The sequence below is a fragment of the Prunus persica genome, chromosome G3 (genome assembly GCF_000346465.2).
Source record: "Prunus persica cultivar Lovell chromosome G3, Prunus_persica_NCBIv2, whole genome shotgun sequence".
In the NCBI taxonomy this organism is placed as follows: Eukaryota; Viridiplantae; Streptophyta; class Magnoliopsida; order Rosales; family Rosaceae; genus Prunus; species Prunus persica.
Window position 1 is genome coordinate 17,639,260 of NC_034011.1, and position 72,089 is coordinate 17,711,348.

General features: G+C 35.9%; 5 protein-coding genes and 1 long non-coding RNA gene across 8 annotated transcripts in view; 5 read left to right on the top strand and 1 right to left on the bottom strand.

The window, feature by feature from the left end:
* LOC18784247 (vacuolar amino acid transporter 1) overlaps window positions 1–806 on the top strand; it is a 2,207-nt gene extending 1,401 nt beyond the window's left edge. Inside the window, exon 3 of the mRNA XM_007217035.2 lies at window positions 71–806. Coding sequence (XP_007217097.2) covers window positions 71–586 — 516 coding nt within the window. The 3' untranslated portion in view covers window positions 587–806. The remainder of the gene's footprint in view (window positions 1–70) is intronic.
* Window positions 2,936–5,365, bottom strand: LOC18783737 (zinc finger MYM-type protein 1). The gene has a single exon (XM_020560032.1). It carries the CDS (start codon window positions 5,363–5,365, stop codon window positions 2,936–2,938), a length of 2,430 nt encoding a protein of 809 aa, XP_020415621.1.
* Window positions 26,054–30,457, top strand: LOC18782694 (probable leucine-rich repeat receptor-like protein kinase At1g35710). 2 transcript variants are annotated; one of them, XM_020559010.1, is made up of 2 exons: window positions 26,054–29,611; window positions 29,877–30,457. In XM_020559010.1, exons 1-2 carry the CDS (start codon window positions 26,062–26,064, stop codon window positions 30,278–30,280), a joined length of 3,954 nt encoding a protein of 1,317 aa, XP_020414599.1. In that variant the 5' UTR covers window positions 26,054–26,061; the 3' UTR covers window positions 30,281–30,457. The 2 variants fall into 2 exon arrangements, with proteins under 2 accessions (XP_020414599.1, XP_020414600.1); XM_020559011.1 differs by having other exon boundaries at window positions 29,880–30,457.
* Window positions 31,489–38,591, top strand: LOC109947869. Its single transcript, XR_002270646.1, has 2 exons — window positions 31,489–31,851; window positions 38,244–38,591. It is a non-coding gene; the product is annotated as an uncharacterized LOC109947869 (long non-coding RNA).
* On the top strand, window positions 54,135–62,931 carry LOC18783129 (pyridoxal kinase). 2 transcript variants are annotated; one of them, XM_007215572.2, is made up of 13 exons: window positions 54,135–54,340; window positions 54,474–54,588; window positions 55,774–55,867; window positions 56,020–56,124; window positions 56,857–56,940; window positions 57,701–57,774; window positions 58,081–58,145; window positions 58,339–58,402; window positions 59,455–59,520; window positions 59,976–60,032; window positions 61,216–61,260; window positions 61,358–61,411; window positions 62,386–62,931. In XM_007215572.2, the coding sequence occupies exons 1-13, from the start codon at window positions 54,273–54,275 to the stop codon at window positions 62,524–62,526; spliced, it is 1,032 nt and encodes a 343-aa protein (XP_007215634.1). In that variant the 5' UTR covers window positions 54,135–54,272; the 3' UTR covers window positions 62,527–62,931. The 2 variants fall into 2 exon arrangements, with proteins under 2 accessions (XP_007215634.1, XP_020416305.1); XM_020560716.1 differs by having other exon boundaries at window positions 54,136–54,340; window positions 54,470–54,588.
* Window positions 63,976–71,083, top strand: LOC18782311 (protein AAR2 homolog). Its single transcript, XM_007215426.2, has 13 exons — window positions 63,976–64,280; window positions 64,420–64,502; window positions 64,656–64,713; window positions 64,840–64,899; window positions 65,301–65,430; window positions 66,895–67,118; window positions 67,255–67,347; window positions 67,429–67,500; window positions 68,459–68,491; window positions 69,163–69,291; window positions 69,515–69,571; window positions 70,539–70,634; window positions 70,732–71,083. The coding sequence occupies exons 1-13, from the start codon at window positions 64,185–64,187 to the stop codon at window positions 70,789–70,791; spliced, it is 1,191 nt and encodes a 396-aa protein (XP_007215488.1). The 5' UTR covers window positions 63,976–64,184; the 3' UTR covers window positions 70,792–71,083.

The following is a 72,089-nucleotide window of genomic DNA, read 5'->3' on the forward strand; positions in this document are numbered from 1 at the left end:
TACTCTATTTTTTTCAACGGTCTTGAAATCTGTTTACTAACTTTCAATATGTTTGTTTTTTTTGTTGCAGGTCCTCCTCCTGTGCTTTATCTTATGCACCATTGGATATGCATCAATGGCAGTTTTAGGGTACTTCATGTTTGGGTCAACAGTTCAATCACAAATAACTTTAAACCTCCCAACCGAAAAACTTAGCTCAAAAATCGCAATATGGACCACCCTTATCAATCCACTATCCAAATATGCTTTAATGGTTACACCAATAATAAATTCAGCCAAAAATTGGTTTCCAAATCACTGCAATAAAAGACCCTTCGACCTTCTCCTCAGTACTAGCTTGGTAATCAGCAGTGTTGTAGTAGCTTTGGCGGTTCCTTTTTTCGCATATCTCGTGTCACTGGTTGGAGCATTTTTGAGTGTATCAGCTTCACTTCTATTTCCATGCTTTTGCTACCTTAAAATTTCAGCTACGTACAGAAATCTCGGATGTGAGATGTTGATTATAGGGTTCATAATTTTAATGGGAGCTGCAGTTATGATTCTTGGTACTTACACAGCTGTATCAGAAATAATAGAGCATTTGTAAATTGATGTAGCAGCTTCTCTTTTTCAGCATTAATATATATTGCTGCTGCTATGGTTGAAGAGCTTTTATAGTACTGATGGCGATAGATTTGTGGCAAAAAAGTCACCAATATAAGAAAAGACTTTGGCAATAGATGTGGAGATGGCCAAGGAGTCTTCAATTTAGGTTCAAGTGTAACAATTATTTTGTGGAATGTTGTCACCATGGTGATTGCTTTCCAAACACAGTGACTGCTTTCCAAAAATATTCTTTGATCTCCCTAAACTCTTCCCCTGTAGTCCAAGAGATCAGAACTGTATATATATATATATATATATATATACATTTTTGTTCTTCCATCATATCCTAAACTTACAACAGTTAATTTGCATTCTTACGTCAAAACAACTCCAAGAATTTTACCTCTAACCCTATAAATCCTTGATCCTCAATTGAGTTTCCAAATGGCCCCATCCACCCAATAAACACCTCAAATTTAAAAGTTTAAGCCCAATTAGTAATAATTCTTAGAAAACTCTAAACTCACCAAAATCTTCCCTCAACTTGTATTACTCTTCACAAGGATCCCGTAAGTTAATCGAAAATCCGAATTGTAAATTCAAAGTTAGAGGAAGGCCAACTGGTTCTTTTACCCAGAGCCCTTAATATTACAAGTGGGTAAAATCCGATTTGGTTTCATTTTTCATTAGAACTGGAATCGGAACTGGAAAAGAACATCGGTCCGGTTAGGTTCGATTTTGACCTGAAATCACTGAAAAAACCAAACCAATCTAGACCTGCCCGATTCCAATTCGGTTCTTGCGGTTTCCAATTTGAGCATGAGCCAAAAATTGTATTCAATAAAACAGGCTTGAGCCCATTTCATTTCACTTTATTTTCTGTTTTTCAGCCTTATTTCAAGCCCATTAAAATTAATTTTTCCAAACACAACTTTTCAGCATCATTCTCTAATAGGCCTAAGCCCAAATTCATCCTCTAGCAAACTTTAACACAGCAAAAAGCAAAAAAAAAGGCAACCAGATTACAACCCAACGCAACAAATTACAATCCATCTTCATAACAAATTACAACCTCCATCATAACAAATTACAATCCTCATGCATAGCCAATTACAACCAAACTGAATTTCATTCCAAATTACAATCCTCCATCTTCATAATAAAGCTCACCACCTTCACACCATTCTTGGAAAAACATACAGCCAAATTGAATTTCATTCAAAGTGCTATTGGTCACAAAACACATAATTAATATTTGTGTCCTAAGCCATAAACTAAATCTGAATCCATTCATATGGCTACTCAAAGAGGCAATACACAAACATACTATCACAAATCGGTTTTTGTCGCAGTTTTGACTTTTTTAGTATACACGGTTTTTTTAGATTTGATTTGGTTCGATTTTCTAGTTTTTTGGTTTCAATGCCCACCCATAATTAATATGCATTTCAGCCCCGACCCCCACCCTCCACCACCCTTTTTTTTTTTGGCCTTTTTGAAAGGTGGTCCAACCAAATTGCACCATATGTATTCATTTTTTTTTTTTTTTTTATGCTCTCAAACTTGAAGTATCAACAAAAATACCTCCGAGCTCGGAAAAAGTTCTTGAAAATTCTATGAGCTCCTAATCACGAACACTACGTTTCTATCACCTCTATTTTTACAAATAGCCTCAGCATGTTTCCAATTATTTTTCTAAACACTTAGAATAATTTAAAATAATTCTAAACTAATTCAATTTAATTTTCAAACTTTTTCATTTATCACAATATTTAAGTTTACACCCTTGTGAAATCTTCTAATATTACAAAATTTTCCAGGAATTCGTAGCTTTATTAGTCACATTACCAACAAGAAGTCTGCAAGGTTACTGATAAGACCTGTCCCAAATTTTTTGAAATTCGTGATAGATCTTGTGATTTTTCTGATATCCAACAAATACTAGGCCTACTTATTAAATACAAACAATCCTCTTCCCCTAAACAAAGGAAAAGAGGGCCATCACAGCTGAGAAGAAGACCAAAGTGTTAGGTGAAGACCCACAGCTGGGAAGAAGACCAAAGCAGGTGAAAACTAAAATTAACCAGACAATTTCACGTGATAACTTAAACTGAATCGTCAAAATACGTGCACAGAAAATTAATGCGGATGACTAACGAGAGTGCACTAGTCATCTGAGTATAAAAACATCACGTTTTATATAGAATCTAGCAGTGTGGCGGAGCCAGGAATTTATGTGTTGGGGGGCCAATATATAAACCAAACAAGACATTAAAAAATTTCAAATTCTCAACCTTAACAATGTTTGGAAAAATTAAAGGCAAAAAATAATTGTTTATTCAATTAGGTATCAAAATAACACTCGTCGTTCTTTCATATCTCGAAAACCATCTATGATTGAGTCAACGCTAAACTTTTCTGCAATTTCCCTTTCGATGTACATAATCAAAGAGTCTGTGAGAAATTCGTCTTCCATCTTGTTACGGAGCCTAGTTTTTACTATACGCATAGCAGAAAATGATCGCTCTGCAGTTGCTGTAGAAACAGGAAGAGTAAGCACAAGCACAACTACTCTATAAACAAGTGGATATGTCGTTGATCTTCTAGTCGTTACCATCCATTGAGATAGATCAGAAATTGTTGACAAGTTTTTGAACTCTGGAAGTCTAACGACGTCACTCTCAAAATGTTGAAGTTGTCTTCTCAAACCTATCTTCTCATGATCTTCAAAGTCTTGTGGATAGAACTTATCTACCAATTGACAAATATCATCAATCCTAAAAGATTTATTCACTTCACGAGGATCCAAAGCCGACCCCATAATAAGCAGCTCTGTTGTTTGATCACTAAATCTGCTATTTAATTCTTGAAGTTGAGAATCTATTGTAGCATAAAAAATATCTATCATATAATAATGCTTAATCGTAAAATCATCTTGTTGATGGCGAGCTCTACCTCGTCTTGCAACATAACGAGCATTCATATCTAGGATATCTATGTTCCGTGCTTCACAAAAAGAATTCACCTTGGTAAGCAAAGAATCCCATCCATCATCTCTTAATTCTTGGATGAGTGCTTTAGTGGAAGAAACAAGATTCATGGCATTTATGATGTCTTGGGATTGACATTGCAAAGCTTGACAAAGATCATTAGTGATCTCCATAAGTTCTTTCATAAGATGTAAGATAAAGATAAATTCATATGAAGTCATTGCCTCATAAGCTGCATCAGCATCTCCTCGTTGAGAATAAGTAGTTCCATTATCAATTATATTAATTAGAACCATGCATGTTGCACTAAACATATTTACCAAGCTAGTAATTGATTTCAAATGAGAACCCCAACGAGTATCACCAGCACGTTGTAAGGTGCCAATTTGGTTCATTCCTTTCCCAGTCTCGAGCTCATCAATTGCAATCATGTGCTCAATTTCAGCAGCTTGAGCATTTTTTAGTTCATCATTACGCTTGCATGAAGCACCAACAATATTGACAATAGAAGTCAATTTAGTGAAAAAGTGGTGAACATGAATAACTTCTCTTGATGATGCAATTAATGCCAATTGTAATCGATGTGCTAAACAATGAACATAGTAAGCATATGGGCAATCATTCAAAATCAAAGCTTGTAACCCATTCCATTCACCTCGCATGTTACTTGCACCATCATATCCTTGTCCTCTAATATTTTGAATATTTAGTGAATTATGAGACAATATAGAGTATATACCTTTTTTCAGAGTTAATGCCTCAGTGTCTGACACATGAACAAGCCCAAAAAAGCGCTCCTGAATAAGACCTTCTTTGTCAACAAATCGCAACACTATAGCCATTTGCTCTCTCTTGGATTCATCACGCGCTTCATCAACAATTATACAAAACTTTGATTCCCCAATTTCTTCACAGATTGCTTTCTTCACTTTAGTTGAAAAAACATGTAAAATTTCTTTTTGGATCTGTGGTGATGTGTAAGAGGCATTTTTGGGAGCTTTATCTAAGATAACTCCAGCAACTTTTTCATTATATGCAGCCAATATTTCTAACATTTGAAGAAAATTTCCACGATTGATTGAATTCTTTTTTTCATCATGGCCTCTAAAAGCACATCCTTGGAATGCAAGCCACCTGACTGCTTCAATTGTTGCCTTAAGTCGTAGTCGATTGTCTGCAATTTGTTGGGAAGAATAATTCTCAACGACTTTCTGTATATGCTGGGATTGATTCATCAAATCCAAACATGATATTTCAGCAATCTTATGGGGGGAGTTAGGATCTTTCCCCTCGTGATTTAGAAAAGAACAATTTTTTCCATCTCTAACTTTCTTCCAACTTTGAAATCCCTCAAGAGTGAAAGCATTTTTTCCAGAATGTCCAGATGGTTTGTTAAAAAGATAGCACGGTAGACAAAAAGCTGCATCTTTCACAGGTGAATATTCTAACCACGAAGGAAATAATTTGAACCATGAACTTTGAAAGCTACGCTGATGAGTTACTGATCCAGATTTTGGATACTTGGAAAGTATAGGTTGGTATGGACCGACGTTAATGTAAACTCGTCGAATTTCGTCACGTTGATTAACAGGATAATTCCATATTTGCGGACGTAGCCCTGAGTCGCGCTCTAAAGTACTAATATCAACTTCATTATCAGTAGTCTCAATTCTTGGAGATCCAGAACGATTTTCATATGCTATTGTCTCAATATTATAATCAGGTACAGATGAGGTAACTTCAATATGTTTTCTTTTGAAAAATCCATCAATTTTAGGTTGTTTCTTCATCTACAAACCAATTACAAATTTTATTAAGGACATGATAAATTATACCACAAACAAAACTAAAAAAATAAAATAATATTCTATGCATAGAACATATACAAATATATTCTCATAAAAAGTAAATAAACAAAGGAAAAAAAAATATGACTATGTAAAGTTATCTAACCTGGAATTAGAAATTCTGAAGTAGGAGGTTGGAGAGCAAACAACCAAATTCAATTATTTTCTTTTGTTGTGTGTGGCTGCTTCGAACTAAGTTCATGTTGATTTATATAGGAACAAAAATTAAAATCCCAATCCTTTTTTATTTGGGTAAAAGTCTATTTCCTATTTGATAAAGGAAATTTTTTGAAACTTTATTTGATTGGCTGTTTTAATTTTTTTATTAATATATTGATGAACATGAGATTCTACTTTTTAAAAAACCAAAGCTGGCGTGAGGATATAAACATTTACGACCTTCAGTCAAGTGGCAAGTGGTTATTATTATATATATTTAATTGGAAAGAGAAACACATCTTGAGGGGGCCACAAGCAAAATTATCATATTTACTTTCTAAAATCTGTAGGAACAGAATACCACAAATCAAATATTATGAAACTTTTGGAGGGGCCCAGGCCCCTTCAGGCCCTCATATACCTCCGCCCTAGGAATAAAAACTGCCATAATTAAACAAGAATGTCACGGCAATGCATGCTTTACCTTTGGAGATGAGTTTCTCAGCTTGTATTGACCTTGAGAATTAAAACGACGCAAATTAGATAAAAACGTCGTCTTATTATGAGTTGATACATAAAAAATTGCTTAGATTTTTCTCTCTCACGTTCATTTCAAATAAGACAACGATTTTATCTTTAAAAGTTCGTATTTATTCTCACACCACGTTGATTAATATTGAAATAGCACGAATTTAATTACAGTCATGGTGTGTGAACAAAAACGTCAAACACAAGACAGACCTGTCGTCCTCACCCGACCTGGGAGTGGGACTAGTGATTTTTGTTCAAACCAGTGAAAGATTTCGTCCTTTTCAAACCCGAATCTTGTTTCAAACCAGTGAAAGATTTCGTTCTTTAAAAAAAAAATACTTCAAATGATATTGGAAAAAGAAAAAGAGAGTGAGAAAATACATTTGGCTTGCGAAGAAAGTTATCTTTGAATGTAAGAGACGAAGACGAGGAAGAAAGTGAGAATCAGACATGCAGCTTTTGGAAAATTAGAGGAAACTGAAAATTTTTATCGGTTAGAGAGAATGTAAAAGTTCAGGTCAAGTGACGAAAAAGTATTTATATTGTCCCAAAGTTCAATAAGACGATAGTTCTGACAAAAACCGACCTAGTATGTGCTTACCACGACGTTATAATAGTAGAAACTGACGTGATAAGTAATAAAGCTAGTTGACTTTTGGTATTCCGAAAATGACATGGTTCTTTGAGCACTACACGTCAAAAGTTTACTTTTGAAGAAGTGATGTTATAAGTTACCACGTCGTCTTTTTATTGATAACCGACGTTGTTTGTCTTCAAGTAGTTGAATTTAGTTTACCAAACCGACGTGGTTATTTCTATTTATATGACCACAATGTATTACTCACCGACGTGGATTATTATAATTAGATGTCGCAATGTGTAATAGAACCGATGTGGATAGTGAAGATTATTTGTATAAATAGGGTTTTTTTCATGCGTTCTTTTATTTTTAGTTTTCAATTAGGGTTCCAACTTCTTCTTGCCCTTGGCTTTGTCTCACTTCTTTGGAGGCAATAGTTGGATGTTGATGTGTGTGCGCGTTTGTGTATATGAAAGACACAAGCACGCACACATCATCAACTTCTAAAAAATTGTCTTGCTGAAAGCAAATGTTTTGGATGTTGATGTGTGGCTGCTGTTGTCAAATTTTAGAGGCAAATTTTTTGGATTTTGATGTGTATGTGCCTTTGTGTATCTCAAAGACACAAAGACACATACATCATCAACGTCTAAAATATTGTATTTCTCTTACATTTGTGAATCAATTATGATGAGGAACAGAATTTCCAATAGTAAGATTTCATTCTAATTTTCTTGTTAAGACGGTTTTCTATATAAACCGTCCTAATTATTACAATTCTTGTCATTCTGTTGATCTACTGTCGTAGGCTACAAAAAAACCTAGAAATAAATCTTCAAAAGAAATAAAAATTAAGATGTCAATTTACAGATAAGGTCACACGTATAAAGAAAATAAATACGAGGGTATTCTTAAGTTCACGACGTGGTAAACTAATATTATACGTCGTTAATTGAACAAACCGACGTTGTTAGTACAATTACCAGGACAGTAGAGTAATAGATACTGTCGTAGTACACTTTGAATAAAATGTCGATAAATTTATCTTTACGGTCGTGGTACATTGACTTAATACGGTGTAGTTTTGTAGTATACCGACGTGGATTCTTTTGAAAGTATACGACGCAGGCGAAGAAAATTTGGTCATGTTTATTTAGGAGTTAACACGGCGGTTAATGTTGAAAACCATCGTCTTTACTTTCTACGTCGGTGGCTTCATAGCTGCTGCCATTGTTTTTGGGCTCAGAGTTTAACTCCGAAGAAAACCTTTTCAATAAAACGACGCTTTTTTAATTTGGTGCGTCATTTTTTAAAAACATCCATGGGCATTTCCATTTTTTAGGTGTTTAAGTTATTTATTCACGACTATTTTTGGATCTACCGTCGTTATTTTCTGGTCGTCTTTTTCACTTTTTGTAGTAGTGAAATGGTTACAAACTTTTTTAACTTTAGTGAACTCAAAAGCCTGAGCTTCCTAACTTTATGGGCTTTTATTAATATTCTTTTTCTATTTACGGCCCATGAAATAAAAGGGTTTCCTTTGTCTTTAAATAAAAGAAAAAGATATTGGGCCTAGGCTTCCAAATATATTCTTTGAGAGTTAACCAAACAGATTCAACAACGAAAGTGTGAAGGAGAAGCGCTGTAAATTGTAGATGTTATAAAAATAACCTGGAATATGTATGAATATTGAGCTGCACGTAAAGTAGATGAGACACAGCATTTAACGAGGTTCGGCTATGCCTACGTCCTCGGAGAACAGCAGCAGTAACTTTTTCACTATATAAAATAATAGGGCTACAACTTTAGAGTTTACAATATGTGAGGCTCACTGAATTTTCTCTCTCTTTCTTCTTCTCTCTTTTCTTTCTTCTTTTTCTCTTCTTTTTCTCTCTTCCTTTTCTCTTCTTCCTTTTCTTTCTTTTCTCCGTTGGTCACTCTTTCCATTGCAAGTGATATGCCTATTTATAGGCTAAGGTTTTGGTAAAATACAGGGAAGGGAAGGTTCCTGGAAGATGCAAGGAAACTTCCTGAATTGATAAATACAGGGAAGGAAAGTTCCTGGAAGATGCAAGGAAACTTCCTCTGTGGGCTCCACCTTCAAACTTTTACAACACTCCCCCTTGGAGACCACAAATGATATGGAATATGCCTCGTTAAAAACCTTGCTCGTAAAAACCCAGTGGGACAAAAAACTGGTCGAAGGGAAAAAGAGTACATAATCACGTGTAACATAAAATTCTGTGTATATTGACGCGCGTGCGACACTGCCTCGTTAAAACCTTGCCAGGAAAAACCCAGTGGGATAAAAACCTGGACGAAGGAAAAAGAGTACAGTGTGTAAGGGTCTGTATTGACAGCACGCTCCCCCTGATGCTTGGCAAAATATCTTTAAGCCATACTGTTGATCATCTGTCTGAATATCATAGTTGACACTGCTGCTGTGAGTCAATAGTGTATGAAGGTCTTTGTTAATACCATGCTCCCCCTGATGAATATCTCCCCCTGAAAACTTCATGACTAGCTTTTTCCAGTAAGCGACCATAGAGATTTCCTGAGTCCGCATATCTTAGAACATTTGGGCTATTTATAAGTTCACTAAAAAATATGCCCGTATATGGTGTTATGCTTAAATAGCATCAAATATACCTCACATCATCCCAAAATGATGGTGATGGAGTTGAGCCCTATCTGGAAAATATGATGTCCGGTCCAATATACTTCCGGAAAATCATTAAAGTGTCCAACGGATAATCCTCATAAAAATACTTTAATACTTTCTTAGTATAAGCAAGAATTTCGTTGGCATAATGCTCGATCGAGACAAATATTTCATGAATTATGCAGAAGCTTTAATGTGTTGCAATCACATTATAATCAATGTACTCACTGAGGTAATTTATGCATATTAATATTGAGTACAAATTTTGTGCTTCAAGCACATGTCCTTTAGGGACTTGCTCTATGCAATATCAATCCTCTCAACGGATTTTGGTTAAAAGGGATTAAACTTTATGACACATTATATAGCTTTTACCCAGCTATTTATACATCTTTAGGAAATCGCTTCTGGCGATATGCTCTGTGCATTAATAACCCTTAAAGATAATATGTTGGTCTCCGTAATTGTGTAATAAGGGGGGCACAATTGAATCTGTAAATATGGAGAAAACCCAACATTCCTTGTTTCTGCCAGAAACAGTGTGTCATACAAAGTAGGTATATTCCCTTTTATTCCGAACACCCAAGTATAACTTTCAGTATTAACAAATTTTGGGGTTCGTATTGTGGGTTTGTTCTTTCACGTTCATTCTCATTTATAATGGAATTACCTCGTTCCATTTTGGCCAATGATATTGTCGACATTTAATAATTGAACGTGGTTCCAATCAACACAGCCCATTGATGATTTGAGTAGCTACTCCAAAACTAAAAAATTGTCATTCATCAATTCATGATCAAAAATTGTCATTCATCAATTCATGATTCCACCATTCTCATGTGCATGCGCATGCATCAATTATAAGCATTTCTTTACTTTTGGGTACCCAAGCCACTTCAGGGGGCTTTTATTATGTGAGAATGTGGATTATAACCTCCAATGGAGCGTTATTTTACAGTAGGGCGTGGATAATCTCTATTTAGAGAGTTGGAACATTTAGAACCCATATATCTGTCATGCTGCAGGCATGCCACAGATTAATACATACATGTCAATTAATTTCTGGGACTTTAACCCATATAATTTGCTACGCATTAGGCGTGTATAATATCAATATTGACATGTCAAAGGATTGTCCTTTCGGGACTTCAATCCATATCATTTGCTACGCAATAGGCGTGCATCATATTGATCACTGCTATACCCATATTTTGTTCTTATGGGACTTTAATCTGTGCAGTGTATTATCAATGTATCCAACTTGCAATCTGTAAAATTTGCGTTAATAATTCATGGATACATACAAGCCATTCTTTTGGAACGGACTTATCTCCCCATTTGGTTACCTTTCAAGATAAAATATCAAATAGGTATATAAGCATAAAATAACACAAGTATTGCTTACATCCTTAGGTGGGAGAAACTTTTCTCAAGTATCATTCAAGCTCATATCAGCCTAGTAAATATAATGTAGCGCTTGATGGTCTAGTTATATCCTGCAAGAGCAAAAATCACAATTCTCTTCTCTGTCAAAAACAAATAACTCTCAGAGTTAGGATCACTGCATGGATTCATTCTTCAGATGTTCATTCTAAAGAAATAAAATCTCTTATGAACAGAGAGTTATAAAAAGAGAAAAAATGCAAAAAGATTGTGATATTGATTGCAAGGTAAGGTAAGCAATCAAGGAAGGAAGCTGGTGGGAGCAAACAACAAGCTCTCATTTCTCCTAGTCTAGAAAGACCTCAGGAGATTGGAGCATAAGGTCACCTTCACAGTTCCCTAATGTAGCGGAAACATGATCAGGGATAGTCTTGCTTCCTGAATGTATGATCAGAGATAGTCTTGCTTCTCAGGCATATTAAGTGCTCATTGATAAGAAAAACAAGTAGATATCGCATCACTAGGTATGGAGAAAACTGGATGTCTTTTGCAAAGAAAATTTCGTTAGTAACACATTTATACACAAATACAATGAATAGGTAGAACCGGTGAATTTCAAATTAACCATAGGAAAATTGCGAGATTCTCGGGATACTTTTGAAAAAGTAGTTCCGTGAAATCCGTAAAGCAAGATCGGCTTTGAAAATAATACTTTGAAAAACGCCGAAAGTGCCGACAGGCATTATTAGAGGCCACGTGAAGTTTTGAACTCTGGGAAAGAAAAAGATAATATGGGGATTCGAGAAGATATTGGGGTCCTGAAAAGTTGCCACATTTTCGTCTATAGATATTGCCTTTGCAAACTGCGTTTCAACTCAATTTCCTTCATTTTCCGAACCTTTAGTTTTTCTAAGACTTTCTTCGAAACCTTCTTAAAAAAATGGCTTCCTCTTCTTCCTGCACAAATTATTTCAATTTAAATGATGCTCCCACAACAACCAGTGACGCCCAAGTTTGGCGTCCATCCTTTGTATCCAAAAATCGTCATCTCACAGTTAATGATTCTGTGATGATGAATGATGCTACTGCTATCATAGTAGCTAGGAATTTCATTATTCCAATGGATGAAATGTTGTTGACAGGGAGATCAGAGGAAGAGGCTATTGATGACTCAATGGCTTTTAGCATTCAGAGTGCTGTTTCTGTTTCTAACATGGCTGATCGTTTGCGTGCCAGAGCAAACGAGGTTGAGAGGTTAGCTACTGAAAATTCGTCTCTCCAAAGAATGCTTCATGAGTCTCAACAGGAGGTTGAGAAACTTAAAGGAGAGAATAATGCCTTGTTGAAACTGGTGAGTTCGTACTCTGTTGATACACTGAGAAGGCTAGACATGCTGCAGGTCTCCAATGAAAGAATTTTGGGAGACCACGAGAAGCTCATGGCTAAGCTTAAGAGGCGCCGTCATCTTCTTGCAGAGGCTTCCAGAACATAATGTAATTTTTTTTTTTTTATAGATTTCACAGGGCCTGCACCTTCATTGCAGGTGGAAAAATCTATCTGTTATATGTTCCTGTTATAATAATTGCGCATATTCTTAAACTTGCACCTGTGGTTTTTACGTCTTTTCAAAATGACGATTTGGAACCTTGTGCCTTATAGGTTCAAATAACCACATCGACTCTCCCAAATTTCATATTTCAACGTATGGTAGCCCGGAACTTATGGCCTGGGCACAAACTCAGAATTTATTTGCCCTTTTCAAATGGACATGAAATATGAATTGAGTAAAAGCCATGATAATATCGCAATATAGTAGTGAAGAGCATTAACTACTATATACCCACAACTTCAAGTTTAGGATCTCTCATATATTTGGATCCATGGGCTTCCGGCCCAGATATAACAGAATATGTGGGGAGTCTCAATTCATTATTTGAGGTTTATATTAATATTATCCATTTCGCGGTGTATTCTTAACAACCGGAATTCACAAAATATATTTCTTCCTTGAGGTGTCGATTATAACAAAATCGAACTTTAAATTCATCATCTTCTTATGCCAAAGAAATATGTGGCATACCACAATTTGCAATAATACCTCAAGGGTTGTCCATTTAATTGTTGGAACTTCAGGTTCTCAACACTGTTAAATTTTGAACTTCAGGCCAAAGCCACATATTCTCATGGTATGGACATTTTTTACAATTTTCTGTACATATTTCGGGATTTCAAGCCCTTACATAATTGTCTATATTTTGAGGAACTTCTGGCATCTCATTTAATTGCACATCCATGAGTTTAAGGAACTGCAGGTTCCCTTTTGTATATAGTGACGGTTTACCCAAAATGGTTAATATTTATGCATACGTCACTATTCATGTGAATAGTACTATTCCTCAAGTCATGAATACATATCTATTCATCTGCCAGTACAGTTATCATCAATGTGTACGGCACCATGAACCAATACGGTACTGTTACATCATTAAGGAACTCTAGGTCCTTATTTACATGTCGGGATCAAGGACCTTTAAGTCCAATAACATGTTTATAAATACAGTACCGGAGAGACTGCCAGCTCTCATATCATCATCAAGGATCTTCAAGTCCTGATGTAATTGTATGATGAGGATCAAGGAACTTCTGGTCCTGATCTGCATACTGGAAAAACTCATCATACAGCACAATTAATCCATAAAATAAATTGCTGATAAATAAATTACTGGTATGGACGATAAACCCGCACCACACTTTAAATAAATGTAAATGTGCGGTAAATTAAATTCATAAAGTTAAGGTGCTTGTATGGGCATTAATTCTGCTCCATATATTTAAATAAAAGTAAAGGCGTGGACGATAAACCCGCACCACCCTTTTAAATAAATGTAAATGTGCGGTAAATTAAATTCATAAATTAAATTGCTTGCTGTATGGACGTTAATCCCGCACCATACTTTAAATAAAATTAAATGTGCGGTAAAGTAAATTGTGCTTGTATGGGCACTAATTCTGCTCCATACATTTAAATAAAAGTAAAGGCGTGGACGATAAACCCGCACCACCCTTTTAAATAAATACTGTTGTATGGGTAATAAACCTACACCATACAGTAAATAAAATAAATATGCGGTAAAATAAATTTGCGATAAAGTAAAGGTGCATGTATGGGTAATAAACCTACACCATACAGTAAATAAAATAAATATGCGGTAAAATAAATTTGCGATAAAGTAAAGGTGCATGTATGGGTAATAAACCTACACCATACAGTAAATAAATGTGGGGTTAAAACCATCACCGAATAAAATAAGAAAAAAGTTAGTATTAGTAACGGTCTCCCACTGATAATATGTTTAGTATTACCAAGGGTCCATTTTTGTTAGTGGTTAGTAGTATAGATAATAGTGCAGCACAAAAATTATACCTGAGAGCTTCTCGTGTTGATAACGTGTTATAAAAATAACCTGGAATATGTATGAATATTGAGCTGCACGTAAAGTAGATGAGACACAGCATTTAACGAGGTTCGGCTATGCCTACGTCCTCGGAGAGCAGCAGCAGTAACTTTTTCACTATATAAAATAATAGGGCTACAACTTTAGAGTTTACAATATGTGAGGCTCACTGAATTTTCTCTCTCTTTCTTCTTCTCTCTTTTCTTTCTTCTTTTTCTCTTCTTCTTCTCTCTTCTTTTTCTCTTCTTCCCTTTCTTTCTTTTCTCCGTTGGTCACTCTTTCCATTGCAAGTGATATGCCTATTTATAGGCTAAGGTTTTGGTAAAATACAGGGAAGGGAAGGTTCCTGGAAGATGCAAGGAAACTTCCTGAATTGATAAATACAGGGAAGGAAAGTTCCTGGAAGATGCAAGGAAACTTCCTCTGTGGGCTCCACCTTCAAACTTTTACAACAGTAGAGTCGTTTATTGCTTTGATTTACTGTGCATAGGAATAGGAATGCGTAATTGATGGTTTGTGTTGTCGTTTATTGGATAATCATTATATTTCAGGACTGTCAAGGGCAACACACACTTGGTGGCACGAAACAGACAAATTGCCTGTATCATTAGCAACAGAAGGGAAATGAGGTGATGTCATGTCCCTTCCAAGAAAATCACAGCTAATCTGTTGATAAGTAAATACATAGACGTTTCCTTAATTGAGTAGATAAGTAAATACATTTAGCATGTGGTTAAATGAATTGAGAGTCAAAGAGAGAAAGATGGATTAATTGTAATTTAGGTTCATGTATTAGCATTAAATTTGGGGGATGAAATTAGAAGGAGGACGTGTGTTTCTTCAATTGTATCAAGTAGTATGAACAACTAATTCGATTATGTTTGTTTTTTAGTATGCACAGCTTTCTCATAGACTTTTCTCTAATCAATGGTCCCTCGACTTTGATGTTTTTGGGAGAAAAATATATTGGAATTACGTACTGAAATAAAATTGATGGAAAGTGAGAGGTTACTATTTACGTGACATAGGGGTTCAGAAGTGTCCCACCTGAATGCTTAACACTATGTCACATGGTATATCGTAGGTAACAAGCTTCAACAAATGTAGCCTCTCCGAATAGAAAGATACTAAGAAAGGTTTTTGTCATGAATGGTCCTTGAATTTTTCAAAAGTCCTCATTTGAATTCTCAAACTTTCGAATCAATCAATGTGATTCTTAACCCTCTGTTTGGATGAAAAAAATAAAACCCCCTGAAAAACAAAGGAAAAAAATTTCATATGTTGCTCAACAAGGCTATGTACTCTCCTTGATGAAACTTTAATGTGAAACCTTGAATGGAAAGTAGATGAGTTCGTTGAGCAAAAATTTGAATTCTAGGACTAAATTGAGCTATATTTTGATGAAATAAGTTGGTCAGGTTATGATACGCGATTAGCTTTAACAAAGTTTTGTTGGAATGCAACAACAAAGACCAAATTGATGTGAGACCAAAATATAAAGGACCTATTGATTGATTTGAACGTTTGAGGACTAAAATAAGAACTTTTAAAATAGAGTAACTAGCTATAATAAAAATCTGTGCTGAGAAACTTGTTTCATTGTTTGACGAGATTGTCATGCCAACGTATTATCGTCACAACAAGAGAGAAGACTTCCCCTGCTTCTTGATGCCAAAGCTAGCTATCCGTAGGTTACTGCAATGGCGACCCAATTAGTTGAGTCCATGTTCCAGAGAGACTGGAACGCATGCCTCATATAGAATCCAGCAGAATGTTCTTGCGTGATATGTTTTCGGTGTACAATTTTTTCCAACTCCCTATTCCATTTGTTTGGCTGGTCATCTTCAAGTCCAAAGCTGATCACGAGCCTTCCACCGAAAAGCCCAACCTATCGCAAATGTTGATTAATTGTCCTCTAAATTATGATTTTGTTGTATTTTGAGTGTACGTTCACTTTTTTTTTTTTTTTGTTGAGGAATCACTAATCTTGACATTAAAATAGAGCACTGCGAGTGAAGTATTAACTGAATGCTTGACGGGGTTGGGCTAATAGCAACATATTCATAATAATTTAGGTGGCAAAATGAGATATACATACATACATTACGAAAAACATTTCTAAATGAAAAGCAGACTCAAATGAAAAGCAGCGGACGTCCTGATTAGGCAGTGAAACCATCAAGAGCAAGCAATTCACCACATGTTGTCATATGTAATGGCTTTGTCAAATGCAGCCTCTGAGTTGATGAGAGGAGCTCAGAAACTTTCTTCATTGTTGGACGAGTCTGCGGACTGGGATTCAAGGATGCAAACGCGATGTTCAAATCTAGAACCTAACATCTTTCTTTGTGGCGTCCACATGCTTATGTTTAAAAATAAAAATAAAAATTACAAAATAACTATTCAATTGCTATGTTTGTAATCATAAGCAATGTTTTCCTCTAACGAAGTTAAATTTTGGAATTGAATTTGGAAATGTAAGGTATATATGCTTTAAATGAGCTTCTTTTTGTTATCTTTTTCTTGTTTCTATATTTTGTTAAAGATCCATGCATAAGAGCACTTCCAGCGCTTTGCCCTTTGCCATGACCCCAGAGGGAAGGGAGTTGAGTATTTGGGTAATTTAGCGGAAGCGAAAACAATGGAAAAACAGAAAATATGTGGTAAAAAGACGCCTTGGCTTCACACCAAGGAGTCTCCAATCTCTGGAAAGTAAACTTTTCTTAATATCTCCAATCTGAATTTTAAGAACTACATAGGGAGTATTTATAGCAAACTAAACCTAGAGACAATAGGATAAAAATCCCTTACTAAAAAGGAATCCTAATCCACAAAGGAACCAATCCAAACAAACTAGGAAACTTAAATCAAATCGTACTCAAAACTGGAAACTAAAACTTAGTAAAATCTAGAAAATCTAGAAATCCTAGTGAAATCTGGAATTTGGAAAAAAAATAGTTTTCCTATTGAAATCTGGAAAATAAGATTTTCACCCCAACCATAATGATAATGTTGGATTGGCTGATCGTTTCTTCCTTCTTTGGTAAATCTTAAAAGGTTTGTCACAGATGTCCGCATCAATTCTCCCTGGCTGACGAGAGCTCGACTCCGGCGAGATAAAACTGTAGTAACGCTCAAGAATGTCGGGATCCAAGTACTATCTGAATTTGGTCTATTCTTCCACTTGACTAGGAACTTATGATATCCACCTTGTCTAGTAGAAACAATCTGATCATCCAAAATATCTTCAACAATGTCCTTTTCTTTAGGCTAGGGCACAGTAAGAGTGGGGTTAGAGAAGAAAAATCAGATATAGAAAATGGATCTAAATTCTCGGCAGAAGTATTGTCAGAAGCGGTAGGTTCCTTGTATGGTGCCAAATCTTCAATATTAAATATTTAGGCTGATCCCCATTTCAGGAGGAAGCTCCAACATATAGGCATTTAAGCCTAATCACTTCAAAACTTGAAAAGGTCCCATGCTACGAGCTTGCAACTTGTTTGCAATTCCCTAAGGAAATCGTTCTGGCTTAATTCGAACCATAACAAAATCGCCAACTGAAAACTCCTTGAATCTACGATGAACATCAGCATCCCTTTTATATATGGCATTGCTATTGTTAATCCTTTGAATAATCTAAGCATGTAAGTCATGAATGTGGCGTGCAAAGTCATTGGCAGACGCAAATGATCTATGCAAAGCTGACATGGGCATGAGGTCTATAGGAGCCCTAAGTTTATGACCATACACAACTTCAAATGGACTCATCCCAGTTGTTCTGTTGACTGAATTATTATAAGCAAACTCCGCAATAGGTAAAACAGAATCCCATGACTTAATGTGCTCACCAACCAAACATCGCAACAAATTACCCAAACTTCGGTTAACCACTTCGGTTTGCCCATCTGTCTATGGATGATAAGCGGAAGAAAACTGGAGTTTAGTACTCATCCTGCGCCATAAAGTCTTCCAAAAATAACTCATGAATCGAACATCACGATCCGATACTATAGTCTTAGGCACACCATGCAAACGAACCACGTCATCCATGAAAAGTTTAGCCACTTTAGAATCATCGAATGTCTTAGAGCAAGGGATGAAATGGGCCATTTTGGAGAAACGGTCCACAACCACAAAGATAGAATCGTGCTTCCTCAGTGTCGTAGGTAGCCCAAGTACAAAATCCATGCTGATATCTTGCCATGGAACATGGGGTATCGGTAATGATGTGTACAACCTTGTATTTTTTTATGTTTCGCAAGTTGACAAGTACGACATCGTTCCACAATCTTGGCAACATCACGTTTGAGACTTGGCCAATAAAATCTGTCTTCCACAAGAGCAATGGTTTTGTCTCTCCCAAAATGACCAGCTACTCCACCAGCATGCAACTCCAAAACCAAAAAGTCTCGTACTAATGTGCGGGGAACGCAAAGTTTATTACCCTTGAAGAGAAAACAATCTTGTAAAACAAATTCATTACTTCTGGATTTGTCTTCTGAAAGTGCAGCATATACCTTCCCAAAATCTAGACATATCGAATAGTCTTCTTTCAATCTTTCAAATCCGGTAACTTCCACACTCATAGTACTTATAAGAGAAACCTTACAACTGAGAGCATCTGCTGGTTTATTCTCCACACCAGCTTTATGTTTCAACACAAATGTGTACTCTTGAAGTAACTCAACCCACTTTGCATGGCGGGAATTCAATTTCTTTTGTGAACCCAAATATCGAAGAGCCTCATGATTTGAAAATAAAACAAATTCTTGTGGTAACAAATAATGTCTCCAATGTCTCAAGGCTTGAACAACTGCGTAAAACTCTTTGTCATAGGTAGAATATTTTTGCTTGGCTTCATTCAATTTCTCGCTGAAATAAGCCACTGGATGCCTTTCTTGACTCAATACTCTGCCTATCCCTACCCTTGATGCGTCACAAGCTACCTCAAAAGGCTTTAAGAAATCTGGAAGACGCATTACTGGAGCCTCAACCATTTTAGCCTTAGTCTCTTTGAACGCTTATGTAGCAGCATTAGACTAGTGGAATTCACCCTTCTTCATGCAATCCGTGAGAGGAGCCGTGATTGAACTAAACCCACGAATAAAACGATGATAGAATGTGGCCAATCCATGAAAACTACGCACTTCGTGGATATTTGTCGGTGCTGGCCAACTAACAATGGCCTTTACTTTTTCCGGATCAACTTTCATGCCTTCAGACGATACAACAAACCCCAAGAAGATAACTTCACTAGACATGAAGGAACACTTCTTAAGGTTAGCAAACAGCTTCTCTGCTCGAAGAACCGTGCAGACTTGCTTTAGATGGCTAAGGTGTTGCTCTTGTAAGGTGCTATAGATTAAGATATCATCAAAATAAACAACCAAGAATTTACCCATGAATGGCCTCAAAACTTGTGTCATAACTCTCATGAAAGTGCTTGGTGCATTGGTTAGTCCAAAAGGCATGACTAACCATTCATATAGACCGTCTTTTGTTTTGAAGGCTGTCTTCCACTCATCTCCTGGCCGAACACGAATCTGATGACATCCACTTTTCAAATCTATCTTGGAAAAGATAGTGGCACTGGTCATCATATCCAACATGTCATCAAGCCTTGGTATGGGAAACCGATATTTGACTGTAATCTTGTTGATAGCCCGGCTATCTATACACATTCTCCACGTGCCATCTTTCTTGGGTGTGAGTAGAGCGGGTACGGCACAAGAACTAAGGCTCTCTCAAATAAATCCTTTAGCAAGAAGTTCATCAACTTGTCGCTTCAACTCTGCATGTTCTATAGGGCTCATTCGATAGTGAGGTAAATTGGGTAATGTTGACCCAGGAACAAGATCAATCACATGTTGAATGTCTCGGAGAGGAGGAAGTTCATTTGGGAGATCATCGGGGAACACATCCTGATACTCTTCTAAAATCGGTCTCACCGCAGAAGGCACTTCCATATTAGCGAAACGCCCGATTCCCTTACGGCTAGAACATGTATGGGGGCATCTTCTACTTCTTTAATAAATTCTTTTAAAGTAATGATGTGCAAGGCTTTGGATTTGCTTACTTGACTCTTTTCCTCCTTGCTTGGTGTAGGGTTATTCACAATCTTAGGTTGAAGTGGCTTCAACATGACTTTCTTCCCTTTGTGGATGAATGAACATATGTTTTCTCGGCCTAAGATGGTCACGTTGTGATTGTATATCCATGGCCTTCCCAAGAGAATATGACCACATCCATTGCCACCACATCACACCAAATATGATCCTTGTAAGATAAAGATTGAAGAAGTATTGTCGATCCATGCTACTCTGTATGGATCAGGATGCTTTTCGGTTGATAAGCCAAGACGTGAGACAGTAAGTGTTGATACAACATTGATACAACTGCCATTATCTATGATCACTTTCCAATATTTATCACCAGACTTGATGTAAGTGTGGAAAATGGAAGTTCTACGCCAATCTTCAGTTTCCTTCCTAGGTTGAGCCAAAGTACACCTTACTACTGATAATGTTGTATAAAGGGCTTCAAAGTCGTTTCCACAATCTTCAGCAGGTTGCTGGGGCTCATAAACATCTTCCTCAAAATCGCCTTGATCATCAGTTTGATTGTCAATGTTTGTGATCAAACTTCTTGTTGTCTCCTTTGTTGGGCATCGCACAACAAAGTGTCCAAAATCTTGGCATTTATAACACCTTTGTGTTCCACCATTTCGTGTATCCACTAGTGCTCCTTTTCCTTTGTCAATTCTAACTGAACTTGTCGCTGTGAAACCCTTAGACGTTGCATTAGGCTTTGTCGTAGATGTACCAGCACAAAAATCAGATTTGTAAGGATCAACTCGCTTGACTATGTTGAAAGACTTCAAATACTTCTCTAATTCTTTTATTATCTGAAAAACCCTCTCTAAGGTATTCACAGTATGAGGAATTAATTCCCTTTGAAGCTCTGGACAAAGTCCTGATCTAAACCAAAAAAGAGTCATCCTTCGATCCAAACTTATCAAAATTTGAGGAATTCATGCTGCGATGTGACATAAGGGAAGATCGAAGGATGACTCTTTCTCGGTTTAGATCAAGACTTCTTCAGAGCTTATTAATGCCCTCAACCAACATACTGTGAATACCTTAGAGAGGGTTTTTCAGATAATACAAGAATTAGAGAAGTATTTGAAATCTTCCAACGTAGTCAAGCGAGTTGATTCTTACAAATATGATTTTCGTGCTGGTACATCTGGGACGAAGCCTAATGCAACGTCTAAGGGTTTCACAACGACAAGTTTAGTTAGAATTGACAAAGGAAGAAAAGAAAAAGGAAGGGAAAGACTTGGCCAAATTAGATAGAAACCATTAGGGTTTCTTGGAAAGGATGAGCTTCCACTAGCTATAAATGAGGCACCTCCTACCCAACAACCAAACTACACACATTCAGAGAGCAAGCTTCATATTTCATATCTGAAACCTCTGCAATTTCGTGCGCTATTCCTCCATCTCCTCCCCTTTTCCCTTCTGTTAAAAAGTTCCAGAGCTTGACAGATTTTTTGTCAAGCTGCCGGAAACTACTCAACACACCCATCATACCCCCATCTCTCTCCCTCTTCAACAAACCCTCTTAGAATCCATTCCCCCTTGTCTTAAAACCCTTATTTCTCATAGGAATTCACAACCTTCTCTCTGTTTATGCTAAACTCATGATAGTTTTGCTCCCATGCCAAGCTAAAAATCTACCTGTAAGCGACTGTTAGTTTTGCTGGTGAATGTAACCAAGGTGCTTTCTAAGGCTCAGCTAACCTTTCGAAGCATTCTCGGGGCCTAATTCTTGAACTCAGACCCAAGGGCAATTTTCTCTCATTTGGTTTTTTACGGCAGCCCAGGCCCCCAGTAGCTGCCAGAACGAAAAAGCCCCTACACTACTCCCCCAAACTTGATTTTTCATATTTTTTTTTGGTTGGTTTTTTATTTGATTTTCTTTTATTGTTATTTTAAAGATATGATTTTTTATTCATTTTTTTGGTTTTAACATAAAAATACCATTTTACCATTGCAGTAACATATGAATAGCTAGCTTTGGCATCAAGACGCAAGTGAAGTCTTCTCTCTTGTTATGACGATAATACATTGGCATGAATGTCAATCCACAATTTCGTCAAACAATGAAACAAGTTTCTCCGAACGAGTTTTTATTACAGGTACTTTGTTTTAAAAGTTCTTATTTTAGTCCACAAACGTTCAAATCAATCAATAGGCCCTTTATATTTTGGTCTCACATCAATTTGGTCTTTGTTGTTGCATTCCAACAAAGCTTTGTTAAGCTAATCGCGTATCATCACCTGACCAACTTATTTCATCAAAATATAGCTCAATTTAGTCCTAGAACTCAAATTTTTGCTCAATGAACTCATCTGCTTTCCATTCAAGGTTTCACATTTAGGTTTCATCAAGGAGAGTACACAGCCTTGTTGAGCAACATATGTAATTTTTTTCCTTTGTTTTTCAGGGTTTCAATTTCTTCATCCAAACAGAGGGTTAAGGATCACATTGATTGATTCGAAAGTTTGAGAATTCAAATGAGGACTTTTGAAAAATTCAAGGACCATTCATGACAAAAACCTTTCTTAGTATCTTTCTATGCGAAGAGGCTGCATTTGTTGAAGCTTGTTACCTACGATATACCATGTGACATAGTGTCAAGCATTCAGGTGGGACACTTCTGAACCCTTATGTCACGCAAATAGTAACCTCTCACTTTCCATCAATTTCATGTCAGTACGTAATTTCAATATATTTTTCTCCCAAAAAATCAAAGTGGAGGGACCATTGATCAGAGAAAAGTCTATGAGAAAGCTGTGCATACTAAAAAACAAACATAATTGAATTAGTTTTCCAATCATGTGCATTGAATTGAATGGCTCCTTTAATAAGTTATCTTGTCAATTCTTAGTTAAAACCGATGAAAACGCTCATTTTAAGTCTCAAAGTTTCTGTACAACCAAGTCAAGTGATAAAGACAACGAATATACAGGTTTCTATTTACACCCTGCAAATTTCAAGTTCAACCAACAAAAATGTTTTGCACATTAATGTCTTAATTATTTATGGCAAACAAAATTGTAGAAAACAAATCTAACCTCAATTACATTGTCTTGGGCAGACTCTCTATATGAAATTTTATTAATAGGGTTAAACGTGAATTTAAATGTGTTTTTTATAATAAAAAATATTGTTGGGCAATGTCGAAGTCAGGATTTCATGTGTGTGGGGACCTCTTACAAATTATAAAGAATAAAAAGTTTGAACTCACAATACATACGAAAAATAGTATATATATATATATATATATATTACATATGTCAAGAATAATATTGCTTATTGGTTGCAATCATAATTGTCCTCGACAAAGGGATAGACATATACATTTTAAGCAAGAAAAATTGTAAGAGATAGACAAAGAGTAGCAATCTAGCAAATATCTTTAAAGCTTTTTCCCCCATTAAACCCAATAGAAAGAAAAAAAATCAAAATTTCACAAACTAAAAAATACATTAGGTCCCTTCATGCATTCATAACGTACATGAAAAAATGTTTTATGTAAAAATATTGACTAAGTATGAAAAATGGTTTTTTGAAATAATCATTTTCTCAAGATAATTTTTGGCGGCTTTTATTCCTTACACATCAAATAAGAAAACTTGATTTTATGAAATTTTAGTATAAAGTATATATTGACTAATGAGCCATCATTTTTAGCCTAAATTGTATTTTGCATTAAAACCGATTTTTTAATATTTTGATTTTGTGGGAATTTGATTTTCTAATATTTTTATTTGAATCCAAGTACTTCCTTATTTACATTGTAAACTTAAGTAAAGGGAGTAATATAAAAATAAATGAAAGTAAAAGGACAAAGACATTATGCAAGCATTCAGGTGGGACACTTTTGAAGCTTATTGCCTACGATATACCATGTGACATAGTATCAAGCATTCAGGTGGGACACTTTCGAACCCCTATGTCATGCAAATAGTAACCTCACACTTTCCATCAATTTCATTTCAGTACGTGATTCCAATATATTTTTCTCCCAAAAGCATCAAAGTACCATTGATCAGAGAAAAGTCTATGAGAAAGCTGTGCATACTAAAAAACAAACATAATCGAATTAGTTTTCCAATCACGTGCATTGAATTGAATGGCTCCTTTAATAAGTTATCTTGTCAATTCTTAGTTAAAACCGATGAAAACGCTCATTTTAAGTTTCAAAGTCTCAGTACAACCAAGTCAAGTGATAAAGACAACGAATATACAGGTTTCTATTTAAACCTTGCAAATCTCAAGTTCAACCAACAAAAATGTTTTGCACATTAATGTCTTAATTATTTATGGCAAATAAAATTGTAGAAAACAAATCTAACCTCAATTACGTTGTCTTAGGCAGCCTCTCTATATGAAATTTTATTAATAGGGTTAAACTTGAATTTAAATGTGTTTTTTTATAATAAAATAATATATTGTTGGGTGAACTTGAATATTTTACATGGTTTAATTAAAACATCTATAAATATATGATAGAAATCGTGTTCTTGACTCATAGGTAATAATAGGAAGGAGAAAACGGCATTCAAGTATCAACCTCATCTAAAGTTCAGCGAAAAATCCCTTCTGTATGAATGAATTCCAGTATTGAATTTGATATCTCGCATGTGATTTTTTATGGCATTAATGATATTTGTGTGATAATGGAATGATAAATTGTGTGCTTATTTGACTGGTACTTTAAGGTAAAGTTAGTGAAAACAAATACACATTTTGTGTGTGTGCGAAACTTATTTAGGATTTGTAATATGTCTACCTCAAATCGGAGTTGTTGGATTTCTCATAAGTAAGCGAAAATAAACTCTTATTCTCATATCAAACTTTCATACTATACAAATAACAGAGTTTTTAAATTTAAAAATCTGAAGAAATAGCTACAAGACAAGCAAGCTAATAAATAACCGACATTTTTGTTTTGACTATTAATTATCGGTCGTGGCATCGGAAGAACACAATAATCAAATGAATTTATCCAGTAAATCAAATCAATAAACGACCTAGTTTGGTGAGAGAATAAAGAGGGAAAAAAGAAGAAGTTGAAAATGGACCATTAATTGGGTAAAGTCACGTGAAAGGCACGTGAGCTTGATTTCTCAGTCGCCTAAGGCAACTGAGAATAGCCATGCACCAAGAAAAAATAATAACGTGACAAGCACATTATTCAAGCATATAGCTAGTGATGAGCTCTCACTTCCATCCATTTCATTTCATTAAAGCAGTCCAGAAAATGCAAAATTGACATTTAACTATAACTATAAAGAACGAGAGACAAAGACTTTGACTCCAGCCATTGAAAGAACAACCACTGAGGTGAAAGATAACTTATTCAAAGACTTTTTGCACGCAATTTGTATCTAAATTTCATTCACTCTGTTATCTTCTTTAATAAAATTCTAACAATGACAGCAAGCTCAATCAATAGTAAAAAAGACTTGGCCTGACTTTGAGGATAGGGAGATTTGAAGTAAACAAATAAATCTTTTTCAAGCATTCAGGTGGGTGGGACACATCTAAACCTCTATGTCATGCATATGGTTATCTCTCACCTCCATCAATTTCATTTCATTATTTCATCCAGAAAATGCAAAATTGGCATTTAAATTTAGAGAATGAAAGACTGAGACCTTTACTCAAAAGAAAACTGATTACAGATGAGATCCGAAAGACTTTTCAATGCTCAACTGAACCCCAAAGACTAACCCACACTATATATAAGTAGCAAGGCACGGCCCATACAATATACGTATACCACACAAACAATAACCATGACATCTTTAGCTTCCGCTAAACTATGCTTCCTGCCTTATTGCCTTGTCATCTTGTATGTTTCATCACCAAATTGGGTTGCTTTTCCTTCTGCTACTTCTACTTCTCATACTGAAGCAGAGGCTCTTCTCAAATGGAAAGCCAGCTTATTTCTAAATCAAGCCCTCAATAACCTCACCTGGTACGACCCTCCCACTCATAATATTAATGCCACCAATTCTTCCAGCACCAATCCAAAACCAAGAACAAGCCCATGCACTTGGACTGGTGTTTCATGCAACGCAGCTGGAAGTGTCAGCAAGCTAAACCTTTCCACTTGTGGTATTCAAGGTACGCTATATGAGTTTTCATTCTTGTCCTTCCCTAATCTTGAATATCTTGACCTCAGCTTGAACAAACTCTTTGATGCCATCCCACCTCAAATCAGTAACCTCTCCAAACTCCACCGTCTTGATCTCTCCCAGAATCAGTTCTCTGGGAGAATTCCACCAGAAATTGGTCTCTTAAGAAATCTTACCTGTCTTTATCTCTATGATAATAAACTTTCTGGTTTGATTCCCAAGGAGATAGGGAACTTGAAATCTCTTGTAGATCTAGAGTTAACCTACAACAATTTAAGTGGCCTCATCCCTCCAAATATTGGTAACTTAATAAAGCTAAACACTTTGTACTTGGCTAACAATCAACTTTCTGGTTTGATTCCCAAGGAGATAGGGAACTTGAAATTTCTTGTAAATCTAACGTTGTCCCACAACAAATTAACCGGTGTCATCCGTCCAAATATTGGTAACTTAATAAACCTAAACACTTTGTACTTGCATAACAATCAACTTTCTGGTTTGATTCCCAAAGACATAGGTAACTTGAAATCTCTTGTAGATCTCGAGTTGTCCTACAACAATTTAAGTGGTCCCATCCCTCCAAATATTGGTAACTTAATAAACCTAAACACTTTGTACTTGGATAAAAATCAACTTTCTGGTTTGATTCCTAAGGAGATAGGAAACTTGAAATCTCTTGTAGATCTAGGGTTGTCCTACAACAATTTAAGTGGTCTCATCCCTCCAAATATTGGTAACTTAATAAAGCTAAACACTTTGTACTTGGGTAAAAATCAACTTTCTGGTTTGATTCCTAAGGAGATAGGAAACTTGAAATCTCTTGTAGATCTAGAGTTGTCCTACAACAATTTAAGTGGTCTCATCCCTCCAAATATTGGTAACTTAATAAACCTAAACACTTTGTCCTTGGGTAAAAATCAACTTTCTGGTTTGATTCCTATGGAGATAGGAAACTTGAAATCTCTTGTAAATCTATTGTTGTCCTACAACAATTTAAGTGGTCTCATCCCTCCAAATATTGGTAACTTAATAAACCTAAACACTTTGTACTTGCATTCCAATCAACTTTCTGGTTTGATTCCTGAGGAGATAGGAAACTTGAAATCTCTTGTAGATCTAGAGTTGTCCAACAACAGTTTAAGTGGTCTCATCCCTCCAAATATTGGTAACTTAATAAAGCTAAATACTTTGTACTTGGATAACAATCAACTTTCTGGTTTGATTCCTAAGGAGATAGGAAACTTGAAATCTCTTGTAGATCTAAAGTTGTCCTACAACAATTTAAGTGGTCTCATCCCTCCAAATATTGGTAACTTAACAAACCTAAACACTTTGCACTTAGGTAAAAATCAACTTTTTGGTTTGATTCCCAAAGAGATAGGGAACTTGAAATCTCTTGTAGATCTAGAGTTGGCCGAGAATCAACTCAACGATTCAATTCCAGCCTCATTTGCCAACTTGAGCAACTTGGAGATCTTATTCCTACGCGATAACCAACTTTCCGGCTCCATTCCCCAAGAGTTAGAGAATCTCAAGAATTTGACTGTACTGCACTTAGATACAAACCAATTGTCTGGTTATTTGCCCCCAAATATCTGCCAAGGTGGAAAACTCACAAACTTGTCAGTAGGCACAAACTATTTGACTGGTTCAATCCCCAAAAGCTTGAAAAATTGCTCGGGCTTAGTAAGAGTCCATTTTGACCAAAACCAATTGACGGGCAATATATCTGAAGACTTCGGTGTTTATCCGAATCTTGATTTTATGAATATAAGCCAGAACAACTTGTATGGAGAAATCTCACACAACTGGGGACAATGCCCAAAGCTAAAAACCCTACTAATGGCAGGAAACAACCTTACTGGTAGCATACCACCTGAGATAGGCAACGCAACCCAAATTCATGTGCTGGACCTTTCTTCAAATCGTTTAGTTGGGTTGATCCCAAAAGAATTCGGGAAGTTGTCTTCATTGGTGAAGTTGATGTTGAATGGAAATCAACTTTCGGGTCATATACCGTCGGAATTCGGATCATTGAATGATCTTGAATATCTTGACTTGTCAACAAATAAATTCAGTGACTCAATTCCGAGCATTCTAGGTGACTTGCTCAAATTATACCATCTGAATTTGAGCAACAACAAGTTATCTCAAGCAATTCCTTTACAATTGGAGAAGTTAGTTCAATTAAACGAACTAGATTTAAGTCATAACTCACTTGAAGGTAGCATACCATCAGCAATGAGCAATATGAAGAGTTTGGTGACGCTCAGTCTTTCCCACAACAATCTTTCGGATTCCATACCATCAAGTTTTGAAGACCTGGGCGGCTTGTCGTACATTGACATATCCTACAATCACTTGGAAGGTCCCCTTCCCAACATCAGTGCATTTCGAGAAGCTCCGCTAGAAAGATTGAAAGGTAACAAAGGATTGTGTGGCAAAGTTGGAGCTCTGCTGCCACCCTGCAATGCACATGGCTCAAAAAAGGACCATAAGCTCATATTCTCTATTCTAGCTGTATTTGTACTTCTATTTGCTCTCTTTACAATTGTCTTTGTAATAGTGCAAAAAAAGAAGAACCATCAAGATACTAAACAAAACCACATGCATGGAGAAATTTCCTTTTCGGTTTTAAATTTTGATGGAAAATCAACGTATGAGGAAATCATAAGGGCAACAGAACATTTTGATTCCACATATTGCATTGGGAAGGGAGGACATGGAAGCGTCTACAGAGTGAATTTGTCATCTGGAGACGTAGTGGCCGTGAAGAAACTCCATCTGCTATGGGATGGCGAGACAGAATTTCAGAAGGAGTTCTTGAACGAAGTAAGGGCACTCAGTGAGATAAGACATCGGAATATTGTGAAGCTCTATGGTTTCTGCGCACATAAACAACACTCGTTTTTGGTGTATGAGTATCTTGAAAGAGGTAGCTTGGCCGCAATATTGAGCAAAGATGAAGAAGCTAAAGAGTTGGAGTGGAGTAAAAGGGTGAATATTGTTAAAGGCTTAGCTCATGCCTTGTCTTACATGCACCACGATTGCTTGCCACCGATTGTACATCGTGACATCTCAAGCACGAACATTTTATTGGATTCTGAATATAAGGCATGTGTTTCAGACTTTGGCACTGCTAAGTTTTTAAATCCAGACTCGACTAATTGGACTGCCGCTGCAGGCACATATGGCTACATGGCACCAGGTAATATTGCGATTCCTTGTTCTCTGCATTTAGCACTTTTTAAGCTTTTGCTTTTAGACCAATGCCTCATTTTCATCATTAGGGGCGGTTAACATAAACACATTTTCACTTCTTTGATTTAGAAAATATACTAATAAACAGATTTTCATTTCTCTTAAGCTATAAACTAATAAGTCAATTTATGCATGATACAGTTTCGTTAAAATTCCATTGAATAGTTATGTCTATAAACTAATAATGCCACTTCTTTGAGGTTTTCTCTTAGCAGAGCTTGCTTACACAACAAAAGTGAATGAGAACTGCGATGTTTATAACTTTGGTGTGGTCATATTGGAAATAATTATGGGAAAACATCCTGGAGGTCTTTTTTCATCTTTCTCATCAGTCACTTCATCCTCCTCCTCCTCCTCATCATCTGCATTACCAGCCCATCAAATACCAATTGTGGATGTTTTGGACCAACGCATTTCCCCTCCTACGCATCAACTTGCAAGTGAAGTGCTCTCTCTTGTGAAGATAGCATTTTCATGCTTGAATTCCATCCCGAAATCTCGTCCAACAATGAAACAAGTTTCTCATTTCCTTTCAACTCAGATGCTGCATTTGTCGAAGCCGGTACATATGATGACATGTGGTGAATTGCTTGCTCTTGATCCTTTGGCTACCTAATCAGAATGTGCTTCATTCTTATGCACATTTCACTTTGCATGTGTCTTTTGTTTAGAAAGAGTATCCATAGATGTTTCCTTCTTGTAATTTATTTCATGCACATGTGCGCTATGCTATGACTTTATCTAGAATACTTTACAGTTTGTTTATCCTTAATATAAAATACTTATTGGAGAATTTTCCTTACCGTTTGTTTATCCTTAAAAGAGGAAAAAAAAGGCAGGATATGGATGTTAATGTCAATGATAACGACAGTGAGAGCTCAAGCTCCTAAAATAATCGACCATAGCTATAGCTAGCTAGGCAGTAGAATAAGTTGCATCTTCCGATGCCCTAGCTAGTCCCTTTGGCTTTAAGTCATACAAGTGACTATCACACATAATAACCATAACAAGGATAGCATGGCACCCCGCAAGGAGAGCCAAACAGAAAGGAGAAACATAACACCAAACAAAACCATCGGAAGAGAAGAGAAATCCATTTTGTCATTGTAATTATAAAAATGAAATATTCTAAGTCTGTCAAAGTCATAGGTTAGTATACTTTTATGTGTTTGTGAGAGACTTAGAGAGAGAGAGAGAGAGAGAGAGGATGCTTTGCTGCCCGGTTCCATGGGACCCACAAGCTGCCAGGGCCAAAAAGGCCCACGGGAACCGCGGGGGGATAAGGGCTGGGTCGAAGAGTTGATGCTTGCTGAGATATTTTTTATTTTTGTTATTGTTATGATATTTTTAATATTTTATTTCAAAGGTATTTTTTTTTATAAAAGTACTAGATACACAGATAAGGTGTAAAGAGATGCTGATGTTGATTGATTAATATGCATTAGATTAATCCAATGATTAACGTTAATTTAAATGCGTGTAAATGCACAAAGGCTCAGAATCCTTTATGTAGTAATTTTATATATTGAAAAGTTGATATAGATCTAATTTCCTATTGAGAAGTTGGCTTTAATCTTCGGATTTGGTGACTTCGATACAAGTCCTTTGACTGTTATGCCACACAGGATTACATTCCTTTTTAAATATTTTCTGATATATTTTTTATTTTTTATTTTTTCTCCCTCATATTTTGTTCCAATATTGCCCATTATCCCTTGAATTGGGTGATAATAATTCACACGTCATAATATGAATCCATTTACCATAGTTGTCATTGAGATAGAAAAGGAAATTATCTTAAACATATCCCGGGAATCACGTTGCTATACAAACAGTCATTCTCCTTTGAACCCAATCTCTGTTGATTCCTTGCTTCTTCAATGCAGAATTGTTGGGGTTTCAAATTAGGTTTGAATATTACAGATACTCAGAAGGTTCGATGGTCACAATTTAGCACGTCTGAGACATCCCAGCTTTCATGGTTATTTCCTACAATCATGCTCATTCCGTCCAAATCGCTCCAGATTTCCGTCCAGTCGCTGCAGATTTCTTGCTGCAATAATGTAGAGTTTTTTGGGTATGAAAGTGATAGGAACCTGATGATCAAAAGCAAGAAATCAATTGTTGACAAAATAGGGATTGGGTCTTCTGACATTGGGTTGCTGGAGTGCAGTTCCTCACGTACAGGTTTTTTTAATTTATGTATTTCAATTTCAATAATCTGCTTTGTATGTTGTTGTTTTTGCGTTTGTTTTGGTATGAAGTCATCATTTTACCTATTGTCAACAAATAGGAATTGGGTCTCTAACATTGGGCACACAATTGTCAAATGTCAATCAGAGATTGGGTATCGGACGTGGTGAATTGAGAAATTGAGGAGATATATTTTCTTGGTTTCTAACTTTCTGGGTTTCTGAGTTTCATACTATCTGGGAAATGCTTACCTTAACTAATACTAATGTAGAGATAATGCATTTCATGTTAGAATTTGGCATAGATATATTGTTTCTGGTTTTTACAGTTTTCTAAGTAAAAACCTTTTCTCTAGCAACGTATGCTATATTGAATAGAATCCAAAAAGAGAGAGAGTAAATGAGAATGTTATCAGCCTGCTGCTATATTGCAGCAGAGCCAGCAACAGACACACAAGGCATGACACAAGCTGCCAAAAAACATATCCTAAAAACTAGGACACAATGACTCATCTCCAGCCAATCACAGGTCATTGGAGGCTCAAATTCTTACCCTAGATAAGAATTTGTTACAACAGAAAATCTAGGACAGCTAAGGAAGGACAGCTGTAGACTTTCCTAAAATAGTAAGAAAACTAGCCGTTAACATAATCTGTAACGGCTATTACTAAAAAAGTAAAGTTCCTCAGCTCCTTCGATTCTTCATCCTATTCACTGTCAATCTGCAGGATTAACTTCTGCAGCTTGATTCCATACTAGTAAGCAGCTTAACTCTCAACAGCCTCTCCTAAGCTACTTACTGGTTTAACTCCAAGCTTCAACCTCAAAAAATTGAATCGATCTTTGGGCAAAGCTTTTGTAAAAATATCTGCCAACTGTTCTTCACTTCTGCAAAAATTCATCTTGATCACTCCTTCCTGCAAAGCTTCTCTTATGAAATGATACCTTCGATTTATATGCCTTGTTTTCTGATGGAAAACAGGATTTTTGATCATTGAGATTGCTGACATGTTGTCACAAAACAGTGGTGTTGCATCAGATTGCATTTCACCAAAATCATCCAACACAAACCTCAACCAAATGGCTTGAGCTGTTGCCTCAGCTGCTGAGACATATTCAGCTTCTGCAGTTGACAGTGCAACTGTGTTTTGCTTGACAGAAGCCCAAGAAAAAACTCCACTGCCAAAACTGAATGCATATCAAGATGTGCTTCTACTGTCATCTTCACTGCCAGCCCAATCAGAATCACAAAAACCAATCAGGACAGCATTCTTGTCCCTTGTAAACTCAATGCCATAGCTGATAGTGCCTTGAATGTATCTAAGAACCCTTTTTGCAATTCCCATATGCTTCTTTGTGGGACTATGCATGAATCTTGATAACAAACTGGCTGCAAACATTATGTCAGGTCTAGTTGCAGTTAGATACAGCAGACTGCCAACTATTTTTCTAAACAAACCTTCATCAGCCAGGTCACTTCCATCAACTTTCTTTAGTTTCTCACCAGTGGGTAGAGGAATTGTTACTGGCTTACAATCCTCAAGACCAAACTTCACAAGCAAGGACTTTGCATACTTGCTTTGATGAATAAACACCCCTTTTTCAGTTTGTAGAACTCCCATCCCCAAGAAATGATGTAGGAGTCCTAAGTCAGTCATTTCATACTTCTGCATCATGTCCCTTTTAAACTCACTGAGCAGTGCATTACTGCTTCCAGTATAGACAATATCATCAACATATATAGAGACAATAATCAGTTTACCTTCTTCATCTGTTCTGGTATATAAAGTGGCCTCACTAGTGCTTCTTTTAAAGTTGCAGCTTGTAAGATAGGTGTCTATTTCACTGTACCAGGCTCTGGGTGCCTGCTTCAAACCATAGAGAGCCTTCTTCAGTTTATAGACTTTTTGACTTGCCTTTTTCACTTCAAACCCTTCTGGTTGCTCAATATAAACCTCCTCCTCAAGTACTCCATTTAAGAAGGCTGACTTAACATCTAATTGGAACAACTTCCAACCCTTTTGAGCTGCAAGTGCAATCAGTGTTCTAATTGTATCTAACCTTGCCACTGGAGCAAAGGTCTCATTATAGTCAATTCCAAGTTTCTGAGCATACCCTTTAGCTACAAGCCTAGCCTTGTGTTTTTGTACTGTTCCATCCAGATTTAGCTTGGTTTTGAACACCCATTTGACTCCTATGACTGGTTTATCCGAGGGTCTTTCCACCAGCTCCCAAGTTTCATTCTTTTCAATGGTTTCAATCTCAGCCTCCATTGCTTCCTTCCATGCTTTGTCTTCAATAGCTTCATAAAACGTTTCAGGTTCAATAATAGTCATGTGACATCTTGCATAGATGTCCTCCAAACTTCTTAACTTTACTGGTGTATTAGTTGGAGTTGGGCCTTGACTGGTGTCACTGCCATTGTTTTCAGAAACATGTTCAACATCTGAGCTTAAATGATTCAGGTTTGGTGAATCAATGCTGTGAATTTCATGTGAGATTTCTGCTTCATTTGTCTCTGAATTTCCATTTTCAAAGATGAGAGGCATTGGGACAGATTCATCTTGCTTGCTTTCCCAATTCCAGAATTTATTCTCATCAAAAACAACACTTCTTGAGAGTATAATCTTCTCAGTTTGAAGATTAAAAATCCTGTAACCCTTCTCACAGCTGCCATAACCCATAAAGACACCTTTGCTTGCTTTGTCATCAAACTTCTGTCTAAGGTTTGATGGAATGTGACTGAAGCAGATGCTGCCAAACACTCTCAGATGTTTTACACCTGGTCTTCTTCCTGTGAAAGCTTCAAATGGTGTTTTATCTGAAATAGTAGTGGTATAGCATCTATTTTGCAGATACACTGCAGTACCAACTGCTTCAGCCCAGAATTTTAAAGGAACTTTCTTCTCAGTCATCATTGATCTTGCCATTTCACAGATGGTTCTGTTTCTTCTCTCAGCAACCCCATTTTGCTGAGGTGAGTAGGCAATAGTTAGTTGCCTCTCCATGCCAAGGTCACTGCAAAACTCCAGGAATTCATGTGAAGTGTATTCTCCACCTCTGTCACTTCTTAACTTCTTTAAGCTGAATCCACTCTGTAGCTCAACAAAAGCTTTGAACTTTTTGAACACACTTATCACACTTGACTTATTTCTGAGAAAATATACCCAACACATTCTTGAGAAGTCATCAATGAATGTGATGAAGTATTTGTTTCCTCCAATGGACTCATTTTGCATTGGGCCACATACATCTGTGTGTATCAATTCAAGGGGAGTGGTAGCTCTCCAAGGCTTCTCATTTTCAAATGGTTCCCTGTGGCTTTTACCATACACACACCCTTCACATACTCCTTCCTTTTCTGAGAAATTAGGCAGGCCTAACACCATTTGAGTTTGCTGCATTTTTTTCATGCTTGCAAAGTTCAAATGACCCAACCTTCTGTGCCAAATCCATGGATCTTCTTGTACTGCTGCCCTCATTCCCATTGAGCAGATAGACTCCATAGATAGTGGGAAACATCTATTTCCTTCCATTGCAACTTTGGCAACAACATTATCAAGGCTGCTGTCATCACATATCAATGCATAGTTGTCTCCAAATAGGATGTAGTAACCATGCTCCATCATTTGTCCTATACTCAACAAATTCTCATCCAGGCCAGGAACAAGCAGCACTTCATGTATGTATCTTCTCCCTTTTCTTGTTTCAACTACAAGTGTTCCCTTTCCTGTGGCTTGAACAAGATCACCAGTGCCCATTTTCACTTTGCAGGTCACTGATCTATCAAGATTGATCAATAAAGCCTCTTGAGAGGTCATGTGGTTGCTGCAGGCACTATCAACAAACCACACAGATTTGCTTGATGCAATTGAACTTGCATGACAAGCATAGAACATTGTTCCTGTGATTGCCTCTTCCTCCTTTGCACAGTTTGCAACTTGCTTACCACTTTCACAGTCCTTGGTTAGATGACCAAATCGACTGCACTTTCCACACTTAGGTTTTCCTTTATATCTGCACACACCAAAATGATATTTTTGGCACACTTGGCACTGTGGTTTCACCCCACCTTGACTGCTACTGCCAGGTTTGTTTTGAGAATCAAAAACGTTGTTCCAATTCCCTCCAGAGCCATTATTGCTATTAAAGTTTCCACCTTGAGACCAGTTTGAGCCCTTTTTGTTCTGTCCATGCCATTTTTGATTTGACTTTCCCTGAGAACTCTTGTTAGCTCCAGAAGCTTGATTATTTCCAATTCTGAGACTGCTGAAAGCCTTCTCAGTTCCTGCCATTTTATCTCTTTCATCATGCAAATCTTCTCTCTTATCATAGACTTTGACAGAAGCAAGAATTTCTTCAACTCTAATAGTGTCAAGGTCTCTGGTTTCTTCAATAATAGACACTATGGACTTGTACTTCCTACTTAGACTCATCAACAGTTTTTGAACAATCCTTTTCTCTGTTACATCTTCTCCTAGAGATTTCAAGTTGTTTACTATTTCAAAAAACCGAGCCAAGTAGTCATCCAGAGATTCAACATCATTCATTCTTAAATACTCAAAATCAGCTCTAATAGCTTGTAATTTCACAGCTCTTACCTTTTTATCTCCCCTGAACTCTCTTCTCAGGATTTCCCAAGCACCTTTTGCAATCTTCTCATTTCTGATGCGAGGAAAAAGTTCATCTGTAAGTGCTCCTTGAATAAGACTCAAAGCCTTGGCATTTTTGATCTTATCTTCTCTGGAGATAGTAGGTGCTTCCTCTGGTATTTGCTCAGTCTCACCTTCTTCACTTCCAGAAACTACTTCCTCTTCAATAACCGGCTGTGCTTGTATTCCAAACTCCACTGCATCCCATAAATCATAGGCTATGAGAATGGTCTCCATTTTTACTGACCAAAAATCATAGTTTGCCCCATTGAACTGTGGAGTTCGTAGATCTCCCCCTGCAGATCCTGATCCCACCATTTTTATGTGAGTTTCAGTGAACCAACCAGTAAAGGATTACTCACAGCTCACGCCCCTTCTCTGAAAATCAGACTAGAGCTCTGATACCATGTTAGAATTTGGCATAGATATATTGTTTCTGGTTTTTACAGTTTTCTAAGTAAAAACCTTTTCTCTAGCAACGTATGCTATATTGAATAGAATCCAAAAAGAGAGAGAGTAAATGAGAATGTTATCAGCCTGCTGCTATATTGCAGCAGAGCCAGCAACAGACACACAAGGCATGACACAAGCTGCCAAAAAACATATCCTAAAAACTAGGACACAATGACTCATCTCCAGCCAATCACAGGTCATTGGAGGCTCAAATTCTTACCCTAGATAAGAATTTGTTACAACAGAAAATCTAGGACAGCTAAGGAAGGACAGCTGTAGACTTTCCTAAAATAGTAAGAAAACTAGCCGTTAACATAATCTGTAACGGCTATTACTAAAAAAGTAAAGTTCCTCAGCTCCTTCGATTCTTCATCCTATTCACTGTCAATCTGCAGGATTAACTTCTGCAGCTTGATTCCATACTAGTAAGCAGCTTAACTCTCAACATTTCATACTATCAGATGTAGGCATGTCCTTACCTATTCTAGAGATACATTAATTTATGTATTTCAATTTCAATAATCTGCTTTGTGTGTTGTTGTTTTTGCGTTTGTTTTGGTATGAAGTCATCATTTTACCTATTGGAAACAAATAAGAATTGGGTCTCTAACATTGGGCACACAATTGTCAAATGTCAATCAAAGATTGGGTATCAGACCTGGTGAATTGAGAAATTGAGGAGATATATTTTCTTGGTTTCTAACTTTCTGGGTTTCTGGGTTGCATACTATCTGGGAAATGCTTACCTAAACTAATACTAATGTAGAGATAATGCATTTCATACTATCAGATGTAGGCATGTCCTTACCTATTCTAGAGATATATTAATTGGTTTATTTGGTACATGCGTAAAATATAGATATATAGATTCTGTCGTGGGATATATAGGTTGTGCCAAAGATATATTGGTTGTACCAAATCAATATTCCATGATTCAATTGAAACAATCTGCTTTTTGTGGTGTTGTTTTTGCATTTGGTTTGCTATGAAATGAAACAAGCAAAGCAAAACCTACTGACAGCAAGTAACCATTATGTAAACACTCAAATCTGATGATTACAAGTCTTCCTGTTGTGTTGACTGGCATGACCACATCGACTGCATTTGTTGGCCCTTCTATCCTCGACTCTAGATTTAATCCTCTTCGTTCTCGGTCTACCTGGTGGTATTTTAGTTAAAGGAGGTTTGACTATAAAGTCTTCGAGACCCTCCGGGGACTCTTTCTCAACATCAGGAACAGGAACAATTGGGATGTCATAACAATTTCTATAATATTCTGCAGTGAAGCAAGGATGGCTGCAATAGCGTGGGCACATGGGAAGCCATTAAGCTGCCACTGATGACAAGAACAAGTACGTTGCTGGATATCGATGACAAAAGAGTACTCAGCACGAACCTCAAACACGTGTTCACTTAAACGGCTAACATCCCAATGCCTCCCAATGTCCACAGCTTTCTGCAATTTTTTTTCCATATTAGGGCAGAGATATGTAGTCCATTTTTCTGCTTCGCGACGCCGAGCAGCATATTTGACCATCATGTTCACCCGTAACCGTTCAAACAATTGGAAAATAGGCAACTCGCGCTCAACAACAATCCATGAGTTGAAGCACTCTGCCAGATTTGAACACATCTCACCATATTTTTTACCTACACAATTTTTAATTTAATTAACAGGTAAGAATATAAATTGGTAAACAATAAAGCACTTAACTTGAACTATGAAAGTTTTACTTGGAAAAAAGGCATTTGACCAATTCTCATTAGGTATTGTGTCTAAAAACTCCCAAAATAGTCTTACCACCATCTTTTTGTAACTTTTTCATATGATGATTAAATGCTTCCTCAGTAGGAGCATATGCGCACCTTGTAAAACACCAAACAATCCAATCTCTGTATCTTTTGCCCAAAGAAGCTGGATATCTACCTAGAACATTATGCTTCAAGTGGTGGAGACAGAAAAAATGATTGGACATTATGTTCGAATCTGTTCAGCTACAACTGAGGAAACAATTTTCGAGCCCATAAAACGTCTTTGACGAGTGCGAATTCTGCCCTTGCAAGTATGCTCATTCATCAAATATTTAATGTAGAAGAAGCCATTCACCGGATTTACAGTGGCATCAACGCGCCAAGGACAATTCTCACTTTGCTTATTCAAACACTCCGCTGTCACACACTTCAAATCATTTTTAACATAAATGAACCTAAACCCCTTCTCAAAAGCATATTTGCACAATTTGATCCTAAACTCAGTAACCCCACCTTCATACTTTTGCTCTACCTCCCTAATATATGTTTTCCAATCATGGGACAAATAAAGTCTACCTTCCTTTGCGGCATACTTTCCCAAATACTCATTTTCATTAGTTGACGTATTACCTTCACTATCGGATGAATCCATCTTGTCTTGTTCACCATTGCCAGATACTTTACTTCCCCTATGTATGACATTTATATCCACCGCATTTATATTTTCGTTACATAAAGAAAGATGCAACACACAAACATCCATGTCAGTCTCCAGAAGACAAGATGAGTGTTCTTCAACTGCATATGTCAACTCGATTTCATCAACCTGCAATTCTTTAAACATGGAACAAATTTGACTGCATATATCTGAATGCTTGGTGTCCTTACAAATCAATATTGACAAGGTTTTACAACCAAAACGACATCTGCCTATGCTTGACCCGTCATGCCTACATAGAAAACAGAACGAAATATATCTCCTCAATTTCTCAACTTGCCATCAGGCTTTCTCAGAAACAAACAAATCGCAACATATGTATGACACAACCAATGAGAATACTTTGACAGAACCTATATATAGCATTACAACATCTATATATATCTATTGTACCAAATCAAACAATTACTATATATCTGTACAATAGGTAATGTCATGCCTACATAGAAAACAGAACGAAATATATCTCCTCAATTTCTCGACTTGCCATCAGGCTTGCTCAGAAACCCAGAAAAGCATTACCCAGATAGTATAAAACCCAGAAACCCAGAAAGTATGAAACCCAGAAAATATGTCTCGTCAATTTCTCAATTCAACACGCCTGATACCCAATGTCAGGGACCAATTCCTATTTTTCAACAATAGGTAAAATGACGACTTCATACCAAACCAAACGCAAAAACAACAACACACAAAGCAAATTGTTGAAATTGAAATACAAACAATAAAAATACCTCTACGTGAGGAACTGCACTCCAGCAACCCAATGTCAGAAGACCCAATCCCTATTTGGTCAACAATTGATTTCTGGCTTTTGACAATCAGGTTCCTAAAATTTTCATACCCAAAAAACTCACCATTACTGCCGCAACAAATCTGCAGCGATTGGGAAGAAATCTGGAGGGCTTTGGACGGAAGGAGCATGATTGTAGGAAATAACCATGAAAGCTGGATGTGTCGATTTATTTACCTTTTCTATTTAATGGCATTGGAAGTAAATAAGTTTAAAAAGAAGGACAAATACTTCGCTTATGTGTACACACGTTGGCTAGGAGGGCTTCTATTGAAGAGTCGAATTGAGATGTCCTCTATCCATTATATATAAAGAAAATAGGACCTGCATCTAAGAAGCCCTTTTATATACTCTGTGTAAACCGCCCCAAAATCAATAATAAACAATTAAATTGTGAAAATTAAATGACCGAGACCTATATAACAGGAACAAATATAGTATTTGAAGTGGGGATAATTGCAAGGCCATACTATATTACTATTTATGGATAGCTACCAAAAACCATATATATATATATAATATAGAAACAGCGGTTCATAGACCAGAGCCATTTTCGTTTTCGATTTTCTTACAGAGAGAGAGAGAGAGAGAGAGAGAGAGAGAGAGAGCTATAGTGACGATGTCGACCCTTAGGGTTCCTCAACAAGTTCCTCCTACATCCGAAGACTCTGAGCAGCTCAAAAAGGCCTTCAAAGGTTCCTTCTTTATTATTTTTCTGATCTTTTACTCCTTCGCATCATTTCTTGTTCTGATCATAAACAACATTGATCAAGGGATGAAAATGAGCCATTTTGAGTTTGGGGGGAATGGGGATGTGGGATTGGACCGAAGTTTCAAGAGGCATTGGTGTAATCAAGCTTTTTTTAAAATTAATTATGGTATTATGGGAATATTAAAAATTCATTAAAGGTTATTCTTTGCTTATTATGAAAAGCAACTTTCAAAAGCAACCTAGAGGCTGCTTTTAAAAACTATTGACAGGAGGCTATTGCTTTTAAAAAATAATAATAATAATAAGCATATTTTATTTTTACCAAATATCTTAAATGCTTAATTTTAAAGTGAAGTCGATTTTTGGAGAAGAAAAAAAAAAAAGCAATCCCAAACCGAGCCTTACGCAAGATATACTACGAAACAAGCTGAATACATTTCCGAAAAAAACACATATAGAATATTGAAGGATCTTTCAGTCATGTGCGTGAGCCCGAAGGTGAAAATAATGTCAATCAATCCAACACACACATTCATTTTCATAGTCAAGTAGCCCGAACGAAACCCTGGTGACCGAAGATATATAGAGATAATTGTGTGCTTCTTTCCTATTTTTCAATGTGTCATAGTTCTAATATTTCTTGCTAGAGACCCAACAATTTTCTTTAGAGATCCAAAAATTAAATATTGTAAAAGTTGCAAGTAAAAAATAAAACATAAAAACACCACGGATAGAGCAACCACTCCACTCTCTTGAATTTCGTTTCAATCTGTTAAGTTCTGTGCAGTGTAACAGTGGTAGATTTGGAGCAAAGAAGTTCACGAAAGCAAATGATCAATTTCACATTCCTATTCCTAAGCATGGTAAATCAAAACAATAAACGACAATTTTGCGATTAGTTCTTCTTCAATTTATCTAACACACACCAATAAGAGAAGAAGAAAAAGAAAAAAGAAAAACAGTCACTGATGCCACCAGACACGTCCTCCAAATTTAAAACTTCCTGAGCATCCAATATTGTGAAGCATTAAGGTGGGACACATCTGAACATATGAAGCAGAAAAGCATTAATTGATACTTTTTTTTTTGGTTTTTTGAAAGGGCATTAATTGATACTTAACTTCAAAGAATGATGAGAAGACTCCAAGCTTTTTATAATGGAGAAAAGAAAAGTGAAAAGTTACTTACTATATGACAGTCCTGATCTCTTGGACCACAGGAGTCCAAGAGATTGTGGTCACTCTCCGTTGGATATTAATCTAATGCTTCAAAAAAGTTTCTTAAAAGGAGTTCAAGATTGAGTGAACCGTTGAAGTTACATCCAACGGTGAGTGACCACAAATCTCTTGGACTCCTGTGGTCCAAGAGATCGGGACTGTACTATATGAATAGGGAAAAGCTACCATACATATAGGAAGAAAAATACTTATCTCTTTTCCTGGAAGTAGGAGTGAAACGTTGAATATTATTGGTTTTTATTTTAATTTTCTTTAATATGAAAAGTTGTTAATTTACTATATGCTCCTTATTTAATGAAAAATATTTTTAATATGGCTTAAATGTGGTTTTGCCCCCTGAACTATACCATATTTGTCAATTTGCACCTTCAATTATTTTTTCGGTAAATTAAGGATGCGAATTTGTTAAAAATAGTCAATAAGATACCTACCGTTAGATTTTGACTAATTTCATCCATTTTTCCATTACCCTTCCCACATGATGCGCACGCGAACCCTTTAAGAATGGCAAAATTGTCACTTCACCCTTCACTTTGGCTAAATCCTCCCCAATTAGCCCTAGGGCCTCAATTTTGTAACCCAGACTAGTGGTGGTGCTGAGATGAGGCCCGAGACATCAACCTCAAGTGAACGTGGAGGAGTTGTGTCGGGGAGATACTATAAATGTCAAAAAGAGGCATTAATAAGGACATTGTGGACAAATTTAAACCCTGGAAGAAGGTTCTATGTTTGTGGCACACAAGAGGTGAGTTTTATGATGCTTTTGGTTATTTGAATTTGTTCTTTTCTTTTATCCCATTCCATGACTGATGCAGAGAGGTTGACGATGTGTCATATTTTTCCTTTTTAACGACGGTTTTTTTAGAGAGTTGGTCGTCTATTCTCATCCTCGACTGCTTTTTTAGATCTTTTTGCAGTACAAAGACGTCGTTTTGTATTTGTTGATGACGTTGTATATTTTAACAACGACGGTGATTTAGCGTCGTGGTTTATGAGGGAAAAGATGACGGTGGATTCCACGACCATTGAAAAACCGAATACACGACGGTGATTTACCGTCGTCTTTTTGCTTTTTTGTAGTAGTGAAGTAGAATAAAGGTAGAAATAACAGGTTATAGGTTATAATTAATTTTGTTCATTACATTTAAAACATCTAATAAGGATATTGTGAATCTTAAGTTTTGTTCAAATTGAACAAAGGGAAATGTTCTCTATGTCAATGATTACTTTGCTTAGTTATTTCCTTCAGACCTGGCAAAGGATGACTTAGAAGGCATACAAAAAGAAAACTGATTGGGAAAACTTGCATGCAGCTTCTTTGCACATTCAGGTGCTTAAGCTAGGCCAATGAAATGAAAAAGGTTCATGCCTTCAGCTGCTATAGTTACTATTGTTTTATGTGGGTTTCCAATATCTTGGGAATTATACCAATTCTATTTTTATAGGTCATTCAAGCAATCATTCTTTGTTGTTAGTGATTTCTGAATCCTGTGAGCGAGCATAAACTAAAGGGGAAAAAAATTGCAAAGAACATAAATGCTCTCAAATTCATGTCATAATTGCAAAAAATTAAAAACAACTACATGAGGCACTAAGAGCATCCACAATGGACTCCCTAAACCACCTTCTTAGACAAAATTTAGGAAGGAAGTGAGAAACCTCAACTCCAACCATGCTCCTTGTCCAACTCCTAAAATAGGGAGACCTCTAGGAGCTCCTAAATCTGAGGAGAGAGAAAGGACTCCTAGTGGCTCCCTATAATTAAATGCTGCTTTACGTAAATGCTATTTTAATATCAACTATTTATTATTATTATTTTATATAAAGAAGAAGCATTTATGCTAAACTAAAAAAAGAAATAAAACATTTATGATTCTCTAAACTAGAGAGAATGGTTAGAGTTGAAATTTTATAAGGAGCTCTTAAAATAGCTTTCTAGTGTTTTTAGCTATATTTTAACTAAAAAATGAGGAGCATGATTGTGGATGCTTTAAATGAAAAGAAGAGAAAGCTTTATCGAAATTTAAATTTAAACTACTTATCATTATAGTAAAACTTCGAATGGAAAAGTTTCGAAATTGAAAAAAAAACAAAACAAAACAATGGAGTAATAATAACACTGGCATCACAAAGCAGATAGCTAAAGAAGCAATGAAAATACGAAATCTTTCAATAGAGAAATCAAAAAATGACATTGTAAACACATTGCACACAAACACAGATAACCAAACAGTCAAATTTTACATGAAATATTTCAAAAAATTTAGAAGAATGGAAAAGTATTGATATGTTCTGAATTTTAGTTAAAGAGAGGACCTACTTGTAGGGGTAAGGTACATGGAAGAAATATAATATTTGAGGGGGAAAGGTACAGTCTACATTTCGTTGATGAAGAGAGGACCTACTTGGTCTAAACAAAGATATTCTTTTGTGACATGAGGTTTGGCATAGTCCAAATAATTTGGTCTTTATCCAAATCTTAATTTTATGAATATAAGCCACAACAACTTGTTTGGAGAAATCTCACACAACTGGGGACAATGCCCGAAGCTGAAAACCATATAATGGCAGGAAACAACGTTTCTGGTAGCACACCACCTGAGATAGGCAATGCAACCCAAATTCATGTGCTAGACCTTTCTTCAAATCATTTAGTGGTTGAGACAGATGAGAAGATTGCCATTAATGACATCGTCTTTGACAATGAGGCTTTTGGGGTTGCTGGGATGATTATCAACGACATCCACATTGTAATATCCCGATCCAATGTTTAATCATTTATTTAATTTATATAAATTAATTGAATTATTTAATTATAAAATTACATTTTGCCCTTAAGGATACTGTCATTTTAGTTACTTTTTAATTCGATAAAATTTTGGGGAAATGAATTCCACCATTGCATAGAGCGCTTCGTTATGAGTTCGTAGACACTTAGTGGGCTCAAATCGGTGTTGTAACGAAGAAGTTACAATCAACGGAAGTGCAGTGGCACAACCGTAAATAACTCGAAGTTGGATTTTTTTTTAAACTCAGATTTTCCTCTCTCTCTCTCTCTCTCTCTCCACCAATAACTCTCTTTCTCTCTCTCTCTCTTGCGCGAAACCCCTCCCCTCTCTCAAGTTAGCCACTGCCCACATCCGGCCACCACCGGTACCAAAGTGACCAGCTCACTTCCCTCTCTCCGACCCACCCCACCTCTTACGAACCCCGCAACCGCAGCAGCCGAAAAAAGCCCAAACATGCCGCTTTTCACTCAAAACTTCTAACGTCATTTTCGGCGATTCCAGCTACCAAATTTGTATGTCCATGTATGCTTTCTCATCTTTTCAACGTCATCTAGCCGACGGTTGGGTTGGTTAGGATTGAGTTTGAAGTTTTGAAACTCGTTTTACAACTCAAAGTTTTGGCCGGTTTTTAGCTCGACTTTCTTGCAAATTCCTGTCACTTTTTGGCCATGGCCCAAGAACAAAAGTTGCACCACTAGTTTTCCTAATCATGTAGGTACAGGTAATGTTGGGTGTTTTGATAATTTTTTTGTCGCCGGATCGAGTAGGAATTCATGGATAGAGAATCGGAGTCCCGGATGCTCCGATTCAATGACTTAAAATTTGAGTAATACAGTGACCGTCCGATCGTGTGGCTGCGAGTGATTAGACCGCTCGATCTAGACCAAACTTCCAAGAAGTGTTTAGTAAAATATGTTGAACCCGTAGGAACTTTCGAATTGGAAATCAGAGGTTCTGGGCCCCGCATGCTTGGTTGACCGAATTTGGGAACTTTGGCCACTCAGTTGACCGAGCGTCTTCTGAGGTTATTCCACTATTCGAAATACATAGTTGGACCTCAGGAACTCCTCGATTGTCTTTCACACACTTGGAATCCCGGGAAATCTAGGAATTTATTTTTAAGTTCTCGTCCGAAGTATTTGAATTAATCTAGTATTCGTATTCTTCAATAGGTATTCTAGCCCAGCGTATTCAACAGGTAGGACCCTCTCAGGGTCAAGCAGCATTGGATTATCTGTGAGTGGGTTATGTTTAAATAATAATCATTATTGTCAAGGATGGAACAATTTGCAGAATAAGTTATTTGATTTATGAGTTGTTATATTTAAATGTTGAAATATAATATTTTTATGAAAGTATTAAAAGTATATTTGGATATTTGTGCATTGTGATTATCTTGTATTGTTAAATGCTATTTTCAGAGTTACTATCTATATTGGGATATGTGTTGGGTACATGGGGTTGTTGGTAAGAGGTTGTGCAATGAGAGTGGGTTGTGGTTTATGTCAGTTTGGAGTGCTATTAGCACTACCCTATATACCTCCCCGGCTCTTGAATATTTGGATTGGAAACATGGTGATATGTGATACTTGGATATATTGGAACCCAAGCACCCTTGATGGGGTGTTTCGTAGACCTTTAGCGGTGTTAGTCTGCCGGCGTAGGACTTGTCATATGTGTATGAGTATTGAGGATTTACGTGCTAGTGAGCTTAGTCCCCCGGTTAGACGGCTCGTTCCCTAGCTACATGGTCAATTGAGGATTCTTCCATGTGGTCTAGTCAAACAATCTCCTGGTTGGATTGTTTCCCCAGTACAAGTTTGGTAGTGGTCATACTTATATATATATATATATATTTACATTGGTTTTGAATGCATGTTGTTTTCAGCATCGTTTTCTAAACGGTGGAGTTATTATATGTTATTTTCAAATGTAACAAAACTTTAGTTTTGTCCACTCACAAGTTTTTTGTTTTGCGCCTGTTTAGGCCTAAAAGAAATCACACGCCAACCCACTTAGGTGGCCCATGTAGGTCCCACTTCTCACAAAAGGGCCACAAAATGGAAAAAAATGGAGGACTGGACTATGATTCAAAAATAAAGAAAGCCCAAGGAACCAAATCAGAAGGCCCATGTCTTTTGCAAAAATGGCAAAGTTGTAGAAATGGCAAGATTAAATGGCAGTCAACCACTGAAGCAGATCAAAAATAAGAAATGGAAATTAAATGGGGCCCAGCTTCTGACTCACTACTGATCTCAAAAAACCCAGAATGCATTGTCAGCAAGATCTTTTGGAAAGACTATTCTCAGAACCCGCGTGACTACCCGATTTAGAAAGTCAACAATTTCCACAAAGGAGTTGATTGGGAATTAAATGGGAGCAGGTCATTTGCAAGAGACTTCTCTGAAACTCTGGGACTAAAAGATCAAAACCCTTTTTATAAATCAGAAATATTGTTTCTACTCCAGAGAAGCCACCATCTTTCAGAAGATACGCAGGTTATATTTTCTAAAAAAGATAAGCAGGAAACAGGGAGTTGTTCAAACTGGAAAATCAAACTAACCATCACAGTTTGAACTCTCACAGAGTTGGAATTCAAGAGGGGTTAGGTTCTCTTTCAAGAAAAACAGGGAAATGATTGTCTTAAAAACTGACCATTGAGGACTTATCTGCCAGAATTGATAAAAACCCTTTTTTCTTTTCATTTTAAAATGAAAGATCTTTTAAATTTCTACCGCCCATTACTAAAAGCCCCACTCCAAAAATATTTCTTATAAATATAAGAGAAGGTGAACAGGTTTAAAGGACTTGATCATCAAATAAAACAACCAAAAATCAACCACAGACAAAAACTTAAAATGATCACTTGATCTCTAAGAATCTTCAAACAAACTGAAGCAACCAAAAACTCATTCGAGCAACAAAAGAAACCAGCCATAAATCAAAACTTCCAGTTCATACTTAGAGAAATAAGTCATTCAAAACGAGATTTCTCTCGTTACAAGTTTGGTTCAACAAAAGCCAAAACAAGCGGAGTTTGGGTTTTTACAAATATGAAAATCTCAACAAATTTATGGAGAGTCCTGATCAGGCATCACAGTGCAGTTCTAGCTCAGTAATCCTCAAGTCCAACCACTTCTGCCCCTTTCAGACTGAAGAGGCCGCAATTCTGCCAGTTCAAAAAGCCTTCCAGGGCTTGAAATACATTAAAACTCTGCTGAACTCGAACGTTGGTATCGATTTATAGCTGAGGCTCAGTAGTTGAAGTTGTTGATAGCTCAGTCCAGCATATGTTGACCCAATCCAGCTCGGATCAGAAGTTTCTATCCAGGTATAAATGGAAGTCCAGCCTTCTTTTTGTCTTTCTGGAGTTGATCTTTCAATTTTAAGTTTTGTAAAGGGCACTCCTGCCTAAAACAGTTTACTATCTTATCATTTATTCTGGCCATAACTACTAGTTTTGTACTGTGAAAAATTGTGAAGTCCTTACCAGTCTGAGGCAAGAAAAGAACTTACTTGGGAGATATTCCTCACCCAAATTCACAATCGCTTGTTTAGAAATTAGTAACTTGGGGCGCAAATTATCTATTTTTAAGAAGTCTGCTAGAATTTTTATTACTAGCAGTAGCACGCTCACACTAAAGAAAGTTGACTTGTTGACCAGTCAATGGTTTTCAAGTCAATGGGAAACTTTACCTTTCCGTCACAGGACCAAACACAAAACGGGTGAACAGCGCCCCTCCAGGCAGTGGATAGACTTGAATCAAGAGGCCAAGCCGAGACCCGAACTTCCAAGCCTCGACTTTTAGTAAGGCAAACTTTTACTTGTTTCTATTCTCGTTGAATTTCGTTTTCATTTGTAAACTGAAACACTTTAGAATGCTCTATTATCGCCCATACTAAGATGGGATGTAAGGCCGAAGGCCTATTATGTAATTGTGTGATATTACATTGTGCATGCTGCTGTTGGAACTATTCAATTATGTTTTAACAGGTTTAAAAAATTTGGGAAATGTTCTTTTTTAAGTGGAGACTCTGCTGAAATTTCTGCAGAAAGTCTCGTCCCTCTTAGCAAGTGGGCCCGTCATCAAATTGATGTCGGATAATTTACAGGATTGGTCGCGGATTCCCATGAATTCAGTGCGGGTCCTGTCACACATGTTATCTATAAATTTTGATTCTCTTTTCTTTTGTCTTTGTTCCCAAATTGTGTAATATTGTGGCTGATAGACTTGCTAAGTTTGTTTTAGGTAGTATGTCCATAGACATTTGGCTTGAAAAGGGTCCTCCATGGCTCAATGAAATTGGTACACAGGTGATGAGGGTTAAATTTAAATGATATTCAAATAGATACAGTGATCTTCACACACTTTAATCCTTGACCAAATATACTTATGACTAGTCAACTGCTAGTCATAAGAAACCATAATGAAGAACACACACATAGAGCAAAACAATATGTACCTGCAAGCTTAGAAGATTACTAGCGACAACCACGGCACTCAGAAGAACCCGTCAATCTAGGCATCCCCTGTGCAAGCAACAACTATGGTGAAAGTGTGTGAAAACATCATAATCAAATAAACAGCACACAACATAGAGTGATGACTAGTCAACCGCAAGAACACAAACCCAGAAATGCATGAACATCATGCGATGACTAGTAAACTATCAAGAACACATCATAATAAAAAATAAAAAAACACACAGCATATAGTGATGACTAGTCAATCGCAAGAACACGAACCCAAAAATGCATGAACATCATGCGATGACTAGTCAACTATCAAGAACATAAACCCAGAAAATAACAAACCTGCAAACCAGAAATTGTTCACTCAGAAACCCACCACTGGGAAAAACTAGGGGTCATCAACCGACTAGGCAATCCACTAAACAAAGAAGATTTTTACAAAGGAACACAAGCAAGCTCAAGAAATCCTAGATCTATTTAGGAAGATAAACTATACCTCCTTTGTGCAATCTTCTTCTCCAACTTAGCAAAACCAGCAGCTTAGTCCTTTATGGCAATGACAGCTCATTCTTCAGCTCTTTCATCCCATGGCACCAGCTAGCCAGCTCAAACTCAGACAGAAACCAAAAAGTTGGATTCAAAGGAAAATGACCAATTTCTTCAAGACGCCATACTCTTGAAGAAATCAATCTTGAATCTGACCTAGATATATATGAGAGAGTGTTTGATCTAGCTAGATGCAGATTTCATATTTCAAATGCAATTTTCGAAAAATCAATTTTGGAAAACTCAAAGATGAAAAATATGATGGTTTACTCTTGAGGAAGAAGAAGAGAAAGTTTGCAAAGAAACTTTCCGATACTTACCCACAAAAGAGACGGCTGCTAAATGAGGAATTTTTTGGCTTTTACCCCACAAAAAGGGCAAGAGAAATACAACAGCACAGTAGCAACATAGGAAGAAGCTACCAGAGAGCCAGGTAGAAAAAAAAAACAAAACAAAAAAACAAAACAAAAGCAGAAAACCCAAAACAGTAATACAAAACTAAGCCACACGCCAGCAGGAGAATTAAGGAGGACCAGGAACTTAAAATGCCAATTTCGGATCTTCTAGACCAACGCATCTCCCCACCCACAAAACAAGAAGCAGGGGAGGTGGTCTCTCTTTTGAACATCGCGTTTGCATCCTTGAATCCCAGTCCGCAGACTCGTCCAACAATGAAGAAAGTTTCTGAGCTCCTCTCATCAACTCAGAGGCTGCATTTGTCAAAGCCATTACATATGACAACATGTGGTGAATTGCTTGCTCTTGATGGTTTCACTGCCTAATCAGGACATCCGCTGCTTTTCATTTGAGTCTGCCTTGTTCTAATTCTTCTTAGTCTGCTTTTCATTTAGAAATGTTTTTCGTAATGTATGTATGTATATCTCATTTTGCCACCAAAATTATTATGAATATGTTGCTATTAGCCCAACCCGGTCAAGCATTCAGTTAAAACTTCACTCGCAGTGCTCTGTTCTAATGTGAAGAATAGTGATTCCTCAACAAACAAACAAAAAATAGTGAACGTACACTCAAAATACAACAAAATCATAATTTAGAGGACAATTAATCAACATTTGTGATAGGTTGGGCTTTTCGGTGGAAGGCTCGTGATCAGCTTTGGACTTGAAGATGACCAGCCAAACAAATGGAATAGGGAGTTGGAAAAAATTGTACACCGAAGACATATCAAGCAAGAACATTTGCTGGATTCTATATGACACATGTGTTCCAGTCTCTGGAACCTGGACTCAACTAATTGGGTCGCCATTGCAGTAACATAAGGATAGCTCTTTGGCATCAAGAAGCAGGGGAAGTCTTCTCTCTTGTTGTGACGATAACCAAATTATTTTATCAAAATACAGCTCAATTTAGTCCTAGAACTCAAATTTTTGCTCAACGAACTCATCTGCTTTCCATTCAAGGTTTCACATTTAGGTTTCATCAAGGAGAGTACACAGCCTTGTTGAGCAACATATGTAATTTTTTTCCTTTGTTTTTCAGGGTTTCAATTTCTTCATTCAAACAGAGGGTTAAGGATCACATTGATTGATTTGAAAGTTTGAGAATTCAAATGAGGACTCTTGAAAAATTCAAGGACTATTCATGACAAAAACCTTTTTCAGTATCTTTCTATTCGGAGGGGCTGCATTTGTTGAAGCTTGTTACCTACGATATACTATGTGACATAGTGTCAAGCATTAAGGTGGGACACTTCTGAACCCCCTATATCACGCAAATAGTAACCTCTCACTTTCCATCAATTTCATTTCAGTACGTAATTCCAACATATTTTTCTCCCAAAAACATCAAAGTCGAGGGACCATTGATCAGAGAAAAGTCTATGAGAAAGCTGTGCATACTAAAAAACAAACATAATCGAATTAGTTTTCCAATCATGTGCATTGAGTTGAAGTTATCTTCTCAATTCTTAGTTAAAACCGATGAAAACGCTCATTTTAAGGCCTCTCAAACTCTTAATATATAGCAGCCAAGTCAACTGATAAAGACAACGAATATATAGGTTTCTATTTAAACCCTGCAAATCTCAAGTTCAACTAACAAAAATGTTTTGCACATTATTGTCTTAATTATTTATGGCAAACAAAATTGTATAAAACAAATTTAACCTCAATTACTTCGTCTTGGGCAGCCTCTCTATATGAAATTTGTTGGGTGAACTTGAATATTTACATGGTTCAATTAAAACATCTATAAATATATGATAGAAATCGTGTTCTTAACTCATGGGTCGTAATAATAGGAAGGAGAAAACGGCACTCAAGTATCAACCTCATTTCACTAAAGTTCAGGGAAAACATGCGGACTTTCCAATTTTAATATTGAATGTATCTTTTCTGTATGAATGAATTCCAGTATTGAATGGTGGCTCCTTAAGTTTTTGGGCTCGAACTGTTTACCACTTGTGTTAGTGTAGTTAGGGATTTTCCTTGATGGTTGGGAAACCCTAAATTAACACACTATATATAGTTTTGTCCCCTCAAGCAAGCAACCGCATTGTTTATGTTATACCCATCATAGCTCTGGAAATATTTAATATTGAGAAAGATCATACTATTGCTGCTGGTTATTCAGTATATGGTTACTTATGATGTTATGGATTCTTGTATTGACTTGCACAAGTCTCTTCAATTTTTCTTTGGGCCATCTCTCAAAGCAAGTTTTTTGCATTAATTTAAACATTTGTGTCACCCACTTTGCTAGCGCCAGCCAGAAGAACACCATCATTTTCATCACGAATTACAAACCTAGAAGCAGCTGAAGACATATCTCTGACAAACCCATCAAAATTCAGCTTGACATACGAAGGCTAAGGAGGCAGACACTTATTGATATCAGTGCTTCAAGCTCTCCTTGCATTCATTGAATGATTAGCAGTACATAAATGATCATAAGTACCGGAAGCAACTGAAAGAAAGTTTTGCAGAATGAAGATGTAATTGGCAAAATATGAAGTTGCTACCAGCCTTCCAAATTCGCCAACAAAGGACACATTTGAAATTCCCAAAGTAGAGGAAGAGCAAGTTGCAAGCCAATTTTTTTTTAAAAACATTAAATCCCACCGAAGAAGGACAATGATTAACAGCACAATTCCATATAGAAATAGCAAAAGGACAATTCGTAAATAGACACTTTACTGATTCCGCATCATGTTGACAAATATTACGAAGCGCGGGCTAAATTTACTTAATGTATAAACTTATTAAAAGGATAAAAAATTTAACGATATAAATGAATCATTTATAACAACAACAAAAATACACCTAACTATGATTGAAACATTCACTTCAACTGAACAAAAAACTTCATTACTTATGAGTGTTAAGAAGTTTTTTTTTTTTTTTTTTTTTTTGGGATAAGCCCAACGCATGTTCAACCTAGGAATTGAATTGGGGTTTGAGCTTTGGCATCCATAATGCCAAAAGGAGAAGTAAAAAAAATTATTTTGACTTGAGTGGGTTGTTCGGCAGAAGAGAGAGAATATGTTAGAAAAGGGTATAATTGAGTTTTGTTTTTAAAAATATATTTTAACTTGAGTGGGTTGTTCGGTTGAAGGGTATAATTGAGTTTTGTTTTATTTTGAATTGGTGATGTGGTGTGCTATATGTATTTTGGGCTTAAAAAAATTAAAAATCGCATGGACTATGGTTCGTCACTTACATTTTTTAATCTCAATGATTAGATCTCGAGAGTATATGTACAATTTAATCTTCAAAGTTGACTTGTTGTTAGAAGAATTTTGTTTTTATGACATTAGCAATTTAAACGGGAAATAAACAAAATATATAAATTTTATGAAAACAATTTAGAACTTCAAAGAGGCTTAGAAAAATTTTCAAAACGTTAATAAAATTTATAAAAATACCAAAAACCTCACGAGATGTTAATAGAAATATATCTTTCAGAAATCCCTTCAATTTTCCTCCCCCTGTTCTTTTCTTCTTGCTAATTTTCCCTCTGTATTTTAAAACTCTTTCCCACTGACAACGCTGAAACGTATCCCGAATTTCTCTCCAATCTTTGTCCGCTTTCTCAACAAGCATTTTTCGACCTGTCAACGCAACGGTACTGCTACACCTCAGAGTCGTCTTGCACATGCATCGAATTTACGATATTAGACTCTGCATCTCCACCCACAAAACATGCACCTCTTATCCCACAAAACCCAAATCTGACCAGTGGCAGTTCCGTACTTTCAACAAAAGTCCACGTCACTCTGCCCGCCTTATAAATACCGTCACTAAATTTCACAATCTTCTTCGCTGCTCTTTATGTTGTTTCAGTCTGAGCTCGCAAGCCATTTCCGATTGACAATTTCCCGAGAAAATCACATTTTCCGGTAAAGTATTATCTCGGAAAATCTTCTATTTTCTGAGAATTTGCATTCTAATTTCCGTTTGTCTTTGATTTTGACCTTCTTTTTTTTTTTTTTTTTTTTTTTTGTGTTTTCTTTTTATTGGATGGCAAGGAAGAAGGTCGGGAAGCTCGCGAAGCTTGAGAAATTCGAAAATGGCTCCTCCAATCCTTTCCTTGGTTCTGCCCTCCGAGACTGGTCGAGTTCTGAGTATTCAATCTCATACAGTCCAGGTATTGGCGGTTTTGTTTGTGTTTGGTCACTGAGAAAACTGAAGGAAAAAAAAACATGCCAAACTTGAATCTTAAATTTCCTCTACAAGTTAAAATATTGAATGTATCCTTTCTGTATGAATGAATTCCAGTATTGAATTTGATGTGATTTTTTATGGCATTAATGGTATTTGTGTGATAGTGGAATGATAAATTGTGTGCTTATTTGACTGGTACTTCAAGGTAAAGTTAGTGAAAACAGATACACATTTTGTGTGTGTGCGAAACTTATTTAGGATTTGTATGGCATATTAGATTGTGATGAACTATGGATAATATGTCTACCCCAAATTGGAGTTGTTGGATTTCTCATAAGTAAGCAAAAATACGTTATACGGTCTGTCCCGTGTTCTAAATAGCTTACTAGATTTTGAGGCAGGTAAAAGTCCAACAACAACGTTTCAAGAGAAGAACCAAAACTGCCATAAACTCTTATTCTCATATCAAACTTTCATACTACTTGATACAACTGAAGAAACACAGGTCCTCCTAATGTTCATCCCCCAAATTAAATGCTAATATGTGAACCTAAATTACAATTAATCCATCTTTATCTCTTCGACTCTCAATTCATTTAACCACATTCAAAATGTAATTACTTATCTACTCAATTAAGGAAACGTCTATATTACTCTCAACAGATTTGCTGTGTTTTTTGAATTGGCCTTTAGTCCATATGAAAGCTATATGTATGTGACGTATAAATTATTGTGCTAGTACCTATATTTTTGAACGGATATGCGCCATCATTAGACCTAACATCCATATATTTTCTCTTTGTTGTGATTTTCTGGGAAGGGACATGACATCAACTCATTTTCCTTCTTTTGCTAATGATACAGGCAATTTGTCTGTTTCGTGCCACCAAGTTCTGCCCTTGACATGTCCTGAAATATAATGATTATGTGATTCCAAATTCCAAATTTGTCTGTATCGTGTCCCTTCCCTTATTTTCTCACCTTCCTTGAAGTGTATGAGCCATAATTGCCTGCCCTGTGCATCTTTCCTGGTCCTAATTTAAGTTGGGCCTTGTTGTTTTCATGAGTAAATATGAATATGATTTGAGAGTGGGTCAGGGATATCTACCTGTACTTTGTAGATTATGTTTTAACCTTACATCATTCCTGGTCTTTTACTTATGGTTAGGGATATGTGGGGAATAAGTCAGCTGTATTTCCCTTGCAACTATTAGGCTATGATGTGGATCCAATTAATTCAGTCCAGTTCTCAAACCACACAGGCAAGCTGCTTCTACTTCCTTCAAACAGTCTCAGAATTTTGAGGCCTGATATGCGGCGTGATGCCATCTGTGAACCTGTATAAAGTCAAGCATGATGTCTTAGTTTTAATGGAGGTAACATCCTGATTCAATATACCTGAAAACATTTGCAGGATACCCAACTTTTAAGGGTCAAGTTTTGAATGGACAACAGCTATGGGAATTGATAGAAGGCCTTGAAGAAAATGATTTATTATACTACACTCATTTATTAACAGGTATATTAAATTATTCATGGATTGGTTTTGAAGATCTGGTCCTGTATAACATGGTAACTATTAAGTGAATGTGTTATTCTGACTTTTTGCCATTGGAAGAAACAAAGAAGACAGAAAAAATAAAGAAGGGTAAAGCTGAATGCTTAGGAATAGGACTGGTGGTTGCAACGTTGGTGCTAAGCAAATCAATAGATCTATGCATGAATATAGCACAATCTAGACCTATATCACACAGATTAAAATTACATAAAACATGCTTTCCAAAAGTCTGAAAGAAATCATTCTTATAGATATTAATGAAATAAAGCAGCCAATAATTCCTTTTATACCTTTCTATTGTCACCAGTTCACTTAGCCTCATTCTTTCTTTGGTTCTTTGATTTTTTTGGTTGTATTTTTAGAAAAAAAAATTGATGCCATTGTCATGAAGTTAATCAGATTCAACTTCTTTGTCCTGTCTTTTCTTTTCCCCATCTTCTGCGTTATAATATGCTTTGGAGACTTCAAAACAGTTATTGGTGTGATTTCCTTGTTTGGGAGGGCTTATGCAACTGTTCTGACCTCTGAGTTGACGATGGAAAGAGGTTACATTTTATTTAAAACACTTCTATAAAATAAAATAAAAACTTTAAATTGGGGAAAGCATCGTAAAATCTTTGATATCTTCTTATAGTACTACCTTTACTTTCCTTTGAAGTGTATGTGGCTTTGATCTAGTTGATTTTTGTGCAGGTTATATTGGTTCAGTTTCGTTTTTGAGCACTATATTGGAGGTTGTCAATAAACTTCGCTCTGTAAACCCAAAACTTAAATATGGTGAGTGGATCATGAATATTTCAGAAGTCCTTGCCATCATCAAATATGTATACTAATCCTTTGTATAGCTGCGGTATTTTTATTTTGTTGGGGCACCTGAAAATGTTAATCTAACTTACTAGCGCTTCTCCTTCACACTTTCGTTGTTGTATCTGTTTGGTTAACTTGATACATATGGATTATTATTTGCTTTGCTTGGTCGTACATGTTATAAGATGCAAGAATGCAAAATAACTGGTGAATGGCCATATGTTTTAATTAGAACATTGCTAAAATTGTAAAAATTCAAGATTCTGTTGTAACTGTTATATGTTGCTAGAACGAAAATGTAATTTTTTTTAATGGGGCCATAAAGATAAATTCTTCTTGCTGACTTTGATAAGATTATTTAAGTCAATTTACTAGTGAATTTTGAGATCTTACAAACTTATCTTGTATATTAAAGTTATTGGCTTAAAAATTGTAGTAACCATCATGTCAAGAGAGGGACATAATAGGAATATATTTGGAAAGCAGAGTTGTGGAACATATGGCGTAGAGTAAGCCCTTTTTGTTCTTTCACTCATGAGTGGATGCCTTGCAATCTGTCATGATCATTTTGAGTATGAGGGCAACAGTTGAATTCTGCAGATTTGTGGCTCCATGGAATGTGATTGTTCATCTTCTTCTCTATAGAAAAAAATAAACTAATGTATTTTTGGGTCATATGCATTTTTCATCTTTGTTATGATATAATTCTTGCTATCCTTTACTTGCCCAGTCTGTGATCCAGTGATGGGTGATGAAGGAAAGCTCTATGTCCCTCCAGAATTGGTATCAGTATATCGAGAGAAGGTAAGCAATATGACTTGTCTATGGGTGCATCATGGAAGCATATCTATCATATTCTTTGCATATACAAGGGTGGAGAAGATTTTTAATTATTAGCATGTTAGTAGTTTGACAACTGCTCAAACTTGAATTTATGTCAAACCAACATCTGTATGTTTGTGTTGGATACAAATCGACTTTCCTAAGAATTTAATCTTGAATTTTTTCCTTTCCTGTAATTTTCTTGATACAAGAAGTATTGATGTTGGTATAGTAGCTTGATAATGAAATTGATTTAATAGCTATTTCTGGTAATGCATTTTATATAAGGTTGTCCCAGTAGCTTCAATGTTGACTCCCAACCAGTTTGAAGCAGAACTCTTGACTAACTTGAGGTAATTTCTTATGCCACAGTATAATGATAATCAACATTGCCCCTTGTAGTTAAACAGCATCTGGTTTTTCTTGTGGTGCATTTGCTTTTTTCCCATTTAGGGCCAATAAATGAAACTTTAGACAAGTAAAAGTTAAAAACCTTACTTTTGAGTCCTTTTTACAAATAACAGGTGAAATCTTATGCTGTAACAGGATTGAGTCTGAAAAGGATGGTCGTGAAGCTTGTAACATTCTTCATGCTGCCGGACCGCCAATGGTACTATTATTTAGTAATGTTTTTAATTTTTTTATATTTCACTGTACAAGTCCTGAAATGCTTGTATTCGTGTTAATATGACAGATTTTGTTATGGTCTTGTTTTGTTTCTCTCCCTAATCTCTGTATCCTGAAAAACTATCATTGATTCATTGGTTATGTTTTCATTTTGGGATTTTGGGATTTTGGGTTCTGGATAAATTTTTGTATCAATAGTGAGCCACTGTTATTTGGTATCTGATTGAGTTGCAAGTTGGTTAGGTGAATTATTTTTATTTGTTTAGAGATAGAGATAAAGAAAATCCAGTGCTGCCACTTCAAGAGGCTTTCGATTTCTGGTTAATACTGGTGTAGAGCATTTATTCAGAATCACAAAGCATGCGTGGGCACATTTGGTATGTCAAAGCAAATAATTAAATCTGTTAATGATATAAGAGTTTTGGTATTTCCAAACTAATTCATGTACCTTAGTTAATATAGGAGCCCATACAAACTTTCCTAGTGAATATCAGCTTTGCTTCTCTATTCTCTCCTTTTCTTTGTTGAGTCTTTGTTGTTTTAAATTATCCTTTATCCTTACCCTCTGCATTTTATACAGTAAATCTTTTATAGTTAATTACTGAATATTCACTGTACTGATCCTGATATTCACTTGTTGTGTATCCTATTATTTTTTCAATCAAATTGAAGCCGAATTTGGGGGGTATAGAATTACTTGATTGTGCACTTCTAGTTAATGTTAGATCTGTCTCTGTCCCTGCCTGTCTCTCAGTTTCATATTTTAATGCATAAATTTGATCTATCTCAGGTTGTGACTACAAGCATAAATATAGATGGTAATCTTTCGTAATTGGTATTCATTAGAGGGTACTTGCTTGGTGTACATGTGGAAACTTGTTTGTGCGTTTCTATTTAATGTTACCTGTTTTGCTTGTTGTACACGTGGAAACTTGTTTGTGCGGTTCTATTTAATGTTGCCTCTCTCTCTCTCTCTCTCTCTCTCTCCTCTCTCTTCTCTCTCTCATATTATAATGTTAGTTTGATATATTGTAGGTTGTGCTTACAAGCATAAATATCAATGGTAATCTTTTTCTAATTGGTAGCCATCAAAAGGAAAAGGTGAGTTCTTGTCTACGAATGAAATTACACCTAAGGTTTGGGATTTTTTAGTTGGGCTTAAAAGTTGGTCATTCCAGTGTTTAAAAAAAATATATGTTCTTTAAGAATTTCAAAATGTGGTCACTGTTTTGGGAGCTTTTATTGCTGTAATACATTTTACTTGTCAGATTATGCTTCTTATTTGAATGCTTAGTTAGATATGACATTGTTGTGCCCTTTATTATGTATTCTTCCACAGAAAAAAAGGAAGTTTGATTCTTTTCTTGCATGCCAAAAGCTTCTAAATGGTCTGTTTTTTGTACAAATTTTTGTGCTGACCTTTAATGATTCCTGCCAAAAGCAAAAACCTTTTATGATTTTTCCCTAATGAAATAAATTTAGACTTTATTATAGTTTATGGCAAGATTTCTTTTGACAATGTGCTTTACACAATTTTTACTTTAATTATGTGATAGGGTCTGTCTCCTGAGCAATTCAAGATTGTGATTCCTAAAATTCCTGCATATTTCACGGTATGAAAATTTCCTCTTTAATTTTTATCAGCAAAGCTGTATTCATAGTTCTACTAGCACACAACAAGGAATATCCTTTACACTGTACTGTTGAATACTGCAATGAACTGATGTTAAAATATATATATATTTTTTTTGTTTGTTAGTTCTATGTCCCCTAATTTTATCTTTTTGCTAGTTTGAACCATTTATGAAGATGTTACTTTATAATTATACAACAGCATATTAGAAAATAACCTGCCCTATTAGCCTTGTTTTCTGATCCATGGTTTTGACAGTGTGACTTTCTAATCCCTTAATCGGATTGTATGCAGTCAGTTAAATGTTACCTTTCCAATTAAATATACCCAGTCAACTACTTCATTAATGGACACCTGGATGGCATCTCATTTGAAGAAAAAAAGGATTTCTAAAGGCTGCTGATTTCATGTTTAGAGCATATTGTTAACCATCTTTTTTGAACTCTTAGGAGAAACTCATGTTTTTCTTTGACTTTTCCCATTCTTATTTTACTGGATAAAAATCAGGAGACGTAGTGCCAATTCCCATACTGTATTTATGTTTAAATTAACTCAAGATTTTTGGGGTTTTACTTGGAGAGAAACAGACAGGGAGGGACAATTAATTTATGTGGCCAAAACCAAAAAGACACAAGGGATTCCTTCTTCATAGTTTATACTGACTTCATGATGGATTTGATTTACTATCTTACCTTACCTTATAGGATTGATGACTTAATTATCCTAATTTAATAGCTTTGGATATGTAGTTGGGGACCCTGGGGTAAGATCAATTGACACTGGCATTAAACTTGCGAGTTTTACTTTTTATAAGATTCCTTCTTTACTAATTCAAAAATTGGATTTAATGTTGTGGTCCACACAATTTTTATTGTTTATCAAATCTCTGATAAGCAAGTACTCCGTCAAGGTTCTTCTATTCATAACATAAATATGTATAAAGAAAATACTAATTCTAAACAATATGGATGGAATAGTTAGAGATACTGGATCAACTTGAAAGTTGAGCTGCATGGTGAGCATAGTTAAAGCATCAAGTTGAAAGATTTGATTACCAAAAAGAATCGTATATATGTATATATGCCGGCGTCAATTGATCCTGTTATCTAGTTTATATGGTAAAACCAGTTGTATGATTGACAAATATGTGCATGAACTTGTAGGGAACAGGAGATCTTACAACTGCACTTCTACTTGGGTGGAGCAATGTAATTCCTTTAAACTATGTTTTGGCTTTGATTCAACTCCTGAGCCCTTCTTTCCAATATAGTTCTATATCTATAAATGGTTGTTCTTTCTACCCAGAAATATCCTGACAACCTGGACAAGGCAGCCGAGCTTGCTGTATCATCCTTGCAGGTATTCCGTCCCTCCCCCACCACTTTTCTTGTTTCTTTAATTGCTAGTGTTCTTTCATATATAAGTATTTCTGAATGATGTAAAGTTCTTTTGAATTCCACCTTGGACTAAGTAGGAGTACAAAACATATAAAGGTACGACATATCAATATATAAAGAGCATAACAGCATTATGGTATATTTTCTGAATACTATTTTTGCATAGTGTTTGTTAAAGAAGAGTCACGATATATTTATAGAAACATTTTAGTGGAAATTATTTATTCTATGATATGTCATTACATGTCCTGCTGGCTGCTACTAGGTATTGTGTTACACGCGACATATACACGGTAGTTGTAAGTGATATGCCTGATAAGCTAGATAAATAGATACCTCATGGAAATTAACAATTCTTAGAAAGAAAGAAAAAAAAAAAAAATATTCCGCATGTGATAGGACCCAGCGATCTCAAACTTAACTCTATGCTTATACAGGAAACCAATCTTGATATTATTGTAACAAAATCCAAAATACAAGCCGTCTTGCTTTGCACAACTAATCAGTATTTATACTGACTTGCAAACTAAGACTTAGTTAAACCAACTCACTGAATAATTCTCCACTAATAACCAATACATCTAACAACATGACACGTGTGCCACTAATAACATGCCAACTTATAGGACTCTATCAGCATGAGTAGCAATTTTTCTTTTGTGAAGTTACCTGAACTTGGTCATTATTTAATTTGATTTACCCTAGTAAGGATCAAGTTTTGGAGGCCTGTGTGGGTGAATACAACTAGAATAGAATGATAGTTGCAGGCCCTGCTGGTTAATAGTTGATACAATCTGGATGTATTTCCCTTGCTTATTCCACCTGGTGGCAAAAGAAACTTTTACACGAATTTATTGTCTCTGGTTTAACCTTATCACCGATCCCTTTATGTGAGCCATGGTTGGCTGATTCTGTGTTTACAATCAATACTTACAGGCCCTTCTACAGAGGACAATTAACGACTACAAAAGTGCCGGCCATGATCCCAAGTCAAGCAGTTTAGAGATTCGATTAATCCAAAGTCAGAACGACATTCGTAACCCCGAAATTAAATTCAGAGCCGAAAGATACACTTAAAATGGTTGATATGTACGGGACATGGTATATGTAATTTACCATGATCGTTTGAAAACTGTTACCCAATGCTATCACCATGAAAGTTGGATACATTTTCTTTTCTTTCGAAATATGCACATGGATATAGGCAGAGATGTAGCCAACTGACAGATGCTCATCTTTTTTGTTCCATAGTTGTTAGGGCTTCTGGTTTTGATACTTTTGGTGGGGCAACAATTTGGACAAATTTACTGCTCTTGGGGTATCCGTATTAAGGATTGTTAATTTTTTTTTTTGGGCGGGAAAAAAAAAATTGCCAGTCAGTTGAAGTGAAAAGTAAACTCCACGTTTAAGTGACTTTTGACGCACAAACATGTGGATTTTATTAACATGAAAAATTATATTTACATATTTAAGTCGATTTTTGACACCCTTCTCTCTCTCACTGTGACTTTGATTGGGTTGCCATCTCCCTTCAACACCAACCCAATCTGTTATATATATATATATATATATTTTTTTTTTTTTTATTATAAATATTTTTGTTTAAAACTTATGCAAGAAATTTTCTAATTATCTCCTAAATTTAAGAAAAAAAAATTCAGGAGCATTAGTACAATACATGTTCTAATTTGAGGACATCATAATCTATTATTGGAATTTAAGGGAAAAAATACAAATCAGGGTATAATTGAGTAACCATTGCCACAATTTAGCCTTAAAAAGTATTTAAAAACTCTGTTTTTTTGTGTGGGTATTAATATGATGAAAAAGGTGCACCTATAATATCCTTATTTTAAAAAAATAGAGGTATTTAATTATATACATATTCTTAGCATTAGTGATATAAATAAACCCTATACAATTTAATTTCTATAAACAAGTCCACACAAAAATAACTGGCCTTATTGAATTTAATTTTAATTATTAAATTATGTTGAGAGTTTTGGATTTTTTTAATGAGATTTTGGAGTTGGGTTTGTTTTAAGAAATCTATGATAGTTTTGTAATTTATAGAAAGTTCGAAGCCTTTTTGTTATGTTATAAATGGACTTTGGGTGTGTTTTTAAAATCCATTTTATATAGAATTTTTTTAATATATAATTTGAACCCCTATATTGGGCATAATAGTGAAACTCCCAAAAAAATATGTATAATATCTTGACTTTAACATTACTCCCTGAACCCTCTTTTAATGAACCATAACCATAACCATAACCAATTATTATCACCGTCAATTTTACATTGTGATCGAACCCGCATGACATTTTGATAGTGTGTGTGTGTGTGAGAAACTCTTTCCCACCCTATCTCTTGCATTCATAACAATTTAAGAATAATTTATGTAGATATAATTTAATTTAGAAATGATTTAGCTATTTGATTATCACAATAATCATTTCTATGTTGATATGAACTAATGTATTTGTCTATTTATTTGATGATAATCGAAAAACCAAAATGATTCTAGGTTTGTTGGCTTTTCAAAAAACAAATTTATTTTAAAAATGATGCTATAGTGTAAATACAAATGAGTATTGGGGCCATTTTTTCAGGCCGCCAATGGAAGAGGCCTCTGGACGCTTCACATTACTCATACTCGTAGTTCTTCTAACAAAACCCATAGCCATAATTTTCAAATCAAACAGAATAAACTTGTCTTTCTAACTTTTGTTAAAATGGATGCTGAAATGGCGATGGAGCTTGTGAAGCATGGCCTAACGCTTCTCTTCCTCGACGTTCCTCAGCACACTCTCATCGGCATTGATACTCAGGTAAACTACTACCAACCCAGCCACACATGCTTATGCTCTGTTTTGTTGCCCAGAAATTTCAAAAGAAAATGGAAACGAAGAAAATTTGGATTTCTGTCTATAAATTAACACTTGAACACTTGGTTCGCTGTATCTTCAGATGTTTTCAGTTGGCCCTGACTTTAAAGGCATAAAGATGATTCCTCCTGGTCCTCACTTTGTGTACTATAGCTCATCCACCAGGTTACCTCTTCTTGCTCATTATGTGTTTGTTGAATGTCGGCAGAGAATAGACTGACTAGTTGCTCTTCATTTACTATTGAATTTTAATTGTTTTATGGGTGCTTCTATTTTGTATTTTTTAAAAAATATGTTTGGCTATTTTTGGGTACACAGAGATGGCAAGGAATTCTCACCAATTATTGGGTTTTTTGTTGATGCTGGACCATCTGAGGTTAGTAACCAGTCTTTTATTATTACTTTAGTGGCCACTGGCTTATTGGGTTTAACATGTTACAGTAAGTTGTTTGTGGCATGATATCAAGGCATGTGAGCCAGACTGACCTTTCTGATGTAACAGGTAATTGTTCGCAAGTGGGATCAACAAGAGGAACGATTAGTCAAAGTACCAGAAGAAGAGGTTGGTATTCATGTTGATTGTATCATTGTCTTACTCGGGGAGTCACATTTTTCAAAATATGGAATCAAAGTGATTCACAATGTTTGAAACTTTAGATTGAATTTTGTAACCTCAATCTCAAATAAGCTTCGTAAATCTTAACTGCTAAGTAGTTAGAAAATATGGTCAATATCTTTTCAGGACAATCACAGTTTATCTTTTATTTATTATCTTGCAACTTTAATTATTTTTTTTGGTCCAATTTTATTGTATTAGTGAGCTCTTACATTATAAAGGGAGCAAGAGGGAATTTGAGAATTTTTTTCCCAAACATATTCTATGGTCGAACAGAGCACAGTAGTGATTTTCTCTGTTCAGTTTAGTATTTTGATTTCACATATGTATCATTTTTGTGCCATCAGGAAGAGAGATATTGCCAAGCAGTTCGAAGTTTGGAGTTTGATAGACATCTTGGTCCTTATAATCTAAGCCAGTACGGAGATTGGAAACAGCTATCCAATTACATTACGAAGAGCATCATTCAACGGATTGGTAAGCTTTATTCACAACTTCAAAGGCGTATGTTCACAATTATCTTAGATTTTTCTATCAGGAGTTTGTTCAGTATCATTGCTTGACTTTTGTGGAACGAATAGATTTTATGCTTCAACTGCTGCCATTTGCTTCTCTCTCTCTCTCAATTCTCACATTTAAATTTGATGATCTTCAGACCCACAATGTTTGTATGTTTAATTTTACTTTACTTTTTTTTTTTTTTTTAATGCATAGGAACCCACATTGTTTGTCTGAGTATTTTATCTTGTTATAACATACAATGGGCACTTGCTATCAAGGATGAAAATATTGGCGATACAGATAGTATCAGGCCTTCAATTTACGGATATTTAGGGGGATATATAGATGTCGTTTTAGGTATTGAGGAAAATCGACAAAAAAGATAGATATTGGCATAAAAAATTAAGTGAAACTTTCATAGGTATTAAGTACATTATCAATGAATGTATTGAACAAATAAAATTCAACATATACTAAGTATAAGATATGCATAAGATGAAATGTACGTGTATATAATGCGCGATAAAAAGCCTGAAAATAAAATTTTGATTACAATGATAAAATAAAATCCATTGACACAATAGATACATACCCCAAACAAAATAAACACAAGCAGGCTTAACACAACAAACATGCAGACCAACCCATTAAAACATAACCCAACCCAACCCATTACTTTCAAAATGAAGACAAATTTCTGGGTTATTTGTCTAGTATTGGTAAATATCGGGATAGCAGGGTTATCAGGGATATATCGCTGATAAGGGGGGAAGAAATAGGCTTACCCCCTTTTATCTGTATTGACACCTTAAAAAAGGGATATATCGTCCGATATTTTCATCCTTGCATTCTATACAATTATGTAATAGACATTAAAAGAATAATTTTTCATTTGCTTAAGGAAAGTTCTCAAAGGCAGACTTGGTGGGAACCTTAATTTTCCACAAAATACTTGTTATGGTTTTATGTGCGTTAAAGTTAGATGTTGGTGCATCTGCTCCTTGTTAGGAGTTCATATGATATTACTGCTGTGAGCTTGTAGACATGATGGAATAGTTAACGACCAACATTAAAATCTAGTGGTATCGTGAGGTTTAAATACTTCTAAGATATCCCTATTTAGCTTTTCCTTCTAATTTCTGCATAAGGATGGATATAATTATTCATGTTGATACTTCTAGCCTGGTACCTACCAACACAATATAATACGGAATTTTTTTTGAAATAAATTCTTCTAAGAATAAGACTGCATGGAACTCTTAACAGGAAAATTCTTACAGGAGAAGTTATATTTATAGTGGCTACTTGGAACTCTACATTTTGATATTTCTTGGATACTTTTATTTATGTTGTTAAGGACTGCTTCAGATGAATTTTATCCAATATAAGATTCATTCTTTTTATCCCAAACAACCTTTGAATTTTAATTGACTTGTACAGAACCCATTGGAGGAGAAATTACTGTTGCATCTGAATCTACAATGCATGTAAACACTCCTAGCACAATGATGGAGAAAGCTCTAGATGAGCAGTTGAATGCTAGTAGGTGCTCAACACCCAGTGACAAGTCTCAGACGAGAGGATGTTACTACACATCAATTCCCCGTGTTACCAAACGAAAGGGAATCCATGGCCAACAACTTACTTCTTTGAATCTTGACAAGGTAAGAACCCCTTCCCTCCTCTTTTAAGTTGTTCAGTTTTCTCTAATGTTTTAAATTAACTGATTTGACTATATACTTTCACTAATATTTTTTTTTTCCTTCTTTTTTGTGGTCCGACTTTCACTGATCTGTTTAGACACAGTTAGTAGAAAGTGTACTACTAGAAGATTATGGAGGTTCTGAGGACTTGCTTCTCGCAGAGCTGCAATTTGCCTATATTGCATTTTTGGTGTGTAAACAATGCAGACTCCGACGGCATTTTATGTTAAAAAATCATCTGAGATCTTTATGATATTTTGAACTTATGCAGATGGGGCAATCACTTGAAGCATTTCTACAGTGGAAATCCTTGGTCAGTCTTTTATTTGGATGCACTGAAGCTGTAAGTGTTGGTTTGATTGCCTTGTTTCACTTATTATTGGGATTTGTTCACTCTACCGAGTTTGTATACTTTTATTTCCTTTTTCCACATTGTACATCTGAATTTAAAATTAAACTCCCCACTTATACATTCTGTCCCTTACTATTAAAGTATAAACATGTGATTGATATGTTTGCATTAAATTTGTACCTCATGAGTGTCAACTTATGGTTGTAATCTACTTTACAAAAGTAAGCAACCCTTTCCCAAATCAGTATATACAGTCATTTGAATATGAATACAGGGAACTTTTTACTTTTGACCTTTGATGGCAGCTCATTTGCATGTTTATGCGATATAATGTTTTCTCGAAAGTTTTTTTTTAACAGATAATATGGTAATCTTAATAATTCTAAATCTTCAGAAGATTATTGTCAACAATCACTCTATTTAATTTATGTGCTAAGATTTCAGACATTATAGATTCACCAGCTTAAAGCTTTGGCACCATAGATTCACTAGATTTTCAGTTTTACACAACAGATCCTACCCAGTCTCTCATTAATTATCTTTGGGTTGACTAGTGTTCTACTGGTACTAGCATTAACATTTCTTACGACTGCGCAATTGTCAAATTTGTACCAGACTATAGACATAATCCGTCTTAATAAGTCTCTAGTTACTAAAATCTCTGCTGGATTAAAGTGAGGCGTGTGGTCCGGTGGAGACAGTTGGGAGTAGCCTGGTAGGGATCCTAAAGAAGCTTTAGACCTAGAGCTGAGGTTTTTTATTATAATGTTGACCAACCTCTTGATGTTTTGAGAAAACAATTTCTTGAGTCCCTCACTGCATATCTTTGAGTTAAATACTTAGAATGAAGCTTTTTTTCCTAATGATGCTTGCTTCATAGGTAGTTGATACTGAAATACACGAAATCTGAAATACTTTCTGACAAAAGTCTAATCTGCCATTAATGCAGCCTTTCCATACAAGAAGTCGGCTATTTGCAAAGGTAATGTCCAGAATTGTCCCACTTATAACTAAACTTTCTTGCAGTATAATATAACTATGAAGTCGCGTTCATGGTGATCTGGGATACAGTTATGTAATTGAAAGTCTAGATTCCATTTAGCCTATTTTGGGATATGTACTAGCGTTTCAGAAAGCTTTACATATTATTTTTTTTGCATGGTTGTGCTCAAAATGTGTCAGTTGTTGCCTTGGTTTATCAACCTTCATGTCTTTTCTGTGTGGTGCTTTATTATTCCAGTACAAAACAGAGACAATGTTCAACATTTAATCATCCTGGTTTGATATTTGATTTGTCTTTCGTAATATTTATGACCTTTTACGCACCCATTCTCCTGTCGAATTATTTGTCTCTTCTAAGGTGTTGAATAAGTTTTTACATATCTTTTTTTGGGTCTGAAAAGCTTTTACATATCAGACATTGTCAAACTATTGGCTAGTTTATATTTATTGTAATAGAATGTTTGTGTTTCTCATAAAAAGGAAAAGGAAAAAGAATTCTAGGTTGATCGTGTTTTCTTTCCTGAGAGAGTAACACGTTTAAACTGATTTCGTTTTCCATTAAACTTGCACTGAACAGTACTTGCCTTTTTATTTATTTATTTTTTCCATTTCATTTGCATTGATAAATGACATGTCATGGGAATCTCACAGTTTATTAGAGTCATCTACTATCAATTGAAACAAGGACTTCAGAAAGATTGCACAGACACGAACAGTGGATCAACCTTGCTAGATGATTCATGGTTTTCTGCTGATAGTTTTTTGCACCGTCTTTTCAAGGTACGAGATTTGGGTGCTTCATTCTGCTGCTGCTGTTTTTTTTTTTTTCGTATTACACTGCCGTGCTTGATTCATTTTTTTCTTGTCGGTTCTGTTGTCATTCAGTTTGTTTTTTCTATCAAATAGAAAATCAACAGAAAAGTATCATTTAGTCATCTTTCTCACATCCATGGAACTTTCTGTTCATTGCAACTTGATGACTAACCTATAAATGGGATTCCAGGATTTTTTTTTGCTGGTGCAAGATGCCTCAGTTGTTGATGGAGATCTTCTATCATGGGTATGCACTCTAAGCCTGAATTTTCATGAATTTCTTTTTCCTATCAGGCAAAAGTAGACATCTGGATTCTACTGATATGCTCTCTTTCTTATTATTTCTGCGGTTCTTGTTTTCATCAGATTTTTACTTCACAGTTGCCATTGTATTTATCATGATATGAATGTGCAAACACACGCACGGAGAAGCCTTTATTTTGTTGCTTTAAACATGGAATGTAATATTATAATAAGGTAGTTCACTTTTTACATATGTTAAACACTGACTCTTTAGCAAACAAGTGCATATTAACTCAAAACCATTTTATTGGGGCAAGGGTGGGTTGAAGATGGATGGAAGAAAGAAAAATAAATTTATATACTTTAGGCATGGGCACAAGGTTAGAATTTAGGTTATTGTTGTTTTGTTTTTATTTGTCGGAACTAAAATGTAGTTGATGGTTATTGATTTAATTCCATCTATAGAATTTATAGCATATTGTTGGAATATTTATAATGTTTTTAGGGACTGGGTTACCTAATATAAATTTGTCTCACTTCGATTATGTTGAGTTTACCCTAATTTTCTCTCGCTGCCCTCGTTATACTAATCCTTCCTTTAGCCCTTTTGATGTGTTTTTCATTTAAATGGAGTCCTGACTTGATTTCTGATCCTTTACTTTGTTGCTATTGCATTGCCATTGCTCTGCATACGAAGCATTTCTTGTCAAGTCATCTCTTTTTGTATTTGTTTCCAAAACTTTGCTTCTTATGAGAGATGGTAGCTCATCTGTGTGCTTCGTTGTCGTCACTTTTCCTGTTGCATTTCATATGAAAACTTGGTCTGTGTACTAGAATTGGAAAAGTAATACAAGATATCTATGTCTAAATTCATTAAAGAACCCTTCGAGCTTAAATTACTACCAGTACTCGTCTCTTTTTCGGCTAATCATGTTGACAAATCCTCATTTGCATGGTTCTCATTCTTAAAGACAAGGAAACTCAAGGAGTTGCTTGAAAACAATCTTGGATGGGAATTCCAGCAAAACAGTGCAGTTGATGGGATGTACTTTGAAGATGATGACGAGGTCGGTATTTATTTATTTATTTAAATTGAACTGTGCTCACTTTCCCCACTTTATTTTTTTATTTTCTCTCACAACCCCTAACACTCGACATTTGCAGTTCGCTCCTGTGGTTGAGATGCTGGATGACCCGAGTTCTAGTGTGGCGCCATCGGTTTAACACTTAAATCTCTCATTCTCCTCTCATTCTCTACCATTTAACATCTACAATTCAATCATGTGGTTTAGATGTTGGATGACCTGGGTTGTAGTGAAACGCCAGCAGGTTACAACGTTGGTCATCTATGGTAGGCTTTATGTCATAACCAGTGTGTGATCAGTATAAAATCATTGCACCCAGAAGACCTTTTTTTTCAAGTATGTGTAACCTTGTATAGTGATGCTATACAAAATACAGCACTGCTGTAAACTTTCCTTGCTAATTTTAGACAGATGGGACAATTCCCTTGAAATGCTCGGTGAAAGGTCTAATTATTTGAGATTCAGTTTCTGAATCTTCATTTACTAATCTTATTATATAAAGCTAATGGATCTCAAATGCAATGACTTACATAAAAAGGAACCAAAAGAAATATGTAAAAACAAAAAAGTGGCATTATAGCTCTGTTAGAATGTGGGGCATTAACCTTTAGGGGGCCGTTTTGTTATGGCAGACTGTTATGGATTGCACTAAATATTGAGACTGTCTTGAATTGGCTTGATCCGTCAAAAAAATTTTTTTTGGTCAACCATGCATTAGATTCCAAGCCAAAAGGCAACTACAAGGAAATATATAGAAAACAATATCTTAGACAAACTACAGAAGCACTTTCATCTGAATCACTACAATCCAGCAAAAGAAGGAAAACTCCTACTCTAAAAACCAAAATTAAGGACCTGGAAGACCATCAGACACCAAAACATGTATGAGAGAGCGGTGGTTGAGTAACCCAACTCCACTGCTCGACAACCTATCGTTGCAGCCTCACGAGCTGCTCAATTTTGAACTCCTCTGAACCCAATGCCAAAAAACTCTTTTGAACTGATCAGCTATGCGCCAGATAACCTCAATAGAAGGCCTAATAGTCCAGGCACGGTTCCTTATATCCCCCTTGATCTTGTCCACAAGGGTCTTTGAGTCAGTTTCCACGTAGACATCATTATAGCCAAGATTGGCCGCAGACTCTAGCCCCATGACTACTGCTTCTGCCTCCACCTCAAGAGCAGAGTGACCCACCGGTGATGCAACCAAGCAGCCTAGAAACTCCCCAGTTAAAATCGAATTACCACTCCAACACCAGTTTTTCTTGCATTGCTTTGCCAACTCCCTTTCGTGGATAATACTTGTACTGCGTTGGTGTATGTTTGATTGGATTATGACTAAATTTTTTTGTAAATATTTTTTTTGAAAAGTAAGTTTTTTTTTTTTTTTGGTGTGAAAAGTAAGTTTTTAAAATATGTTTTTGACTTTTCTTCTCT

What these genes read in the sequence shown, in the direction of transcription:
- LOC18783737 (XM_020560032.1), bottom strand. Translation starts at nt 5,365, where the DNA reads ATGAAGAAACAACCTAAAATTGATGGATTTTTCAAAAGAAAACATATT.
- LOC18782694 (XM_020559010.1), top strand. Translation starts at nt 26,062, where the DNA reads ATGACATCTTTAGCTTCCGCTAAACTATGCTTCCTGCCTTATTGCCTT. An exon ending in ATATGGCTACATGGCACCAG is followed by an intron (nt 29,612 to 29,876) that starts GTAATATTGCGA and finishes GTTTTCTCTTAG; the next exon opens with CAGAGCTTGCTTACACAACA.
- LOC18783129 (XM_007215572.2), top strand. Translation starts at nt 54,273, where the DNA reads ATGTTGTTTCAGTCTGAGCTCGCAAGCCATTTCCGATTGACAATTTCC. An exon ending in CCAGTTCTCAAACCACACAG is followed by an intron (nt 55,868 to 56,019) that starts GCAAGCTGCTTC and finishes AAACATTTGCAG; the next exon opens with GATACCCAACTTTTAAGGGT. An exon ending in ATGCTGCCGGACCGCCAATG is followed by an intron (nt 58,403 to 59,454) that starts GTACTATTATTT and finishes GATATATTGTAG; the next exon opens with GTTGTGCTTACAAGCATAAA.
- LOC18782311 (XM_007215426.2), top strand. Translation starts at nt 64,185, where the DNA reads ATGGATGCTGAAATGGCGATGGAGCTTGTGAAGCATGGCCTAACGCTT. An exon ending in TCATCGGCATTGATACTCAG is followed by an intron (nt 64,281 to 64,419) that starts GTAAACTACTAC and finishes CTGTATCTTCAG; the next exon opens with ATGTTTTCAGTTGGCCCTGA. An exon ending in TATTTGGATGCACTGAAGCT is followed by an intron (nt 67,501 to 68,458) that starts GTAAGTGTTGGT and finishes CCATTAATGCAG; the next exon opens with CCTTTCCATACAAGAAGTCG.